This window comes from Acomys russatus, chromosome 19 (genome assembly GCF_903995435.1).
Source record: "Acomys russatus chromosome 19, mAcoRus1.1, whole genome shotgun sequence".
In the NCBI taxonomy this organism is placed as follows: domain Eukaryota; kingdom Metazoa; phylum Chordata; class Mammalia; order Rodentia; family Muridae; genus Acomys; species Acomys russatus.
This window is the reverse complement of record NC_067155.1, coordinates 10,638,765-10,708,939: the sequence shown is the minus strand read 5'-3', so window position 1 is coordinate 10,708,939 and position 70,175 is coordinate 10,638,765. Positions and strand designations below refer to the sequence as shown.

Below are 70,175 nucleotides of genomic sequence, written 5' to 3'. Positions count from 1 at the left end.
AAAAAAAATTTCAAAACTCTGAAGAAAGAGATTGAAGATGACCTGAGAAGATGGCATGATCTTCCTTGCTCATGGATTGGGAGAATTAACATAGTAAAAATGGCCATCCTACCAAAAGCAATCTACAGATTCAATGCAATCCCTATCAAAATACCTACACAATTTTTTAAAGACATTGAAAGTTCAATTCTGAACTTCATATGGAAAAACAAAAAACCCAGAATAGCTAAAACAATCTTGTACAATAAAAGGTGCTCCGGAGGAATCTCCATACCTGATCTCAAACTATACTATAAAGCAATAGTAATTAAAACAGCATGGTACTGGCACAGCAACAGGCGGGTTGATCAGTGGAATCGAATCGAAGACCCAGATATGAATCCACACACATATGGTCACTTGGTTTTTGACAAAGAAGCCAAATCCATTCAATGGAAATAGGATAGCATTTTCAAAAAATGGTGCTGGTCTAACTGGACGTCTATGTGTAAAAAAATGAAACTCGACCCATATTTGTCACCTTGCACAAAACTCAAATCCAAGTGGATTAAAGACCTCAACATAAAACCAGAGACACTAAGCCACATAGAGGAAAAAGTGGGAAAGAGCCTGGAACATATTGGCACAGGAGACACCTTCCTGAACAGAACACCAACAGCCCAGGCCTTAATGTCAACCATAAATAAATGGGACCTCATGAGGCTGAGAAGCTTCTGTAAGGCAGGAGACACTGTCAAGAGAACAAAGCGACAGCCTACAGACTGGGAAAAAATCTTCACCAACCCCACATCTGACAAAAGTCTAATATCCAAAATATATAAAGAACTCAAGAAATTAAGCACCACCAAACCAAATAACCCAATTGAGAAGTGGGGCTTGGAACTAAACAGAGAATTCTCAACAGAGGAGTATCAAATGGCTGAGAAACACTTAAAGAAATGCTCAACCTCCTTAGTCATCAGGGAAATGCAAATCAAAACAACTCTGAGATTCCATCTTACACCCATCAGAATGGCTAAGATCAAAAATTCAAGCGACACCACATGCTGGCGAGGATGTGGGGAGAGAGGAACACTCCTTCATTGCTGGTGGGAATGCAAACTAGTACAGCCACTTTGGAAATCTATCTGGTGCTATCTCAGAAAAATGGGAATAGGGCTTCCTCAAGACCCAGCTATTCCACTCCTTGGAATATACCCAGAAGATGCTCCAGCACACAACAAGAAAATTTGCTCAACCATGTTCATAGCAGCCTTATTCATAATAGCCAGAACATGGAAACAGCCTAAGTGTCCCTCAGTAGAAGAGTGGATAAAGAAACTGTGGTACATATACACTATGGAATACTACTCAGCTATTAAAAACAAGGAATTCCCGAAATTTGTGGATAAATGGATTGAGCTAGAAATGATCATAATGAGTGAGTTAACCCAGAAGCAGAAAGAATCAAATGGTATATACTCACTTATATCTGCATACTAGCCCAAGGGGCATGTCCCACGAAAGCTTTCACTTACCAGGAAACTGGGACAGAGGGGAGGGCATCCTATTGGGACTCTAAATGAGAGACGCATGGGAGAATACCAAAATAAAAGGATACAGAGGGTCCTAGAAATCTACAAGTAGAACAATATGATAGGCAGATTTGGGCCCAGGGGTCCCACTCAAACTAAGGCACCAGCCAGGGACAATACAGGAGGTAAACTTTAAACCCCTTCCCAGATCTAGCCAATGGTCAGAACATTCTCCACACTTGAGTGGAGAGTGTGATATGACTTTCTCACGTACTCTGGTGCCTCACATTTGACCATGTCCCCTGGAGGGGGAGAACTGGTAGCCCTCAGAGGAAGGACAGCAGGTAGCCAAGAAGAGACTTGATACCCTATGAGAATATACAGGGGGAGGTAATCCCCCTCAGGAACAGTCATAGGGGAGGGGAATAAAGAAAAATGGGGGGGAGGAGGAATGGGAGGATACAAGGAATGGGATAAACATTGAGATGTAACAAGAATAAATTAATAAAATTTTTTTTAAAAAAAGAAGGGCTAATACCAATACTCTTCAAACTACTCCACAAAATAGAAATGTATGGAATTTTACCCAAATTCATTCTTTGAGGCCACAGTTACCTTGATACCTAAACCTCACAAAGACCCAAAAAGAAAGAGAACTTCAGACCAATTTTTCGTATGAACATTGATGCAAAAATACTCAATAAAATACTCTCAAACAGAATCCAAGAACACATCAAAGATATCATTCACCATGATCAAGTAGGCTTCATCCTAGGCATACAGGGATGGTTCAATATATGGAAATCCATCAATCTAATCCACCATATAAACAAACTGAAAGAAAAAAAAACACATGATCATTGCCTTAGATGCCCCCTCAAAAAAAAGCATCTGAAAAAATCCAACACCCATTCATGTGTAAAGTCTTGGAGGATCAGGGATGCAAGGCATATACTTAAACATAATAAAGGCTATATACAGCAAGCCAATATCAAACATCAAATTAAATGGAAAGAAATTTCACTAAAATCAGGGACTAGACAAGGCTGCCCACTCTCTCCTTATCTCTTCAATATAGTACTTCAAGTTCTAGCTAGAGCAATAAGACAACAAAAGGAGATCAAGGGGATCCACATAGGAAAGGAAGAAGACAGATGATCCCTATCTGCAGATGATACATCAGTGTATATAAGTGACCCCAAAATTCAATCAGAGAACACTTACAGCTGATAAACACCTTCAGCAAAGTGGTTGCATACAAAATCAACTCAAACAAGGCAGTAGCCCTCCTATATACAAATGACAAAAGGGCTCAGAAAGAAATTAGGGAAAATACACCCTTCACAGTAGCCACAAGTAATATAAATACCTCAGTGTAACTCTAACCAAGCAAGTGAAAGACTTGTATGAAAAAAACTTCAAGTCTTTGAAAAGAGAAACTGAGGAAGATATCAGAAGATGGAAAGATCACCATGTTCATGAATAGGGAGAATCAACATAGTAAAAATGGGCATCTTACCAAAAGCAATCTGCAGAGTCAATGCAATCCCTATCAAAATACCTACACAATTTTTAAAGACCTTGAACGATCAATTCTCAACTTCAGGTGGAAAAAAAAACAAAAAATAAAATAGCAAAACAATCCTGTACAATAAAAGATCCTCCAGAGGAATCGCCATCCCTGATCTCAGGCTGTATTATAGACCAACAATAATTAAAATAGCATGGTACTGGCATAGAAATTGGCTGGTTGATCAATGAAATTGAATCAAAGACCCATAAATAAATCCTTACACCTATTGACACTTGATTTTTGACAAAGAAGCCAAAACCATACAATGGAAAAACGATAGCATCTTCAACATATGGTGCTGGTCTAACTGGATGTCTACATGCAGGAAAATGCAAATAGACCAATATTTATCACCCTGCACAAAACTAAAGTCCAAGTGGATTAAAGATCTCAACATAAAACCAAACACACTAAATCTGTTAGAAGAAAAGGTGGGAAGATCTTTGAGCTCATTGGCACAGGAGACAACTTCCTGAACAGAACACCAACAGCTCAGGCTCTACGATCAACCGTTAATAAATGGGATCTCATGAAACTAAAAACCTTTTGTTAGGCAAAGGACACTGTCAACAAAAGAAAACCACAGCCTACAGACTAGGAAGAGGCCTTCACCAACCCTATATCTGATAGAGGGCTAATATCGAAAATATATAAAGAACTCAAGAAATTAAATATCACCCAATGAAATGATCCAATTAAAAAGAAGGTACAGAAATAAACAGAGAATTTTCTCTTTTTTCTTAATTTTATTTATTTATGTGAGTGTTCTATTTGCATATATAACAGAAGAAGGCATCAAATCCCACTACAGATGATCACGAGCCACCATGTGGTTGCTAGAAACTGAACTCAGGACCTCTGGAAGAAGAGAAAATGCTCTTAACCGCTGAGCCATCTCTCCAGCCCAAACAGAGAATTTTCAATGAAGGCATATCAAATGGCCTAAAAACACTTAACGAAATGCTCAATATCCCTAGTCATCAGAGAAAAGCAAATCAAAATGACTCTGAGATTTCACCTTCTACCCACCGGATGGGTAAGATTAAAAACTCAAGTAACAGCACATGCTGGCAAGGATGGAGGGAAAGGGGAACACTCCTCCATTGTTGGTGGGAGTGCAAACCTGTACAACCACTTTGGAAATCAATCTGATGCTTTCTCAGAAAATTGGGAATAGGGCTACTGCAGGACCCAGCTATTCCACTCCTTGGCATATACCTGAAAGATGCTCCACCACACAACAGGGCAATTTGCTCAACTATGTTCATAGCAGCTTTATTCATAGTACACAGAAACTGGAAACAAATTAGATGTCCCTCAACTGAAGAATGGATAAAGGAACTGTGGTACAGTTACACAATTGAATACTACTCAGATTTTTTTGAAGGAAATATTGAAATTTGCAGGCAAATGGATCAAACTAGAAATGATAATCCTGAGTGAGGTAGCCCAGACCTAGAAAGACATGAATGGTATGTACTCATTTATAAAGTGGATATTAGCCCAGCATGGATAACCTCTGAGAATCTCCAGAGCGGGGGATTGTGTCAGATGCTGGGATTGGCTTCTGGACTCCAGGTGAGAGTAGAAAGGAGGAATGGGGAGATAGAAAGACCCAGAATGTCCAGGATCTCCACAAGAAAACCATCAAGGATGGTGGATCTGGACCCAGGTGTCCTATACAAACTGCTGTATGAGCCAAGATAAATGCATGCAGTAAATCTAGACTCCCTGTTCAGATCTAGCCAACAGAGAACTCATTCTCCACGGTTGTGAGGAGAGAGGTGACTGCCACATGGGGGCCCATGGAGAGCCCTTGGACCCGATCTCCTTAGAACTTTTTGAAGACAAAGTTCCAAAGACAGAAGAAAGCTTTCATGCTGTGAGCACCCAGGGAAAGGATTTGCACATAAGGGTTCCTCCTTTCACAGAATTACTCCAGGATTCATGTGCCAGGGTGGTGACTTCACACACCATAATGGCACTGGCAGCAGGTCCATCTATGGGAAAGAAGTTCGAGGATGAGAGCTTCATCCTGAAGCATGCAGGGCCTGGCATCTCACCCATGGCAAATGCTGGACCAAACGCAAATGGTTCCCAGGTGTTTTTTATCTGCGTTGCCAAGCCTGAGTGGCTGGCAGGCAAGCATGTAAGCTTTGGGAAGGTAAAAGAAGACATGAGTATCGTGTAAGCCATGGAGCGCTTGAGGAATGGCATGACCGGCAAGAAGATCACCATTTCCGACCTTGAATTCTTTTGACTTGCGGGCATCTTATCCATCAGACCATTCCTTCTGTAGTTCAGGAGAGCGGCCCACACCCCATCTGCTCCCAGAAAGTACCCTGTAATCTCTGCTCTCACTGAAGCTCTTTGGCTTTCCATATTTTCCTCATCCTCTCCCAGTCTAATTGGACTGCAGAGTTAAGTTTATGATTATGAATAAAAGGTAAATAAGAAAAAAAGTGTAAGTGGTGAGGAGGAAGTCAGCACATCAGCTAGAGCGTCACTGGGCGTTAAGGGACCTTCTGGATAAAAATGACCATGAAGATGAGCTATGGAAGAATGTTGAGCCCGTTATCATTTAGGCATCAGAAAGGAGAGAAATGATTATGAAACGGCACTAGTGTAAGTCTTGCAGTCTCTAAGACAAAAGTAATTTGAGCATAATATGCAGAGTTAGTTAAAATATCCAATGGCTGAGAAATATCGAATAAAAGCTGATTGATTAGCTGCACAGTGGTGGCACACACTTTTAATCCCAGCACTTGGGAGGCAGAGGCAAGTGGATCTCTGAGTTCAATGCCAGCCTGGTCTATAGAATGAGACCCATGACAGCCAGGGCTATACAAAGAAACCTGTCTCAAAAAGAGGGGGGGAGGCTGACTGACTACAGTGAGTTCAGACTGTTGGGCTGTACAACCAGAAATGAGTACAATGTTTTTTGTGGAGGACATGAAATTTGTATACAAAACATAAATTCCTTGTCCTTTTAGGTTTTGTTTTGTTTTGCTTGCTTGTTGTTTTTCTTGTTGTTGTTTTGTTTTTTGAGACAGGGTCTCTCTGTGTAGCCTTGGCTGTCTTGGACTTGCTTTGTACACCACGCTGGCCTCAAACTCACAGTAATCCACCTGCCTCTACCTCCCAAGTGCTGGGATTAAAGGCTTGAGCCACCACCGCCCGGCTTCCTTTTGAAGAGTCATCTGTAAAGGTGTAGAAAGCAGTCTCTGTGGGATTTTTAGACACAACTTTAAGCAATACCTATGGGGTATCTCCAAAAGGAGATCTTTAGGATAATGGTTATCTATAGAACCTGAGTAACACGCCAATGCTACCTGCCAATTATTATCGTCATGGGACAAATAGCCATCCTGCATTGTATTTACTGTCACAACCGTTTCTGTAGGCTCTTTACCAGCAAGTTGCTTTAAGACGTGCCTGTCCCATCGTTACCAAATCTATAAGTTCTTGTAAATAAGATGCTCTGGATCACGCAGGGAATTGTGGCACGTGTAGCCTTGATGATATATAATCCCTGTGGGTGATGAGGAGAGAGGAAGGATAGACAGTCAATGAAGAAGAAAGGGACTAATTCTATGAGCTGCCACTTTAGCAGGAGCATTATACACTCATGACTGTATCCACTTCAAGTGCTATGGTTTTTACAGAGTTTAGCCGAGAGTCTCTGAAAAGTAAGTTAGAGAGGAGACTCGAATCCTTGGGCAAATAAGAGCATACCCAGCTTAGGGCACGCAGACTATCTGGATGAGATCCGAAAGGCTGGGGTCATGTGATGGGGGAGGAGGTCCCCTTCTGTCGGAGGTCTAGAGGAGGGGAATAGTGAAAAAGAGAGAGGGAGGGGGAACAGGAAGACATAAGTGAAAGGATAACCATCAGGATGTAATCTGAATAAATTATTTTAAAAAGAAAAAAGGAACACAGTAAAAAAAAAAATCAAAGACAAAACCAAAAAACGAATATACCCAATTTAACATGGCCCAAAGGTTTGTTGGTTTTTTTTTCCTAAGTAACTGGGGTACATTGTTTGGGAAGGTTTAAGCTGAGAGGATGACGGCAAATGTGCTGTTGAATTGTTTGAATGTATGTCTCTCATCTACATATATCGTCACCGTGTTTATACACTTTCTGTCCTTAGTTGCTATGTAGATCAGGCTGGCTTTGAACTCAGAGACCTGCCCGTCTCTACCTCTCAAGGGCTGGCAATACAGGGACCCACGACACCCAGCCACTTCTACTCTCTTTTTCTCTTTTTCGTCCGCAGGTGTTGAGCAAGTGAGCAGCACCCTCAAGTGTTTATGATTGTCATGGCCAAGCCAAAACCAGGAGAAGGCATTTCATGACACTGTCCTCTAGATCCTACAGTCACTGCCCGTCTCCTCCTAGAGTTCCCCATGCCTTGAAGAAGATGTAATAGACATCATGATTGGGTATCCGGACTTCATAGCCAGTTATTTTCAGCACTTTGAATACTTATGAATTGCCAAATTCAACACTGACCTCTGATAAGAAGTTTCTCTGATACGTGCTGAACCGGGACTGAAGGTATAATCAGAGGTGTTTAAAAGGCAGATTGGCAAGTGTTTGTTTAGCAAAACTGAGCGTTCTTAAAATAAAAGTCTGCTCTTGAGCAGAAGAAGGAATGCAAACATGACTAAGGCATGTACTAGGTGCTCAAAATAAAACTCCAAGTGTGGTGTCATGGTTCCTACGGAACCTTGAAATACATGGTAAGAGCAGAAGGCGCAACGGTCTGCAGTGGACCTGCACAAATGTCCTCTGTGGTTCTGCTCATTGCTCAACATTTGGCTTAACCCCTGTGAGAATTCCCACCACTGTCTTAAAACTTTTAATGACTTCCTCAGTCCTAAAGTTTACTTTCTGGAATAGCTCATCTTGGGAAAAAGCACATCTTCAGATAGAGACTTTACACTCCTCACACGCTACGTTATCTGGGACTCCCGTGGCCTCTGGGAGAGTTATGTTTTCCTCTGGGTGCATCTAAGTGATGCAAAGTGAACAAGGTCATTAATGCCATAGGTGACAAGCTGGTCCATGTCCACTGGGAGGAAGAGACCTGTCATCCTGTCCTTGATTTAGTCATGCCTCCTCCTAGGCAGCCTTTCCAGGAGACTTCAATGTCTGTGGGATTCACACTGCCCTGAGAAAGGGCTCCCAGCACTCAGCACTCAGAGGGAGAGGAAGGTATGAAGACCGTCACCCTGGTCCTCTTCTGCAGCCTATCCTTTCCTAGAATTTTTTTCTTCATATGTCTTTTTCTCTTATTTTTCTTTCAAGCTAAATAAATCGTGTCTTTCCTGTTTTTCTTAACAATCCTTGTCTCTAATTTAAAATATTTTGACAATTTTCTTCCCTTTTATTTATTTTTGCATCTCTTCAAGGCAATGATTCAAATCTGTGGGAAACATAGGCACTTACAACTTTATGTAATTCTAAAATCTTGCAATGGAAGCTATGGCTCAGAGAAATTTGCCCTTTCACTCAAACTTCCAAAAATCATTGCGTAGGTAATCATAATATAATCTCATACAAGTATTTACATTTTTGCAGCTACTGTCCCCAACACTTTCCTCCTGATGCTATCTGTACACAAGACTGACTTTAAATTCTTGTCTCAATCTCAGTTGTTTTCTATTACGCTGCTTTCGTATTTCAATTCAATTCTCTATTTCACAGTCCATTTTAATCTCCCTTTTAATGATACTGCATCTTCAAACCTCTCACCTGTTATCCACAAATGCTCCTGGAACAGACGCGAATCCATTTCTATACTGGGATTTTTCCTTATGTCATTACTAATATGTGATTTTTGTTTTCTTTTCAACATATTGAGAAATGCTTGTGTAATTTATCTAAAATTCCTAGTTACCACTAAAAAATGAAACTTTTCTGCAGAATGAGCTATGACTTTTAGTGTTGTTGTTTTTCACCTGCTTCATGTGTGCCTGGGAGAGAAGGGTGTGTGTTGTGGGGATGGTGGTGTGAGTTTTACTGATGGTCTCACAGCTCGGCGTGGTGGCACATGCCTTTCACCGTGGCAACTGGGATGGAGAAGCAGGCAGATCTCTGTGAGGCTGAGGGCAGCCTGATCTCCATAGAGAGTCTAGACAGCCAGGGCTACATACGGAGGCCATGTCTCAAAAAGCAAAAACAAAATGAAAAAGAAAGAAAGAAAGAAAGAACATAATTTGTCATGCTCAGACCTCTTAAATGCTATTTCTGTTAACTTTGTCAAATACAGTGAGACTTCTCAAAATACCCGATCCATTATATTCTTCTTCTTTGCAATTTCCTGAGTTTGATATTCTACAGAGTGTTCCATGTAATAATATTTCTGTTTCTCACATTTAAATTTTCTGTAATTAAAGACATGGGGATGCATGGAATGCTGAGAGTGGGAAGAGTAATCTTCCCCAGAGAAGAGCACACCAATACCGATGGTCAGCCCTGAAACCACGCATGGGAGTAACATTACACACATGAGCAGGTTGTATTTATGCACCTAGGACCTACATACATACATCACATGACTATATGTAACAACAATTAAAGAAAAGAGGTCATGAATTTGAACGAGAGAAAGAGGGAGTACATCAAAAAATTTAGAAAACAAAGGGGGAAGGAAGAAATGGTGTAATTTTCTTATAATCTCAAAAATAAAAATATATATTTAAGTGAATGTATGTATATATGTATGTATGTATGTATGTATTTCTTGATTTTGGTGACAGTGATTCTCTGTGTAGCCTTGGCTGTCCTGGAACTCATTCTGTCGAACAGGATAGCCTCAAACTCAAAGATCCACCTGCCTCTACCTCCCAAGTGCTGGTATTAAAAGTGTGTGCCACCACTGCCTGCCTATATTTAACTTTAAAAAGATGTGTGATACAATTTGAACTTTTAAAAGGCATGGCACTGCTTATATAAATAATCCCGTTTCCTTAACAGTTTTGTGTTCATATGTGGTATTATTTATTTAAAGTGACCTTTCTATGCTTAGTTGAAAAACATTTTACTACTATTTCTGTTCACTGTTTGAAGTTTTCATACATTTGTACAATATATTTGAATCATGTGTACCCATGACAACCTCCCACCACATGCCCCCTTTTACTCCTGCCTCATCTCCCTCCCAACCTCATTTCTTGTATTTTACTTGGTTGTTTCTTTCAGACAGGATTTCTCTATGTAGCTCTGGATGTCTTAGAAATCACCCTGTAAATCAGGCTGGCCTCAAACTCACAGATCCAATGTCTCTGCCTCCAGAGTGTTGAGATTAAAGACACACACTGCTACCACCTGGCCATTTTCTTTATTTTATATAAAATTTATTTTTATTTTATGAGCCTGGATATTTTGCTTGCATGTGTGTAGTGCCTCAAAGGCCAGATCCCCTTGCACTGGAGTCACATATGGATGGTAGCAGCTACGTGAGTGCTGCAAACAGAATTCATGTCACTGCTCATAGCCACTGAGCCATCTCTCCAGCCCCTTTTTCATTCTGTTTCCACCTAAGCTGGATACACTTTCATTAGACTTAAATCTCTCTCTCTCTCTCTCTCTCACACACACACACACACACACACACACACACACACACACACACACACACATAGTAAAGAATAAATTTCTAATGTTCCTTTGAACACTGGAGCTTCATGCTCATCAGCATTACACATGTAACTTTACCCACCAACTACCTCTGATGTGTTTGCATTTTTGCTAAACTATGAATATTCTAACAGGTAGCTAGAATGTGATGCTCTGGTAATGACATGTGGCATATTTTAAATATGATAGAAAGCATCATACATTTAGTCTGTTTAGTCCAATTTGGGTTTTTATCGTTATTAACTTATTGAAGCCTCATGAGATCTTACTGACAGATACACATCTTATTTGTATATTGTATTATGATATTTGCATACAGCACAAACATGAATTTCATTACATTTGCCCATATTTCCTTCCACATCACTCTCCAATCTCCATTTCTCACACATGGCTATGAGTATCGCCATTGGGTTTGTGAATTTCTCCACCAGATTCCCTATGAGCCGGGCGAGGCAGAGACAGGCGGATCACTGTGAGTTCGAGGCCAGCCTGGTCTACAAAGCGAGTCCAGGACAGCCAAGGCTAACACAGAGAGACCCTGTCTCGGGAAAAAAAAAAAAAGAATATATGTAGTGTTTGTCCTTGTGAAACTACCTTACTTCACATAGCACAATGACCTGCAGGTCCATTCGTTTCCCTGAAAATAGTGGAAATAGTGACAGAAAAATATACTTCTCAGAGAATATGCTCAACACTGGGGCATGAATAGTAACAAGTGTCTCTTCATGTCTGGCAATAACAGAAGCACACACAGGTAGTTGAATTCCCCCTCCCCAAAACGCTTCAAAAATTTGCTGATGACCCAAGGATAGGCTGGACTCAGAAACAAAACCCAAGTGTAAAATCTGCTTTTGTTCAGAATATTTTTTAATTTATCCTTTTCTTTCATGTTTTTGGATGTTTTGCCTGCATGTATGTTTCTGAAGTACATGTATGTCTGGTGCCCATGGAGGCCAAAAGAAGGTATCAGATCCCAGAAGAAGGTATCAGATCCCCTGGACCTGGAGTCACAAACAGTTTTAAGCCTCCGAGTAAGTGCGTGGGATCTACCCTTTGTTCTCTGGAAGAGCAGCTAGTGCTCTTAGCTGCTGAACCATCTCTACAGCCACTTTGTTGAGAATTTAAATATGAACACTTTGGAAGAGTTTTGAGTGCAACTGAAACTCTACAGATGTTCAAATATGTATGTCCCTGACTGTGTTTTACACCGTCTTTTTTGGGAAAGATTAGAACTTTCAAACACTGTGATCTACTGAATTAAAAACTCATTATAACATGCAGGTTTGCCTTTCAGACCACCAACAGATCCGGTCTCAGCACTCAGAATAATTTCTCTTTTGCACTGAGCCCACCAGTTTCAACACCTTCTCTCCCCTGAGGATCTCAAGACTCCCCGGAAGGCACTTCCCAGAGGTGCCACAGCTGGACCCAAAATAACAAGGCGTTTAACATTTCTCCAACCTTCCTTCATCCTGAAGTGTCAATCAGTATACATTTTTCCACAGACATCAGTTTGTAATCAGTTGTATAATTCAGTCTGACGAGTTTTCACTGCAGCCCTGAGAAGTCTAATGATACCTAGGGCATCCCTGAGATGGTGTTTCGAGGCAACACCATCTTGGGGGTTTTCTTCATATCCCAGCTCTGTGTGGGTGTCATTGGGAACCTGTTGCTCCTCATGGTGTATGTGCACAGCTCCTTAGTCAAAGCTCGCATTAGCAGACCTATCGATCCCATTTTCATGCACCTAATGATAGTCAATATATTGACAATCATATTTTCTATGATATTATATATCTTGTCATCCTTTGGAGTACCCAATTTTCTGGATGACGCTGGCTGTAAGGCCACTGTGTATATATACAGAGTCACCCGGGGTCTGTCCATCTGCACCACCTCAATTCTAAGTACATTCCAAGCCATCTCTATCACTCCCAGTAATTCAAACTGGGTATGGCTTAAGCCTAAGCTCTCTAAATGGACTTGTCACTCCTTCCTGTTTTCCTGGTTCATCAACCTGACCCTGTATGTGCGCATCATTGAGACAGTGATAATAAAAATCAATAACACTGATGTTGACTACGGATTTTATCACCCTTACTGTAAAATGAGACCATTTGAGTACCCCAATCCAGAATTATTCCTGAATATTATCATAATAAGAGACCTCTTCTTTGTGGCCATCATGGTGTGGACCAGTCTCTACATGGTGATTCTCCTCCTCAGACACCACAAGAGAGCCCAGCATCTCCACAGCCCAAGCCTCTCCTCCTCTCAGGCATCTCCTGAACACAAAGCCACTCACAGCATCTTGTTGCTGACGAGCTGCTTTGTGTTCTTTTATTTGGTGAATAACTTCATCACCCTCTATGGGTTTTCTACACATGAAAGAAAGCCAAACCTGGGGGCAATTGTTGTAGTCGTGCCATCATTCTACCCCACTCTCTGCCCTTTTTTACTGATGAACATTAATAAAATTATTTCACGCTTTATTTCTTCCCTGCCAGTACTGAGAATTGCCTGTTTTCAGAGAGCTGTTGGTGAGTGATACAAAGCCGGGTGAGAGACTCATTAACAAACAAGTCTCTCTAATGGTTTGTATGATAAGTTGGAAGACGTGTGGTTCTTTTTTTTTTTTAAGATTTATTTATCTATTTCATGTATAGGAGTGTTCTATCTGCACTGTACACCTTCACACCAGAAGAGGGCGTCAGATCACATTACAGATGGTTGTGAGCCTGCATGTGGTTGCTGGGAATTGAACTCAGGACCTCTAGAAGAGCAGACAGTGCTCTTAACCTCTGAGACATCTCTCCAGCCCCGACTTGTGGTTCTTGAGTCCTTGAAGTGGTCTTACTTAGAAATCACACAAGTTGTATGTTTTCTTTTTTGCTTGTTTGTTGTGTTTTGTTTTGTTGGTTTTTCAAGACAAGGTTTCTCTGTGTAGCCTTGGCTGTCCTGGACTTGCTTTGCAGATCAGCCTGGCCTTGAACTCTCTTCTCTCTGCCTGCCTCTGCCTCCCTGACTGCTGGGATTACAGGCATGGTGCACCACTGTGCCTGACTGAAGTTGTACTTTTTTGTTTGGTTGGTTTTTGTTCTTGTTTTTTGAGACAGGATTCCTATGTGTGTAGCCCTGGCTGTCCTAAACTCACTTTGTAGACTTTGTAGACCAGGCTGGCCTCAAACTCACAGTAATCCACCTGCCTCTGCCTCCCAAGTGCTTGGGATTAAAGATGTGCACCACCCCTACCCTACAAATTGTACATTTTCAGTTTTACATTTCTAATATTTTATCTCAATAAGAAGTGACATATATCATTTCATTTTCATATTTATTGTCCATTTGAAGTATAATACTTTGGAACTTGTAAAATAAAAACTGTTCTTGTTGACCTCTACATGAGTGCCATCACAGACACACACACACACACACACACACACACACACACACATTTTGTACACATGATCATATACACACACAAAGATGGATGGATGGATGGATGGATTGTAATAAACTTTTCAAAGATTTGGTTTTTGGTTTGGGGTTTTTGTGGGAGTTTGGGTTGTTTGTTTCTTTGTTTTGGTTTTTAGAGACAGGGTTTCTCTGTGTAGCCCTGGCTGTTCTGGACTCTCTTTGTCGACCAGGCTGGCCTAGAACTCACAGAGATCCGCATGCCTCTGCCTCCCTGAGTGCTGGGATTAAAGGCCTGCGCCACCACACCCAGCCTCAAAGATTTGTTTTATTTTGATACTTTAAAATGTTTATTTTATACATATTTTGTTCTGTTTTGTTTATTTTTTTGAGATAGGTCGGTGGCCCTGGCTTTTCCTTGAACTCACTATGTAGACCAGGCTGGCCTTGAACTGAAGAGATCTGACTACCTCTGCCTCCTGAGTACTGCGAATGAAAGTGTACACCACCACATTGGTCTACTTTATAGTCTATAGACTATTTTTACAAATCTTTTTATTCTGTTTTGTAAATTTCCCCTTATAATTTGTTATTAGAAAACTCAAAATAGTATTTGTATTATACTAATGATTATGCCATGCAACATGTCTGGTCTAAAGGTGTTTATTTGGGGGAGCCCCATGCTATCACCCGCATACAGCTCATAGTCTTCCACGCGCATTTTATATTCTCAGTGGCCGAGGCCCTGGCAGCGTGTCCTTAGCTATGTGTGAGGCTGTCCGTGTGGAAGGTGCCTAGTGGCACCACGCTGTGGGTTGCCCTTTGCAGCCATCGCACTCCCAGGGCTGTAGCCCTTCTAGCCACTATCTTCACCTTTTCTGTAGTTCCCCCTGTACATGTGCCTGAAAAGTTTGTTTGTTTGTTCTATAGCTTCTACAGTGTTACAGCCTCTGCAACATGAGAGAAGCTGCCAATATCTTGAGTGGCTGTTAACCCAATTTGTAAAAAATCACCTGGTGCTACAGCAGCTATACACGTTGGTGGCTCCATCAAGCTCAAGCTGCCTAGATCAGGATTATTACCACAGATTTTTTTTTTTGCCAAATTGTGCTGTGCTAGCCGGGTGGTGGTGGTGGCAGAGGCAGGTGGATCGCTGTGAGTTCGAGGCCAGCCTGGTCTACAAAGCGGGTCCAGGACAGCCAAGGCTACACAGAGAAACCTTGTCTCGAAAAACTAAAAAAAAAAAAAAAAAATTTTTTTTTAAAATTGTGCTGTGCTGAAATATGCCTAAAATAAACTATTTGGGGTCAGACTTCCAATGCTAGCTACTTAGTCCCATGGAACAGAACTACCTTTTTGCCTCCTGCGGATTGTTGCTCTGTTTGCTCCGGTGGTTGCAAAGAACCCCACGGGCCCCCCAGTGTCATACTTCCTGCAGCAAGGCTGCATCCCAAAGAGCATCACCAACTGGAGACCAAGTGTTCGAATGTCTGATGGGGAAATTTCTCATTCAAACCACCACACTGCCTGAGACTGAGGCGGGTCAGCATTTGGTCTGGGGTAATGCACACACACTCCTCGTGTAATGATGCACTTGGCAGCCTAGTTCCTTCAGTTGCACACACTAGCCACACACCCCGCTCTGCACAGCGCACCTAATAACCTCAAAGCCCCTCCCTATCTGCACCCGCCTACCCATACTTCCATCTCTGAACAGTGGTAGAAGCCTCCTTGTCCTTGGTAATGTGGAAATTAGATAGTTCCGGTTATTACAGAATACTCTCAACATGTGTGTGTGCATGAAGAACAGAAGAGTTAATCTGGCCCGGACCAGTTTTGGATGCAAGCACAAGAAGGCAAAACTGTATCTCCTAGTAACCTGTTACAGTATGATCTATCCATTCGGCCAACAAAGCAAATAACTGACACAGGGAGACTGAAACGTACTTTAAAGCTGCCAGCACTTCACCGGGCCAGAGTCTGAACTGATTCTAATCTACTCGTAAACTAAACAAACTACTCTAAACCTTATAACATACATATATTCCAAACACTTGCCACTATGACCCCTGGGCTGGTCCGCGTCTAGTTCCCACCGTCCTCCTCCAACTGTCCAAAAAAAAAATCCTCTTCCCTCTCTAACCATCAAACTTTTCTCCTCTCCTCCAGGAAGTCCCGCCTTCCACTTCCTGTCCTTCTGCCCAGCTGATTGGCTAAACAGCGCTTTATTGATGGGTGATACATTCACTTAGCATTCCTCCACAGTAAACTTTTAGGAAGAACTTCCTATTTACCACCTTATGCCTATGAATAATTGGACATGTGAATGTTTAAAATCAGATGCATTACAGAAGGGGCACGCACAGTAGAGAAAAATGAATACATGGCTTAATCTATCAAAGTGGAGAACCACCCAAACTACGTCTCTAGTACCCTATTCTATTGTGCCACCTAAAAGGAAAACCTGACCAATAATCCAGACATTAAGAATCCTCACTCACATGGCCCACTGTCAGTCTTGAATAGCGTATCTTACACAATCGATGATATCACTTTGCTCCAGATAACATCTTCCTCCTTTTCTTTCTGTGAGCTCTTTTTTGGGGGTGGTGGGTGGAGGACAGGGATCCTCTGTGTATCCACGCCTGTCCTGGAACTCGTTGTATAGACCAGGCTGGCCTCAAACTCATAGAGACAGCGGCCTCTGCCTACTGAGTGCTAGGATTAAAGGCATGTGCCATGACCGCCTGTCCGGAGCTCTTATTTTCAATTCTTTGGAAAAGAGGCTAAGAACCTGGAAATACCCAATCCAGACCTAGAGCACCAGTTATAATACTAATGTCATTGTCAGACCCACTTATGTGGAAACTAGTGGGGAAGGTGCCAGCAAGGAACAAAGGAGCATACTGGACTGAGAAGGAAGAAGAGAAAGAGAGAGGAGGATAAGAAAGAAAGGACCTGTTGCAGAGGCAGGCAGATCTCTGTGAGTTCGAGGCCAGCCTGATCTACAAAGTGAGTCTAGGGCAGCCAAGGCTACACAGAGAAACCCTGCCTTGAAACTCAAAAAAAGAAAAAAGAAAAGAAAGAAAGAAAAAGAAAAGAAAGGACCTGTTGTTCACTGGGACTGTAGTTCTGTTAGCGTACTTGCCTCTCCCACATAAAGAACTAGGTTCAATATCCAATACTAAAGGAGTGGAGGAAGGGCAGAGCCTGCCGTTCCAACCCTGCTGTTCTCTGTCTCTTAGGGTAAAGCTTATTTTCTGTCTTTTCCCACTATATCATCAGCCAGGTGGGAACCCCTTGTCTCTTTCCCGGTGGGTACCCATTTTCTCTTTTCTTTCTTGTCTCCTTTTTTTGTTTGTTTGTTTTGTTGTTGAGGGGTTGTTTTGTTTGTTTTGTTTTTCAAGACAGGGTTTCTCTGTGTATCCCTGGCTGTCCTGGAACTCACTCTGTACACCAGGCTGGCCTCGAACTCAGAGATCCACCTGCCTCTGCCTCCCGAGTGTTGGGATTGAAAGCGAACGCCACCACAGCCCCTTAGTATCCATTTTCTTGTTTTTTCTTTTTCTTTTCTTTTTTCTTTTTTCTTTTTTTTTTTTTTTTTTTTTTTTTTTTTTTTTTTTTTTTTTTTTGAGGAGGGAGGTTCTTTTCTGTTTGCTTTTTGTTTTGGTTGGTTGGTTTTTGTTGTGTTTGTTTGTTTGTTTGAGATAGGGTCTCTATGAAGCTCTAGTTGCCTAGAACTCACTGTATACACCTGGCTCATCTCAAACTCACAACAGACCTACCTGCCTCTTAAAGGCATGTGCCACCACGCCTGGCCCATTTTCTTATGCCTAGTTATTAGTCTGTTAAAAAAAAGGGGGGGGGGTTTGACGTGTGTGTGTGTGTGTGTGTGTGTGTGTGTGTGTGTGTTGTTTTGTGTGTATGGTTAAGATATGTTTTCTTTCCAGGTTTGGAGGTGCATGCCTTTAATCCCAGCACTTGGAAGGCAGAGGCACGCAGGTCTCTTGTGAGTTCAAGGACTGCCAGGGCTCTACAAATGAGTCCAGGACTGCCAGGGCTACACAGAGAAGCCCTGTCTGGGCAGGGCGGGGGGGACGGGTAGGGGGGGAGAAGATATGTTTTCTTTCTTTGGTCCACCATCTCCCAAATGCCCTCTTTCCTCTTCAGAGTGTAGTCTTGAACATGCTGGGTAGTAGAGCATGACCCTGAGTTCCTACTGCCTCCATCTCTTAAATGCTACGTTTATGGATGTACCTTTAAATGGTTGGTGTTCATCTTATCTGAAGAAATGAAATCTAGGAAGCCTCGTTTTCCCTTTTCTGGCCACTAGTCCTTCAAAGTCTATTACATTAAGAAAGCTCTTAATTGTCCACGTAATTTTTTTTGGAGGGGGGAGGGTAAGTTTTAGTGTAACCGGAGTACGCAGATAAAAGGAGGAAAACTCCAGCCCTCTTGTACCTTTAATTCCAGCCGCAGGCCAGACTGACCAACTCGAACACCAAGGCCTTGCTGCCGCGCGCTCCCCTCACTGCACAGACACATATGTACCCTAAATTCAGTGTCAGAGTTAGAGGATAATTTCCCGGGAGCCCAGGGCCCCAGTGATGCTCGCACTCATAGGGAACGGTATGTAAGTGGTACTCTGCTAGTACTGGGACCTGATCCTTAATCAAGAGCCCTGAGGGGCTTCGACTCCCTTTGACCAGAGGCCAGGACTTCTCCATTGGTCAACGTTTGGGCTGGCGGTAGCTCCCATTGGTTCAGTGCTGCGTCTCAGCGCGTGGCCTTCTGGGAGTTGTAGTCTCAGCATTCCAGGCGCTGCCGCCATTGTCCAGCTGGAGGCTGGTCGGGTGATCCCCTACGACGGGGCTGCGCTTTAGATTGGTGGTCGCCTTGGACGTCTGTGGCTGACCTGTTGGCCGGGAATGGACCAACAGGACAAAGCGGCAACAGTGGTGATGGCCTCACGGCCGCAAACACCACAACTTCAGGTAACAATTAACGACAGAGTGGCCTCTGGGCCGCGCTTCCCCAACAGACTGGCCTGTAACCTGCCTCGCTTTTTCCACTGGGGAAGCAAGCTCGGTGGCTCAGCCTCGGAGCCCAGGTCCGAACCCAGGCCCCCCCCCCTCTGTCTCCAGTGCGCATGCCCCGACCTCCTGACTGTCTGCCATGGTGTTGGGGGAGGGAGACGGTTATTTCCTAGAGGACAGGGCAGACTCCCGCGCAGAGGCTCACCCCTGCTCCAGCCAACACCCTCCCACACACCCAGAGAGACGTTTCTCGGTGATGACAGCTGACTGGCTAACGTTACAGAGCCACCCACATGGCGGGTATGGTCCTCAGGACGTGTCCTAAGGTGCAGAAGCAAGAGACTTTTAGGGGTACCACCACACCATGAAGCTCCTATTTTGCAAGTAAGGCAAAAATTTGGTGGGGCGCAGACACCAAGTTAGAAAAAATAGAAATAACTACCGAGGGTCACACCCTTCAGGCCATGGGAAACTGTAGGAGGGAGGGCTGTCAGTGTTTGCCAACCTTCTAGTCAGCAAAGTTCCAGCACTTGTAGACTGTATAATATTTTCCCCACAGTCTGCCTAGCAAAAGCCAAAACCAATTCATACATAAGCTCTGCAACTTTGAAATTAATGTACTTGGGGGTGTGGGGGGACTGGTTTTCTTGGAGGGGATTTGCATTATTTACATGTGGTGTGGGGAAAAAATGAGCTTATTGATAGTCTTAGATTGCAAATTATCAGATTTGCATTATCTGTTTTTAATGATATGTGACCAGAGTGTAGAACCGAGACCTGAGGCCTAGCCACAGCCACGGTGATGGTGGATTCTCCAGCCCCAGTGAAGTCTCAGGTGACGTCCTCAGGCTGGCAGTGTGTCAGGGGATAAGCAATAAGATATTAGGACATGAAGGGGAAAAAAATGTACTTAATCTGTTGCTGTGTGACAAATAGCACACACAAAAGGTAGTGACTAGAAATAAATATTACTTCACAGTTTCTGATGGGTAAGAACCCAAGAGTAACTTAGCTCATGGGTCTGCCCTAGGCTCTTAAAGTGACAGTCAAGATGTCAAGCTAACAGTTATTACTTAAGATTTGACTGAGCCAGGGGCTGGAGAGATGGCTCAGAGGTTAAGAACACTGCCTGTTCTTCCAAAGGTCCTGAGTTCAACTCCCAGCAACCACATGGTGGCTCACAACCATCTATAATGAGATCTGGTGCCCTCTACTGGTATGCAGGTATATGTGTAGGCAAAACACAAATAAATCTTTTAAAAAAAAAAAAAAAAAGATTTGACTGGGCCTATAAGACCCACCTTCAAGATGATTCATGACCCTGGCTGCTGGCAGGAAGACTCAGTGTTTCTCCATGTAGGCCTCACTATGAAAGCACTGTGTAGTGTGTGGTTTCCTATAGAGTGGCAGTCCCGGGGATGACAAGGCTTTATTATGGCCCTGGATCAGACTCTACACTACAGTGTCCTATCAGTTATACAAATCAACGTGGCTGCATGCAGGTCATGGAATCACTGAGGAACCATCTTAAAGACTAGCCTCCAGAGGATCACAGACCAAAAATGGGGGCCTTAGAGGTGTGGTACGCTAGTTTCTTGTGGCCGCTATAAGAAGTCACAGCAAACTTTGTGGTGAAAGACAGTGTACATTCTAAGCCCAGTGTGGTGGTGCATGCTTATAACCCATCACTTTGGAGACTAGGCTGGCCGCGAACTCACAGAGATCTACCTGCCGCTGCCTCCTAAGTGCTGGGGTTAAAGGCAACATCACGCCCAGCATAGAATTATTTCATTGCTACTTCATAACTGTAATTTTGCTACTGTTGTGAATCGTAATGTACATATCTGGATATTCAGAGTATTTTATATGTAACACCCCCCTCATCAGGGGCTGGGGATGTAGTTCAGTGGGAAGAGTGCTTGTCCAGCATGCATGAAGCCCTGGCACCACATTAAAAACAAAACAAAAACCTGGACGTGGTGCTGCACACCCGTAATCTCAGCACTTAGGAGGGAAAAGGAGGAGAATCACAAGTTAAGGGTCATCTTTGGCTGTAGAGTGTGTCTGAGGCAAACCAGAGATACGGAAAATCCTCTCTCGGGAGAAAGAAAGAATGAATGATTTTTAAGTGTTAGGGGGGTCCTGGGGGTCAAAGGGCACAAGTGTGAGGACTACAGTTTAGATCCCCAGAACCCACATAAATGCTGGGTGGGCATGGTGGACCACCTGTAATTCCCTCCTCAGAAGACAGCCAAGGGACCCCCCCCCCCAAAGCAAGCTGGCTAGTGAGACTAACCATATCAGTGAGCTCTGGGTTTGATTGAGCAACCTGCTCAGTGAATACAGTTGTAGAGCAAGTGAAGATGGTTCTCCACACCAACATTGGGCCTCCACACATGCACATATGCAGACACACTCTCCTTCATGTGTGCCCACACACAAGTGTATCGCGCATGCGCACACGCACGCACATGCACGGGAAATGGGGGGAAGGAGTTGAGGAGGACTGGAGTAGGGTTGGAAAACCCCACTTGAACATGCCATAAGATACTGAAGCTGAATATACAGGGGGAGGTAATCCCCCTCAGGAACAGTCATAGGGAGGGGAATAAGGGGAAAATGGGAGGGAGGGAAGAATGGGAGGACACAAGGGATGGGATAACCATTGAGATGTAACAAGAATAAATTAATAATAAAAAATTAAAAAAAAAAAAAAAGATACTGAAGCTGAGCTAAAATAAAATATGGGTTAAAAAGGGGCTGGGGGTGGAGTGGAGCTGGGACCTGGTGATCAGATAACAGATAGTGCTGACATGGCCTGGTCATCGGTGGAAGAATGTGTGAAGGACAAAGATGTGATCACCCAAGGTTGTCCTCTGGCCTTCATACACACATGTGTACACACGTACAATCGTAAACATAATCAAAATAACAAAAACACCTAGTAGCCATCTCTTCAAGTCTGCATATGTAGCCATGTCTGTCTGATCAGTTATAGGTCAGCTGTGGCTGGCTTTGTTGATCGTGCCAAGGGTTCTATCATGTTGTCATGGTAGCCCCTGCCTACCTAAAGCGCCCCAGTTGGCTCCCAGGGATGGCTGAGGCACATCACTCAGAGTGTACATTTTCTCGGGACCCCCTGCTTGCCTGTTTTCTCCCATTCTTCCTCTACCACAGAGGTAGCCGGTCAGACTAACCGAGAATGCCTATGATGTTTCAGGAGCCAGTGACTTTCCGAGACGTGGCTGTGGACTTTACCCAAGAGGAGTGGGGACAGCTGGACCCTACCCAGAGGACTCTGTATCGTGACGTAATGCTGGAGACCTTTGGGCACCTCCTCTCTGTGGGTAAGGTCTGCTTCCCTGGCTGTAGTGATGGAATCTTCCTGAGTGATGGTTGTGGGCCTCTGATACAGAGCTCTAACTTACCCTTGAGTCCTCATTCACTGTAGGGCACTCTTAGACCCCTTCTGTCACAGAGCAAAGCCCTCATGTGACTTTGAGTTGCCCACATGTCTGATGGTCCAGAACCTAAGCTGCAGCCTAAGCTTGTTTTCCCAGAGCAGCTTCCAACTTCCTGTGTCCCATACACCAGCTTCTAGATCAGAGAAGAGAAAGTCTTAGTGTTTCCGAGGTAGGGAGAAGTGAACAGGCAGGGAACGGCTGGCCAGAGACCAACTGTTGGTGAACAGGGAACTAGAGGAACTAATTGTGAGGAGAAACTAAAGAACACAGGACAAAAGTATTGAGTCCGAGGCATAAATTGCAGTGCAAACTGAAAGGTCTTCTATCCCAGGAGAACTTTATTTTTCCTTCTTCTCTCTCTTCTTTGGTCAACCCCAGTACTTTATCTAAAGTGAAATTCAATTTTTTCATTACGGATTACATCATGATTTTCTCATCTTTTACAATCAATAGGGCATTCAAAAATCAACAGAGCAAGAAAACAAGCTAACAAAGAAATACATATGGTTCTATATAACCTACAATAAGGGATATAGCAAAAATTAATCAATATTCAAGCATTGGTCAGCATGACTTGATTTTTTTTTTTTTTTTTTTTTTTTTTTTTTTTTTTTTTGGCTTTTCAAGACAGGGTCTCTCTGTGTAGCTTTGGCTGTCCTGGACTCGCTTTGTAGACCAGACTGGCTTTGAACTCTCGTCGATCCACCTGCCACTGCCACCCAAGTGCTGGGATTAACGGCGTGTGCCACCATGCCCTGCTCTGATTATTATTTCTTAAATAATACTAGGGAAAGTTTAATCATAAATTTCCCGGGGCTAAAGCCATTGTGTTTACATTATTGTCATAGCAACATAGCTTGAAACTAAATGTTCTTAACACAGAAAAAACTTGACTTACTTCCACTCCCAAACCAACAGGTATGCTATTCAAGTGTAAGGTAACTCTCCTTTATTATAAAATATCTGTAAAGTATGACATTCCAAGTCCACCTTCTATTGCTCTCAAAGCAGATTCTAAAGAAACCTTTCTACACCTAACAGCATCTAGCCAGGTTCTGTTATGTCAAGGTCCTAACTTTCTTCCAAGTAGTTTCTACCTGACTACACACAGAGCAGAAAACTCCACTATTGTCTCAAGCCTTTGGCCAGATGCCTTCTTTCAGCATTCTCTGTGGGAAAAATTTTCCAGTGTGAATTTCATTAGGACTCACAGTCAAAAATGAGAAATAAAGAGAAAAACAATTTTAGGAGAAAAGGCAGATTTCAAAGAAGTTTTTAGGCACAATTACACTTGGATCATACATAATATTTAAGGGCAGTGGTAATCAGCCAGAGATCTTTGGAACTTTGTCAAGCAAAGCCTCAACAGCTGTTCTGGATGTCTAGAGACCATGCTGGGCAGTCAGAGGTCTTTGGAACTTTGTCAAGCAAAACCTCTATGACTTGTCCCCATGTCTGTGACACCTGTGTTTTTTCCTATTTCCAGGTCCTGATCTTCCCAAACCTGCAGTTATCTCCCAGCTGGAACAAGGTGCTGAGCTGTGGGTGGCAGACAGAGGAGGCACCCGGGCCTGCCGTCCAGGTAAGAGCCCACCAAGTGGGTGCCCCCAGTGGCAGGTTGCAGGTGGCCGATGGAGTTGTACTTACAGAACAAATGACGTTTCAGAGCCCTCAAAAGCATCCCTCTCTCAGGCGGTTCACAGGACTTGGCATTATCAGTCTCTCAGCTAGGACTGATTATAGCCAAAGACACCGAGAGAAACCTGTGAAGGGAAAAGGATTCAGGAGGCAAAGTCCAGGCCAGCGGTTCTCAACCTCCTAATGCTGTGACCCTTTAATACAGTCCCTCGTGTTTGGTGAACCCTTCCCCCAACCCTAAAATTATTTTCATTGCTACTTCATAACTGTAATTTTGCTACTGTTGTGAATTGTAATGCAAATGTCTGATATGCAGGATGTCTGAAGAGCAACCCCCAAGGGGCTGGTGACAACCCACAGGTTGAGAGCCACTGGTCTAGAAGAACCAGACATGAGTTTCCGGTTCTTCAGTCTGTTGGCATCAGACAGATTGTGCTCAGTGCCCCCAGCAGTGAGCTGTGATAGTATCTGAGGACTGTGGTCTCCAGGGAGGATGAGAGTCTCCTGGGGGCACCCTTTGTCTAGTGTGTACCTTGATTCTAGTGCTTAAAATAGCCATGTGAGTAGAGCGGTGAACTTGTCTTACAATTAGGATGGTGGGAATCCACCCTAAATCCAAATCCAAGTTCCCTAACACGCCCAAGGGCCAGCCTGTGAGCAGACTTCTCTAAGACGGTCATCTTGGCCAGTTGTCATGTATTTCTGGAGGGTGCCCCAGGGCCTCACCCTCCTCTCCTCTCCAGCAGTGAGAGGCCTGCCTCCATTGTGTTTCTGGGTTGTCTTCCTTCTTAGGCCACTCCCTTTCTCAGTAGCCTTCCCAGCATCCTCTTCTTAGGCCACTCCCTTTCTCAGTAGCCTTCCCAGCATCCTCTTCTTGGCTTTCGTCTTGGCCTTCCATTCAGTTCTTGCATGTTGGATTCTGTAAACATATTCCTCATACCCTTCTGCTAGTCAGAAAGGCTTCTATTTAGGTATTAAAAAACTTGGCTTGGAACCATGCGTGGTGGCGCACGCCTTTAGTTCCAGCACTTGGGAGGCAGAGGCAGATAGATCACTGTGAGTTCAAGGCCAGCCTGGTCTACAAAGCAAGTCCAGGACAGCCAAGGCTACACAGAGAAACAGTCTGGGGCGGGGGGCACTTGGCCTGGGGCAGAAAGTTGGCTCAGTGGTTAAGAGCTCTTGTTGTCCTTGCAAAGGACCCAGGTTCAATTTCCAACACCCATATAGAGGCTCACTCAGACACCAGGCATGCATTTGGTGCAGGCAAAGCACTGATAAATCTAAAATCATAAAACAAAAACTGGCCTGATTTGATGATGCATGCCTCTCATTCCAACATTCAGGAGGCAGAGACAGGTGGATCTCATGAGTTCAAGGCCAGCCTGGTCTACATAATGAGACCCAGGCAAGCTAGGGGTATATATTGTAAGATCCTGTCTCAAAACAAAACAAAAGACCTTAAAGCTACGCTAAGAGAAACTCAGAAAAAGAGGGGCATACTAATTTTTAAGAGGCAGAGTCCCTGACGTCGCTAACACTGGTGCGAGCTTAGCATTTTAGAAATGTGCTAGGGACCGTGGTTCTATGTCGCTTAGGGTTCCAGTGTGATGACAGGAGCTCCAGCCATCCCATCCATGCTCCAGGTGAGAAGGAAGCGAAGGGGTGGGCACCGTGCCAGGCGTCTGTCCCCTTATATCAAAACTCTTCCATCAGGACTGGATTACTTGCCTTTATCCTGACCCTGTTTGCTAGGGAAGACAGAAAGGAAAGATCTAGTACATGATTAAATGGGGCTGGTGCGTTGCTACCCTGACAGCTGAAATGAACGTGGCTTTGATGACACAGAACCAGCAGTCTGCAGTCAGCCCACCCAAATACTTGAAGGTGCTACTCAGGGCTACAGAGAGACAAAGTTACCTCTGTGAAGAGGTGTGACCCTCACTCTCAGGTCCGTAAGGCTGCAGCAGACCCAGTCCTTCCTTTTCCATTAGTTGTCTTTGGTGTTGTTGCCAACTTACTTGTCAGGAGCAAATGCACCTCCTCTGGACACACACTCTTCTCTGACCGCAGGTGCCGTCACGAAAGCTAGGTTCTAAAATAACTGAGCCTTGACTGTTCCGGCTCACACAGCTTGTGTGGCATCAGAATTGTTCCAGAGAGTTTTAAAAACTTTCTAGCCGGGCCATAAATGTTCTAGAAGCAAAAGGCCTCCTACTTTGCGTTAATATTTTGCATAGGTGCTCTACTGCAGAGGAGCAGAGTGCTTTGGCAAAGTGGCTGGGGGAAAAAAAGCCAGATTTGGCTCCTTACGATGGTGAACTCCTGTAATCCCATGCACTCTGCAGGAGAGCCTCAGCTGCCTTGCAAAACCCTGAAGAAAAACAAACACCCCACAGGTTTTTGGTTTTGGTTTTAATTTACTTCTTTATTAAGTATACAGTGCCTGCGTGTACACCTGCAGGCCAGAAGAGGGCACCAGATCTCATTATAGATGGCTGTGAGCCACCATGTGGTTGCTGGGAATTGGATTCAGGACCTTTGGAAGAGCAGCCAGTTCTCTCAACCTCTGAGCCGTCTCTCCAGCTCTTTATTTACTTATTTATTTACTTAGGTTTTTTGAGACAGGGTTTCTCTGTGTATCCTTGACTGTCCTGGACTCCCTTTGTAGACCAGGCTGGCCTCGAACTCACAGCGATCTGCCTGCCTCTGCCTCCAGAGTGCTGGGATTAAAGGCGTGTGCCACCATGCCCGGCCCTAACACCCTATAGGTTTAGTTAAATATTTTCTCACATTTGTGGAAGTTAGTTGGAGTCCAAAGTGGTCCTTCTCACAGTTGCAGGAGACGTTCGATTTCCTTGTCTCGTGTCACTCAGCTCTGTTTCCACTGTCACATGCTCATCTCCGACTCTGGCTCACCTGCCTTTCCTACGTGGAGCCTCTTGGTTCTATTGAGAATCCCAAGATAATCACACACTTTTAAGGTTCTTAATTTGGGCCTGGAGAAATGTCTCACCAGTTAAGAGCACTTTCTTTTGTGTTTTTTGTTTTGTTTTGTTTTGTTTTTCGAGACAGGGTCTCTCTATGTAGCCTTGACTGTCCTGGACTCACTTTGTAGCTTTGTAGACCAGGCTGGCCTCGAGCTCACAGCGATCCGTCTGCCTCTGCCTCCCAAATTCTGGGATTAAAGGTGTGTGCCACCACCACCCGGCTGCACTTTCTTTTCTTGAAAACAAAAACCAAAAAGCCGGAAACAAAAAAAAACCTGAATTTGGTTCCCAGCTACTTGTCAGGTGGCTCACAGCTACCTGTAACTCTAGCTCCAAGGGATCTGATGCCTTCTTCTGACCTCAGGCCCCTGCACACATGTGCTGTATATTTGCATGCATAACACATGAATAAAAATAAAAGTAAATCTTAATTTTAAAAAAAGCTTAACTGGGTTTTTTTAAACTGAGACATGGCACAGAGGTTAAGAGCACTGGCTGTTCTTCCAAAGTTCCTGAGTTCAAATCCCAAGAACCACATGGTGGCTCATAACTGTCTATTATGTAATCTGTTGCCCTCTTCTGGCTTGTAAGCACATACACAGGCAGAATACTATATATATATATATGTTTTTTTTTTTTTTTTTTCCTTTTCTTTTGGTTTTTCAAGACAGTGTCTCTCTGTGTAGCCTTGACTGTCCTGGACTCACTTTGTAGACCAAGCTGGCCTCAATTTTTTTTTTTTTTTTTGTATTTACAATATCTTCTTTGCCCTGTAATATCACACGTTCACAGGGTCCCAGGACTGGGATGTGGTTATCCTGGAGGAGCCATCTTTCAGCTTGTCACACACTTGATTCAACAAGAGAGTTAATTTTTCTTTTGTTGTAAAGGAAATGAATGCTTGTCCAGGCAGACCCCTCCCAGTGCAGCCGTTTGGTGGGCTAGGTACCCAGTGGAGGTGAGCCCCTGTCCTGGTGCGTCTTGCTTCATTTCTGTTCCCCTCCTGGAGTTACTTGACCTCACCTAGTACCCTGTAGTCTCAAACCTTCTCTCACTTCCTCTCACCACTTTCTCTCTGGAGACACTATGGCTCAGTAGTTTTCCGGGAGTTGGGTGACTGGAGCTGTGAGAACTCCAGGTGAGCTCAGCACTGATGCCTTCAGCTGTTGCTGGCCTGACCTGGTTACACACCTCAGCTCTCAGTAGTGGCCTGAAGTCTCTGTCTTCTTTAGCTCCTTCCCATTGGCAACATTGGTCTGGATCAGGCTTTGCCCTGAGGCTGCATTTAATAGTATCTGCTCAGAAACCCGTTCAGCAAACATGAATGTAGCACAAAATAAGACGTCCGAACAGAGATGAGCCCTCACTCAGCTAAGGGTCTGAGAAACCAATAACAGTAGCAGGAGGGCGATGGTTGTGACAAACGAAACTATGCCTGACTCTGCCTTCATGAGCTAATACTTCCCAGAGCCCCAATTCTAAATATCAACAAAAGAGGCATTAGGAGTTAAACATGCAAATTTTAGAAGAACACAAACATTCAGGCCTTACCCTTTACCGGAAAAGTTGCCTATTAGCAGTCACCACTCATCTTTCCTCCGTCTTGACAATAATTCACTTGGATTGCCCATGGATTTGCCTGTTTGGGACCTTTCTTAATCAGTGGACTCTTAGTCTGTGACATTTGTGTCAGGCTTCTTTTACTCAAAGTTCCTCCATGGTGTGTGTATTCACACTTCATTCTTTTTTATGACTGACTAGTCCACTGAATGGATAGATCCTTGTTGGTTGCAATTCTGGGAGTAGGACCTAGGGCCTCATACCTGCTAGGCAAGAACTCTGCCGCTGAGCTATATTCCCTACACTCTTGTCTCTTTTTTACATTCACCCGTTGATGGGCATTTGAGTTGCTTACACTTTGGGGCTGTTAAGAATAGTGCTAATCTAAGAAGAGACTTGATACCCTATGAGCATATACAGGGGGAGGTAATCCCCCTCAGGAACAGTCATAGGGGAGGGGAATAAGGGGAAAATGGGGGGAGGGAAGAATGGGAGGATACAAGGGATAGGATAACCATTGAGGTGTAACAAGAATAAATTAATAAAAAAAATTTAAAATATAATCTGAGATAAATAAACAATTTACATGATATGTAAATATTATATATAAATATATAAATATTATATATATAAAAAAAGAATAGTGCTATTGCTGAGTGTGGTGGCACACGCCCATACCCTGGTCTACAAAGTAAGTCCAGCACAACCAAGGCTACACAGAGAAACCCTGTCTAGCAAAAGCAAAAAAAAAAAGAAGAAGAAGAAGACTATGCACGTAATATATATATATATTGTTATTTTTCTGGTTCCTTTTTTTTTTTTTAGGATTTATTTATTTACTATTTGTACAGTATTCTGCCCACATGTGTGCCTGCACACCAGAAGAGGGCACCAGATCTCATTATAGATGGTTGTGAGCCACCACATGGTTGCCAGGAATTGAACTCAGGACCTTTGGGAAAACAGACAGTGCTCTTAAACTCTGAGCTATCTCTCCAGCCCTTTCCTACCCCATCCCCTTTTTTTTCTTTGTATATCTAGTATACATGGTACTGTTTGGTTTTCTTTTTCTTTTTTTCTTTTTCTTTTTTCCCCCCTTTTTGATTTTTCAAGACAGGGTTTCTCTGTGTAGCCTTGGCTGTCCTGGACTCACTTTGTAGACCAGGCTAGCCTCGAACTCACAGAGATCCACCTGCCTCTGCCTCCCCCAGTGCTGGGGAAACATGCACCACCATGCCTGGCTACATGGCCCTATTTTATATTAAGAACATTTTTACAAAATATATAGCCTATTATCTTCAGATATAAGCTATTGATGGAAGCCGGGTATGGTGGTACAGTCCCAGCACTCGGGAGGCAGAGGCCGACAGATCTCTGTGAGTTCAAGGCCAGGCTGGTCTGTAAAGCAAGTCCAGGACAGCAATGGCTATTACAGAGAAACCCTGTCCTGAAAAAAATAAAAAAGAAACCTATTGATGGAATGTCTCGCATTTGATTAAGCCCGAGGCAGCAAAAGACAGTGCCCAGCCAGCCTCAGCTCCTTCAGCTCCTCTCCTGTGGCCAGGCTCTTGGTTGTCCCTCCAACATTCACTGAGACAGATGCTTTTGAATATTTAGCCCATGTCAGTTCCAGGCACTGACTGGACACTAGTGTGGGGAGATGGATCCTGAATGAATGAACACATTCATGTGTGTCACGGGCAAGTCTTAAGCAGGTGAGAGGCCCCAAGAATGCTAAAGGTGGAGCTGGACAGATGGGTCAGCAGTTGAGAGCACATACTGCTCTCGCAGAGGACCTGGGTTCTGTTCCCAGCACCCACAAGTTGCCTCACAACCACCTACATATAACTCTGGTTCCAAGGATACAGTGCTCTCTCTGATCTCAGTGGGCTTCTGCATGCATGTTGAGAGTGGGCAGTGAGGCAGAGCATGGCCCTCGATGAAGTCCACTTCCTAACCCCTAAAACTAGCTGTCCATCAGGTGGACCCAGTGTAATCATAGGAGTAATCATTCGAAGCAAGAAGGTCCCAGCAAGAAAAGGATGTGTGACCACAGAAGTAGAGGTACTAAGAGAGAGCTTTGAAGATGCTCCACTACTGGCTCCCATGCGTTCTTCTGTGAAGCTTTTAAAAAAAACAAAAAAAAAAACCCTGCTAACATCTGGACATTAGGAACTCATATTGTAAAATGCAAAGCATTGTTACTTTTGGGCACTAGGTTTGTGGTAGGTTATAACAGCAATCCTGAAAAAAATAGTAAAGGTTTACTTCATTTCCAATGCCTGGCCCAGGAGCAAGGGCAGGTTGAGGGCAGGAGTAGTAGTTAGTGTCAGGGGGAGAATCAAGACTTATCAAGGCCGGTTGTTAAGAGCCTGGGTTAGTGGCAAAGGTCCAGGGTATTGGAACCTGCCTCTCCCTTAACTGCTACAAGCTCTTTGTTTTCCTTTCAGGCTGGATTCTTGAACCAGAAGACCACACATCGCTCAAGGAGCAGGGCCTCCCTAAAAAGGAACCATCCCCCATTACAGCAAGGGATTCCATGACAGGGATAGATCGGGAAAGTGATGGCCAGAAGCAGGCACTGAAGAGGGACCAGAGTAGCTTAGGGTACTTGAAAGGCCTCAAAGAGATACCAGTCCATAGTCAAAGCTCTGGAAAGGCTGGACTCGGGGAAACCTGTGTTCTTAGGTTAAACATGGATTCATTCCCAGACACTTCTAGAAGACAATATGGCTCTACTAATGACTCACAAGTTCAAAATTCAGAACATAAACCAAGCTTAGTCAGTCAGCAGACAGACTCCCCAGCAACACAGTCCTTTGAAGACAATGGCTGCCAAAAGGCCTTTGATCGGATTATGACCGTTAAAGAACTCACAAAAGGTCAGCTGCAAGATAAACCCTATAAGTGTACCGATTGTGGGAAGTCATTTAACCATAATGCACATCTCACAGTGCACAAGAGAATCCATACAGGAGAGAGACCTTACATGTGCAAAGAGTGTGGGAAAGCCTTCAGCCAGAACTCCTCCCTTGTTCAACATCAGCGAATCCACACCGGAGACAAGCCCTACAAGTGTGAGGAATGTGGAAAATCTTTTTGCCACAGTACACACCTCACGGTCCACAGGAGAATTCACACTGGAGAGAAACCCTACGAGTGTCAGGACTGTGGGAGGGCCTTCAATCAGAATTCATCCCTGGGGCGGCACAAGAGGACACACACTGGGGAGAAGCCGTACACCTGCAGTGTTTGTGGGAAATCCTTCTCCAGGACCACGTGCCTGTTCCTGCACCTGCGGACTCACACTGAGGAGAGGCCGTACGAGTGTAATCACTGTGGAAAGGGCTTCAGGCACAGCTCCTCCCTGGCCCAGCATCAGCGGAAGCACGCTGGGGAGAAGCCCTATGAGTGTCAACAGAGGCTGATCTTTGCGCAGACAGCAGCTTTCATGAAGCACGGGTGGACAGAGCCCGTCAGCTGCGACCCGCCATTGAATCAGGATGAACGGACTCAGCGGAGCGACAGGCCCTTTAAATGTAATCAGTGTGGAAAATGTTTCATTCAGAGCTCTCACCTCATCCGACATCAGATAACCCACAACAGAGAGGAAGGAACACGTGGACGGAGCCGAAGACGGGGCCAGCCTTGTGGGCGGGGCTCAAAACTCCTTCGGAATGCACGCTCAACTTCCAGAGAGCTTCCTGTGGCCCAGGCCAAGGTAGGACAAGCAAGCAGAGCCCTGGCCTTGTTCGACCTCCGTGAAATTATGCAGGAGAAAAGCCCTGTGCATGTAATTGGGGTAGAAGAACCTTCAGTGGGCAGTTCCATGCTATTTGACATCAAAGACTCTACCTAGGAAGGTAACTCTTCAGATACCTTTTGAGTTACCGAGCACAAACGTAAGTCCACACAGTGTATTGGTGGCGTGAGAAGATGGCATAATGTCAGTGGTGACCTCCGACTTCAAAAGGAAGTTGAGGTTGGTAGTTCTCAAATGTATCAGACTCAGTTCCCATTTAACAACAGACTTTTTCTTTGTTTTGCTGACAGTAGGTCTCATGTGACCCAGGCTGGCCTTGAACTTACATGTATCCAAGGATGATCTTGAATTTTCTGATCCTTCTGCCTTCACCTCCCTTATTCTGCGACCATGGCCATGTACCACTATACTCAGCAACCGCAGACATCTTAAGATTACCCCAAAATGAGTTTACCAGTAATAAAGCCTCTGCACAGGCATAGTGTATAAACAACTTATGACTCCCTTTTGTAAAGGATGGTTAAAGTAATTTATAAAAGAATGATGTGTATTGAGCCAGTTTGCCAGTTTGCTGTGTCCTTATGTGGGCCCATCTTCACCAGGAGCTCAGGGTCAATAGCCGGTAACTTTCACACTGGTGCAAGGTGCACTGCTGTCTACAAAAATACCAGAAGGTACATTATTATGCCAAAGTGATCGTGCAGAATTATGATGAATTCTTAAGAAAGTTTTGAACCAACCAAAATGCCATTGCGTTAATAGAAAACTCTGCCTAAATTCCAAATATACACAGAGTAATGTGTGTTCCTATGTGACTTCAAGTCAGAATCCCAGTCCACGTATAAAACCAGTTAAGTCACATGTGGCTCAGTTCTGCGCTTCACAGACACTGCAGCATGCTTGGCTCCTGTCCTCTTCTCAGTGAGCCATCTGACAGAGAAGCGGCCAGTTTTGCAGCTTCTCTAAAGGAGTCACAGCTCTAACGGAAACCACTATCTTGAACTGTCTCGGGGTGCTGTTTGTTGGAGGTACCCATCTCTTGTAATTTTTCCTCAGAGGACATTGGCTAATGTCTGGAGTCATCTTTGTCACTGCCACTTGGATGATGCTACTGGTACCCAGGTGGAGGTCAAGGATCCTGCTCAACATACTTAGGTGCCCAGGGAAGGTTTTCAAAGAATTTTCTAGCCCCAAATATCAATAGTATCAATGTGGAGCCGCTCTGATATAAACTCACCCCAAGGGGTTGACATGTAGCTCAGTAGTAGAACACTTTCCAAGCATGTGGACAGCCCTAGTTCAGTCCCACTACCAGAAACACAAATAACGGCCTGCCTTTTCTACACTATAAATTCATTGAAAAAAGCTGAATTAACAGCTTTGTGAGTTGGTTCTTCACAAATAATCATCAATTTAAATTTGTGTATATATTCATATAAACATGTATGCATATATGTGGGTATTTAGTAAATCTCTCATCATTTTGCAATATTTAGATTTGGGGCAAAGAATATCTTTATCTTTCTGTATAACCTTTTAGCACTTACAATGACTGTTCTACAAAATGAATGATGTGTTTTCATTGGGCCTCCCACCCACCTCTGCTCCTGTCCCTCCCTGTCTTTTTTCACATACACCCCAGAAAACCTTTTTGTTCATCTCCCTGAATATATTTCTAAAAGGCTAAGACTTAGAGTACATATAAAACCATAACCCAGGGACAAATCCGTTTGCGTAACCACACCACTGAGCCATCCTTTTGGGATTTTGCCTTGTTGATGTTTCGATAGTGTCTGGCCAGAATTTGAAAGCAGTGTCCTGGGGGCTCTTGGTAGTACTTTTCTCAACTGGAGCAACAAATATTTAGGAAAAGTTATCCTTTTACACCTCGAGGGAAAAACCTTCTATCTAGCAGATAGCATCAATATCTAGCACCAGATGTTCAGATTGCTTTAGACACTTTGTATTTGTTTCGTCCTAACCATAATCTACACAAAAGCTACAAAGCATGCTCAGTTTCTTTCTTAAATCATAAAGTCATGCTGGTTTTTTTTTTTTTCCTTTTCTTTTCTATTTTCTATTTTTTATTTCTTTTTGGCTTTTCAAGAAGGGGCTTCTCTGTGTAGCCTTGGCTGTCCGGGGCTCACTTTGTAGACCAAGCTGGCCTCTGCCTCACAGAGACCCGCCTGCCTCTGCCTCCCAGAGTGCTGGGATTACAGGCACGCACCACAGCCCCCAGCTTAGTTATGCTATTTCTTAGTCTTTTGTTTGTTTCTTAAATAACTTAAATTTTGTTCTTATCCAATCTGCCCTCCTTACTTTAATATGGTGAACTGATTTCCAGTTTGGTATCAAGCCACTGAGCTCTGCTAAAGGGGCACCCCAAAAGGTCATGGTTCTCAGAGCTTCTCTCCCTCCCACATTTTGCATGAGGTCACTACAAGAGGACTATTGAAAAGCCTTCCTCTCGGCTTTCTTTTTTCTTTTTTTTCTTTTTTTTTTTCTTTTTTTTCTTTTTTTTTTTTTTTTTTTTTTTGAGACAGGGTTTCTCTGTGTAGCCCTGGCTGTCCCGGAACTCTCTTTGTAGACCAGGCTGGCCTCGAACTCACAGAGATCTACCTGCCTCTGCCTCCCAAGTGCTGGGATTAAAGGCGTGCACCATCACACCCGGCTCCTCTCAGCTATTAATGCCAGGAAAAGCTAAACCTGTTTTGTTTTGTTTTAGAAAGCAAGACACATTTTTAAAGACTTCTTTATTTTACGTGTGTATGAGCACTCTCTCTGTGTATGGACCTTGCAGGCCAGAGAGGGCATCAGATCCTATTCTAGATGGCTGTGAGCCACCATGTGGTTGCTGAGAGTTGAACTCAGGACCTCCGGAGGAGCAGTCAGTGCTTTTAACCACTGAGCCATCTCTCCAGCCCCTGAAAGCAAGATATTCTAGTGACCCTTTTAATACTCATAGAAAACTCTACCCTTATCTAATTGCTTCCCTCCACGTGTTTTCTTAAGGGTCAAAAGAGGAGAGGGGAGCCCTCAGCCTGTGTCCATGCAGTTCCTGACAAAAAGAACATCTGTGATCTCTGGTTTCTCAGAGGATGAGGGAACCTGTTTACCCTAAAAGGCAACAGACTATGGAGTGTGCACAGCTCCCCTATAGTCCAATGCCTGTGCCCAGGGGCACGGAGATGTTCTAGTTGTACAGAACAGTTGCCTGTCAGACCCTGCTTTGAACAGTCATCCTGGTAACGCTTTGCAGCCGTACTTGCCACTGTCTGGGAACCGTCCAGCATCAGAACCCATGGCCATCCTAGCTTCTCACACCCATGTTTCTCCTTATCTGCAAACCCCCAAACAGAAGGGGTCTCCTTTGGGGTACACCTGGCTTCCAGAACACTTGGGATCGGCCTTTTGTGGATGCTTCTCTGTACTCTCACTTCCCTCTAGATGTGGCCTCCCGTGTCCCTTGCCAAGTCTGACCTCACAGCAACTCAGCTGGTCTACCTTGGCTCATGCATCTTGGCTGGTAGCTTTTCACCCACATGGCTACAAAAAGGAACATCAGCTGCCTGGCTTTGTGATAGCTCTGTGAAATAGTAGCATGTTCTGAATGAGCCTGGTGATGGTAGGTAGCACACACCTTTAACCCCAGCACTCGGGAGGCAGAGGCAGGCAAAAATCGCTGAATTTTAGGCCAGTCTGATCCAAGAGGGCCAGAGCTACACAGAAAAACCCTGTCTCGAAAATGTAAAATATAAATAAAAGGTACAGGGAGAGTTAGGCACAGGACAAGTATTAGTAATTACCACAACAAAGGTTCCGTTTAGGAAGTAATGAAGTTACACTTGGATATGAGCTTTATGGTAGTTGAGATTTCAGTGACTCATGTTGGAGGTAGTGCTGTGGCTCTTTCTGCCTTTCTCTCATGGTTCTGAGCAGACTGCTAAAGCTCCAGCCATTGCATCTGTAATGCACACTGGAGAAGTAAGGAAGTATGACAGGTCAACTACTCACCTCGTGATATTTGAAAGGCAGGCATTCCCAGAAGCCTTTGCCACATACCCACTTAGGATGTGTTGGCCCAGAATGAGTCACAGAGCCATCCATCGTAGTGAGGCGGTTTGGGAAGGTGCTGTTTGGCATTCCTAAACTCTGATGGATACCGGTAAGAGGACAGCTGGGACGCAGGTGATGAACTGGCAGGCAGCCAGCTCCGTCCCCATCTAGTCCAGTCCCTCAAGTCACCTGTGTTCCCCATTTCCTCAGTGCCAACCTTCACCTCAGGCCTCTCTCCTGCTGCTTCACAGGACCTGTTGTGCCCACAGCTGGGTCCTGCTATCCCTCAGCAGGACCCCTCTGAGGGCAGAGGCTGCTGGCATCCTTGTGGCATGCTGTCCCAGTGGTTAGGGCACGCATAACCGTATTCAGAAGGTTCTCATCTTCTCTTTTCCTCTCCAAGTGTTGGGGCCCCTGGTTGCCGAGGGGGCCACGTTGCACCCTCACCTTCCCCAAGTGGCATCACCCTATTTCGGAGTGTCTGCTTCTGACTTCTGAGCTTCGGACCTAGACATGGCTGTGGGCTCCTCCAGGGGTACCATTAAGTTCACAGATCCAGCCTACCCTGAAGGAAACTGCCCTTCTCTATCCAGGCCGCTCTGCTCCCCTGTCCCTTTCATAGATGTCACTATCTACCATCCCATCACCAAAGCCAGGAAATATGCCTTTGCCCCTCTCCCCTTCATCAGTCCTCATGCTTTTACCATGCACACATCCCAGGTCTGTTCACCTCGTCCCAGCTGTCTCTGACAGTGCAGGGTGACAGGCATGACATTGCTCCAAATGGCCTGTCGAGGAAATGAGCTAGACTCAGAGAACCAGACACCTGCCTTTGCCTACAATTCCTTTCTGTTCCATCAAAGTGTAGGGTTCAGTCTCGGTAAGGCAGATGAAATGGGGTGGGGGCAGCGGTGCACACCTTTAATCCCAGCACTTTAGAGGCAGAGGCAGGTGGATCCCCAAGTTCAAGGCCAGCCTGGTCCACAGAGTGAGTTCCAGAACAGCCGGGGCTACACAGAGAAACCCTGTCTCGAAAAATGGGGTAGGACACACCTGACAGTGATGCCACGTTTTGAAGCAACTCTGGAAGCCAGGTGTTGTATCCACCACCTTGGCCCTAAAAAAAAACAGTCCTGTTTTAACACTTCTCACAGTGGATGCTGAGGTTGTAACAGCCCCGCTCAGTGAAATGAGAACAACCAATGCGTCTGCAGTTTGACTTTCCAGGTCACATCTAGAAATGAGAGCCCCACTGATATCTTTGTAAATATTTTGAAAGAGATTCCTTGGTGAATTTACTGTAAAACTGGAACATTGTGTCCTCCGTCCAGTTACTTGACCAATCTTTTGTCAAAGGGCCCTGAGTATTTCCTGTTTACTTCTTGTGGGAGTGTGAACGGGTACACCGTTGTTGGAGAAGGGTTCATCGGTGGCTGAATCACTTGAATGTTTTCTTAGCGAACCTGCTGGGAAATGAACCCTACAGCATTTATTTGTACACACAGATCATCTGTACAGGGTTTCTTAAAAGTGAGCATTTCAAAAAACAAGTCCACCAGGGTTTGCAACAGACTAGAGATCACAGCCTTAATGGAGAGTGTCCTTATTTATTAATGTGGGAGAAATCTGCCAGACACCATAAGGGAAAGCATTTGCTTATTCATGTTCATGCACAGAATCTCTGAAGGGATAAGAAGGAAGTAGATGCACCAGCTGCCCTTGGGGAGGAGAGGGGAGAAGCTAGGCTGAGAAATAATGTTTACTCTGTCTTTTTTGGAATTTTGAAATATGTAAAAGTATTACCAACTTTAAAAAAATAACTTTAACAGAAACCTCGATTCTTTTTATTAAAGTAAGTTTTAAAATTTGTTTCATTGTTTGTCTACCTCATTCTGCCAGAATCTCCATGTGAGTAGGGGACCCCAGTGTGTCTTTGTCACAGTTGTTCTGTGTATATCTGAATGTGTGTTCATTTCACAGAATGAACATGCATGTAAAACAGCTTTAACTCCTTAATACTAAAAATGAACAGACTAGAACACATGCATAAACTTCCTGGTTCTTTGTTCTTTCCCTATATCAGTCTACCCTGTAGGCTCAATTTTTTTAACCAATATATTTTATTACAAACTTATTAACCAAGCATACGTCACTTATAACCTGACTAACCTAAACAATAGGAAAAGAGGATTAAAAAATAAAATAACCAAACAGTAAGGATATCAGTTCCAAGGAATGATTTTCCTGATGTAATCATCAGGATTTCTTCTGCTGGAACCTAGAGTTACCAGAACTCAGAACCTCAGTAGGAGCCGGAGCCCCGAAGCCTTCCCTGGAGTGATTCTCTCTAGGAGCGTCTAGAAGTGGAGCGATGAACAGCCAAAACTATCCCAAGTCTCCAAAGGCCACACCTTTAGTTCTGGGCTCATTTATATATCTCCTCCCAGAGTCTGTTGACGGATTTTCAGCTGGCAACAATCAAGCTCCCGAACGAGGTGGTTTATGTTCTAGTGGATTAACATCACCTGTTCTCTCACAAGACCGTTCCCCATCCCACACTTGAGATCGTAACAAGAGCAGGTGTATCTCTCCTTCACACCCCAATACGTGTTTATGAGAACCCCAACAACTATATGGCCAACAGTCAAGTACTCCAGATAGGTCTTGAGCTGATAGTGATGCTTCCGCCTCTACCTCCAAAGTTCAAACATTACAGGTGTGCATCATCACTCACGCAACTTATGGGCAGCCTCTTTACAGGTGCATATCCACTTTGGTGTGGTGGCACATACCTTTAATCCCAGCACTCCAGAGGCAGAGGTAGGTGGGTCTCTGTGAGTTCAAGGCCAGCTTGGTCTACATATCAAGTTCCAGGCTAGCCAGGGTTACATAGACTTTTTCTTAAAAAACAAAAAGTAATATTTAAAAAGTAATACTGGGCATACTAGGCTAGAATTCCTAGAACCCCCTGATTTGGAACAAATCAATATTCCTTCCCATACATTCTAGGCTTATCCACTTACCAGGATTACTAACCTCTGCTGGGCGTTTTTTTGAGCTATAAATTCATTCATCAACCTCAAAGTTCTTCCCTCCCCTATCCAAAAATACACTCACATATTATACACATTATTAGAAAATACTTGTTATGAGCTGGGTAAGGTGGTGTACACCTGTAATCCCAGCAGTTGGGAGGCAAAGGCGCCAGGATCTCTGTAAGTTTGAGGCCATCCTGGTCTACAAAGCGAGTCCAGGACAGCCAAGGCTACACAGAGAAACCCTGTCTCAAAAAAAAAAAAAAAATCAAAAAAAGAAAATATTTGTTCTCATTCTTCTTAGACTGAGTTTCATGGTGTGGTGGTGCCTAGCCCACAGTATGTATTAAATACCCGATCAGCCAGTCCGTTTCTACACAGGAAACAGATCCTAAGGTGAGTAGTGAGGATCTCAGCAGAGGTCAAAGTTGGTTTGATCCTGTATCTGAGAGACTCCACATTCCATCCACTTTTGCCGTCCCCAGCTCGCAAGCAAGAAAGGGAAGGACGAGCAGGCACAGGGCAAATCCGTGCCTTAGGACTCTGCTCGGTGCTCTTGCCCCTGTCAGAACGGAGCAAAGCATCTTTCCCTCCTGAGAATCTCTGTGAGGAAATGGGTTTGGTTGAGATTGCTGTACTACCAATTTTTGTCCTCAAAGCACTCTCTGCCTTGTATCTTGCTGTTCCCTGCACAGTCCGCATACAGACACCCCGTGGCTGCTATCTATGAAGTTTGATAGCATGAAGCTGAGGCCGTTACACCGAATATTACCCAGCGCCATGATAGCAAAGTCCCAGCAGTAATCCCTTCTGAGCCAGGAACCTTGCCGAGAGCTGGGAGCTGTCCGTGGTGCTTAAAAGTGTCCTAACCCTGAGCTGTCTCACGTGGTTAGTATTAGTTAGCTAAGGGTTAAAATCAAATAAAATGACAAAGGTTGAGGAAGGACTATAGCTTAGAATTTGAGGCTGTGCTTAAGGTGAGTAAAGTTCTGGGTTCCCAGGCACAAAATAATAATAGTAATTATCATCATCATCATCATCAAAAATATGGCTGGCAAGGTGGCTAAGTGGGTAAAAATACTTGCTGCCAAGACTGAATTTGATCGGTAGAACCCACATGGTAAAAGGAAAGAACTGACTTCTACAAGCTGTCTCCTAACCTCTTCACGTCCATCATGGTAGATACCCCACAACACACACACACACACACACACACACACACACACACACACACACACCAAATAAATGTGAGGTGGGTGTGGGTGTGAATGTGGGTGTCTTGCCTACTGGTATATCTGGGCAACACGTGTGTGCCTGGTGCCTGCGAATGCCGAAAAGGGGGTACCAGAACTCCTGGAACTAGAGTTAGATGGTTGTGAGCCATCTAAGGATGGCCCTCACTCACTTGCTCCGTGCATGCTCCAACTTCCCACGCATCCCAAAACCTCAACTCAACAGCCATCTCTGTCCCAACAAACAACAGCCTGGAGTACTGTCCACTCCCGTCGTCGCCCCGCCCTTGCCACCACCCCAAACCGAGCTGACATTAAGGACTACATCTCCCAGCGGGCCCAACAAATTAGCGCTGTGCTTTCTGGGACTTGTAGTCCAAATGACGTGCTCTTTGGCCGTGCGCATGCGCTAGGCGTGTCGGGAGTTGTGGTCCCTGGGCACGAAGGCGCGTGTGCGTTGGTCACCAGGACGCCTCCGGAAGAGTCAGCTGGGAGTGCTGGAGACCTGGTGAGAACGGGAACCCTGGCACGGAGGGATGAGAGCTGCGAACGCCCACGGAGAACCTGATGGTTTGTGAGTACAGGGCAAACAAAATGTGGGACGGACTGACTACTGTGTGGAACGGCTGACAGAGTGTAAGACTGACAAACCGAAAGTGGGAGGCTGACCAACTGGCTGTGTGTCCGACAGATTGTGTCTGATGCATCTTGGCCTTGTGTATCATGTCGAGTGACTGATGAAGCGACTGGCAGAAATAGCGGTTTGATGGACTTTGTAGGTGGGTTTGTGACTGAGTTCAAGCGTGAGTGAAATCCTGTGTCTGGTGGAGATGATGAATAAAAAGGTCCTCTTGCCTCTGCCTCCCAAACACCGGGATTACTGGTGTACACCACCATGCCACGCATTGGAGCTGTTTTTATCCCACCATAAAATATGTATTAATGGCTCAGAGGTTAAGAGCACTGGCTGTTCTTCTAAAGGTCCTGAGTTCAATTCCCAGCAAGACCACGTGGTGGCTCACAATCATCTATAATGAGATCTGGTGCCTTCTTCTGGCATGCAGGCAGAATACTGCAAAAATAATAAATCTCATATATATTGAGCGAGGCTTGGTAGCACACGTTCTTTTCCAAGCTAGCCTGGCCTACATACCGAGTTATCTGCGAAGAGGAACCTCAATTGAGAGACCGCTCCCAAGAGATGGCTTGTAGACAAGTCTCTAAGGGCATTTTCCTGACTAATGATTGATGTGGGAGGGCCCAGCACAGGTACCACCCCTAAGTACGTGGTCCTGCGTTATAGTTTAAGAACTGAAGCCAGGTGTGGTGGCGCAGGCCTGTAATCCCACCACTCGGGAGGCAGAGGCAGGTGGATCTCTGTGAGTTCGAGGCCAGCCTGGTCTACAAAACAAGTCCAGGACGGCTAAGATAACATAGTGAAACCCTGTCTCAAAAAACCGAAAAAAGCCGGGCGTGGTGGCGCACACCTTTAATCCCAGCACTCGGGAGGCAGAGGCGGGCGGATCGCTGTGAGTTCGAGGCCAGCCTGGTCTACAAAGTGAGTCCAGGACAGCCAAGGCTAACACAGAGAGACCCTGTCTCGAAAAACCAAAAAAAAAAAAAAAAAAAAAAAAAAAAAAAAAAAACCGAAAAAAAAGAAAAAGAAAAAGAAAACAGACTGAGCAAGCCATGGGAAGCAAGCATTCTATCTCCTCTGCTTGAGTTTTTGCAACCAAGGCCTGCCTTGAGTTAATACCTTGATTTCCCTTAATGATGGACTGTAATTTGTGAGGTAAAATAAACCCTTTCTCCTGAAGTTGCATTTGGCCAATGTTTTATCACAGAAATAGAAGGTGCAAACTAAGAGCCTGTCTTCAATATATAAAAATAAAAATAAAAAAATAAAAAAAAATTTTTTTTTTATCTTGGACTAATTTTTAAAAAGTATTTCTCCTGGACTATTAGTTTGGACTTAGGAGTAGTTTACTGCTCTCTCAGAAACAATATGGAAATGTCTGGGGTAAACTTGAGTACTCTGGTGACAAAGAGAGGGCTTATTGCTCTGCTTGACTAGGAGCAGAGTAATAAAGTCTGCACTGTGAGGACCAAGCCTCTGCCTCTGAAGGACAACGCCCTTTCCACATGTTAGTTGCTTCCCTGTCTAGAAGTGGGGATTGATTCTGAGTCGAACTAATACTGAGTCAGAAGGCAGGAGGATCGTTGAGTTCTGTTTTGTAAAGAAAGCTGGACTTAAAATGAAGTGTAATATTGAGCCAAAAGGCATAACCATTTTCAAAGCTCTTAATATATGTATATGGTGTGTGTGTGTGTGTGTGTGTGTGTGTGTGTGTGTGTGTGTGTGTAGTCCGCCTGCCTCTGCCTCCCAAGTGCTGGGATTAAGGGCGTGCGCCACCACGGCCCGGCACCCTGGTGTCTTACTTTTGTATTGCTGTAACAAACACCATGACCAAGGCAATTTATAAAAGAAAGCATTTCATCCAGGCCTTACAGTTCCAGAGGGTTAGGGTCTGTGATTATCATAGTGGGGAGCATAGCAGCAGGCATGTGTGATGCTGGAACAGTGGGAGCTTAGCACTGGAACAGTGGATAAGACCTTACATGTGATCCACAGTCAAGAGGGACTGACCTCTAACTGGGAATTGCTCAGGGTTTTAAAACCTCAGAGCCCTCCCTCAGGAACACACCTCCCCAAACAAGGCCTCACCTCCTAATCTTTCCTAAACAGTTCCACCAACAGTAGACCAAGCATTCAAATATTTGAGCCTACGGGGCCATTCTCATTCAAACCAACTCATTTGATAGTTGTTTTTCTGTTTGGTTGGTTGGTTGGTTTGAGGCAGGGCCTCACTACAAACCTGCCTGGCCTCATGCTCATTCTATAGACCAGGCTGGCCTCAAATTCAGAGATCTGTCTGCCTCTCCTGAATGCTGGGATCAAAGACTGTGCCACTATGTGTGCCTTATTTGTTTTTGTTGTTGTTGTTTGTTTTGTTTTGTGTTGTGTTTTTTTTTGTTGTTGTTTTGGGGTGTGTGTGTGTGTGTGTGTGTGTGTGTGTGTGTGTGTGTGTATTCAAGCATGTGCATGCTACGAGATGTGCCGGAAGACGGAGGACAACTTTTGAAAGTTGCCTGCCTTTCTCTGTCTCTGTTTCTGTTGCACAGCACACGTGAGACTAGCTGACCCCAGGCTGCCTGGTGATTCTCTGACCTCTGACTCCCATCTCTCCATAGAAGTGCTGGGATTACAGATGTCTTCCACTGCGTTTTTTTTGTTTGTTCGGGTTGGGTGTTTTTTTGTTGTTGTTGTTTTGTTTCGTTTTTGGTGGGTTCTGAGGATTGAACTCAGGACAGCAGGCTTGCATAGCAGGTACCTTTACCTGCCCCGTCTCCTTTCTGTGGGACAAGCAATGGCTTGCTAGGTAGCTCTGACAGTCTTCAACGTTGTAATCCCCACTGCTTCATCCTCCCACGTGCTGGCATTACAGGCATGTGCCTGGCTGAAAAGCTCCCCTGACTTTAAGGTGCTGACATTGCAGTGAAGGCAGGAGGATAATAAACAAGCAGCCATACAGTGCTGCCATACGCCAAGTGGTGACACACGATAAGCGAGACAGAGTCGTCTTTTGTGTAGAGGCCTGACTTAAGGGAAAGAAAAACAAAAACAAAAAACAAAAAAAGGGGGGGGGAGGCTGGAGAGATGGCTCAGAGATTAAGGGCACTGACGGCTCTTCCAGAGGTCCTGAGTTCAATTCCCAGCAACCACATGGTGGCTCACAACCATCTGTAGTGTGATCGATGTGCACGGTACACATAATAAATAAATAAATCTTTTAAAAAAAAAAAAAAAAACAGGAAGGAAAAGAATGCCTAACAAGGACAGAGTGCTCAGCATTGCGGGGGTCGGAGCACTATTGAGATTTGATTTGCATGATCATAAAACCCATCATTTGTTTGTTTATTTATTTATTTATTTATTTACTGTTGAAAAATCATCTTGCTCTGTAGCCCTGGATGGCCTTGAAGTCTGTGTCTTCCCGCCTCAGCCTACTGAGCAGTGAGATTATAGGAATGTGTCCCGATGCCTGTCTAAAATGTTTTCTTTTTTTTTTTTTTCTATTTACTTGTTGATGAATTTATGAGACAAGATTTCACTATGTAGTACAGGCTGAGCTGGAACCCAGAGATCTGCCTGCCTTTGCCTCCAGAGTCCGGAGATGGAAGGTGTGCGCCGCCACATCCAGCCAAAACTTCACCATCTCAAAGTATATGAGGCACATCCCTAGTCATAAGGAGGAGAGTTCCAAATAAGTTAGAAAGAACCACAACAGAAATTGGAAAGTGTTTTAAACTAAATGATAATAGAGATGAGTGTGGAGTAGATCCTTATAGTCCCAGCACTCGAGAGGCAGAGGCAGGCGGATCGCTGTGAGTTCAAGGCCAGCCTGGTCTTCAAAGTGAGTCCAGGACAGCCAGGGCTACACAGAGAAACTCTGTCTCGAAAAACCAAAAAAAAAAAATTTTTTTTAATTAAATAAATAAAATAAGCCGGGCATGGTGGTACACTTTAGTCCCAGCACTCAAGAGGCAGAGGCAGGCAGATCGCTGTGAGTTCGAGGCCAGCCTGGTCTACAAAGTGATTCTAGAACAGCCAGGGCTGCACAGAGAAACCCTGTCTTGAAAAACCAAAATAAAATAAAATAAGAACGTAGATAGAACTTATCAAAATGGTGATACACAACTAGAACTGTTTAGGGGGGAGTACCTAGCTTTACAAACACATGCACTTGATTTTAGACTTTTATATTTATTAACTTATATGCGCACGCACACCACAGCACACCACTTCAAGAGTCAGGTTTCTCCTTCCACTGTGTAGGTCCTAGGAATCAAACGTTTGTCACCAGACACGTTGGCAAGCGCGTCGTGTGGTAAGCCATCTCACTGACGTGAATACATGCATTTAAAACAAGCAAGATAGTCAGACAGGGGAGGACAGGCACTGGGGAGGAGGCCATCCTGGGTGGACACATAGCAAAAAAACAAATCAAAACAAAAAACCCAGCTGGGCACTGGTGGTGCACGCCTCTAATCCCGGCACTCGGGAGGCAGAGGCAGGTAGATCACTGTGAGTTCAAGGCCAGCTTGGTCTACAAAGCAAAACCAGGGCAGCCAAGGCTACACAGAAAGACCCTGTCTCAAAAAAAAAAAAAAAAAAAACCCTAACAGATAAAGTGAATAAGTCACCATGGGATGGGATTAACAGGTCGAAACATAGGAAATGTACGAGCGACGGGAGGCATGGGTCTGTGGCTGGCCATGGTCTGCTTGCGTTTGCAGCTCACTCCTGTTAACCCTTCCCTAGCGGGGAGACTAGGAGCAGAGCCTTTCCTTCTGTCTGTCTCCACCTGAGATAAGAGTACAACTTGTCCCTTGGTTTTTTTATTTTCTGAGACAGGGTTTTTCGTTGTAGCCCTGGCTGCCCTGGAACTCACTCTGTAGACCAGGCTGGCCTCGAACTCAGAGAGATCCACCTGCCTCTGCCTCCCAGAGTGCTGGGATTAAAGGTGGGGGCCACCACTGCCCGCTGTCCCTTGAGTTTGTTGTACATGGTGTGTGTGTACAGGTGCACTCAGGTGTGCCAGCCCACATGAGGTTATGCTTCCTCAGCAAGCATTTCACCAGCATGAGCCATCTCCTTAGCCCCGTTGACGTTACTTTATTCTCTCTGTTTTAAATTCTACATCGGTGTTATGGAGACCGCTGCAAGGTGAATTTTAGGCTTCTCAGCAGCAGGGGGATAGGCCTCTCAAGGACTGAAGCTGACAGAAGGCTTCCTAGAAACTCTTTTTATTTTATTTTTATTTATTTATTTGGTTTTTTGTTTTGTTTTGTCTTTTATTTTTGTTGTTGTTGTTGAGTTGTTTTTTTGTTTTTGAGACAGGGTTTCTCTGTGTAGCCCTGGCTGTCCTGAACTCACTTTGTAGACCAGGCTGGCCTTGAACTCACAGCAATCCGCCTGCCTCTGCCTCCGGAGTGCTGGGATTAAAGGCTTGCTCCACCACGCCCGGCCAGAAGCTTTTTATTGTTATACAAAAAACACTTTTTTTGTTACTGTTAAAGATTTATTTATTTACTATGTATACAGTGCTCTGCCTGCATGTACACCTGCAGGACAGAAGAGGGCATCAGATCACATTATAGATGGTCGTGAGCCACCATGTGGTTGCTGGAAATTGAACTCAGGACCTCTGGAAGAGCAGCCAGTGCTCTTAACCTCTGAGCCATCTCTCCAACCCACAAAAAGCACTTTTAGCAAGTCAATTTCTGCATACCAAAACTTCATATCTGATCTAGGGGTTGTCTTGAAAGAACCAGCACCTTAAGTAATCCTCAGCCATAGGAGACTTCCTGGTGGGCCAGGCCTGTCTCAGGACTAAGCTATGCAGAGGCTCTGAGAAGCCATCAAAGGAAGAGGCCCATAAAGTCTCAGAGAACACTCACTGACAAAAGGGTACTTCAAAGCTTAGGTGCCATCACTCCAGCTTCATGCCAGATACACCGGTTCTACTACAACTCTTGTTTTTATATTTATGAGTGTTTTGCTTACATGTCCATCTGTGTACCAGATGCGTGCGTGCCTGGTGCCTGTGGAAATCATTAAAAGGCATCACATGACCTGACACTGGAATTACAGACCATGTGAGCCACGGGTGCTGGGAGTGGAACCCAAGTCTGGAAGAGAATCCAATGTCCTTTTTAAAAAATTATTATTTCTGCCTGCGTGTATGATTGTAGGCCAGAAGAGGGCACCAGATCTCATTACAGATGGTTGTGAGCCACCATGTGGTTGCTGGGAATTGAACTCAGGACCTCTGGAAGAGCAGCCAGTGCTCTTAACCTCTGAGCCAACTCTCCAGCCCCTAAGTAGACTAACATTTTTAATTTTTTACTTTTTTTGGTTTTTCAAGACAGGGTTTCTCTTTATAGCCCTGGCTGTCCTGTACTTGCTTTTGTAGCCCAGGCTGGCCTCAAACTCACAGAGATCCACCTGCCTCTGCCTCCCTGAGTGCTGGGATTACAGATGTGCACCACCAGGCCTGGCTTCCTAAAAAAAAATTTTTTTAATCTTTCCATGTGGTGCTCAAGCAGGAGTCAGTTTTCTCCTCCTACCAGTGTGGTTCCTGCACTTTTACCTGTGGAGCTATCTCATTGGCCCTTTGGAAGAAGAAAAAGAAAGAACAACTTTATTGGATTTGTTCTTTAATAATTTCAGGCATGCATTCTGATTACTGTAAACCATTACCTGAGTCTTCACCCTACCTGTTATCCCCTTCCTCCTTACAAATTGTCCTGTATTCATGACTGTCTTTTTTTTTTTTTAGACCCATTGAATTTAACCAGGATCATCCTGACCATGGGTTTGAAGCTCTCCGGGAGCCTAGTGGGTTCCTCCCTGTTGTCTATTTCCAATACATGGAGCCACTAGCATGATCCTTAGCTCTGAGCGGGCGCTAGCACGGTGGTGACACTCGCCTCCTTCTATGCGAGCGCTGGGTGGCTTGGTGGCAAACACCTTTACCAGATAATCCATCTCCCTGGCACAAGTGCAAGCTACCAGGCATGGTAAGACCTGCACGGAGGAGGACGAAGCAGGAAGCTGGTGAACCGGAAGCCAGTCTGGCTACTACAAGCCCAACCCTCCCTCCCTTTTTTCAGGTGGTGATGAAGCTCTTGACATTTCTGCAGACGCATTTCTGAGGCTCCAGCCATCCGGCGGCGCCTCCCTGAGTCCTTCTGTCCAATGGCCGTCCCCAAGTACCCTCTGAGCCCAGTACTCTGGGAACAGCAGGACAGCTTCCTTGAGGTAAAGGTGAAAGAGGAGGAAGAAGCCGGCACCTCCCAGAGCCACGACTCCAGCCCCAGCCCTACTGCCCACCCTGAGGCTGCGCGCCTACGCTTCCGGCACTTCCGCTATGAGGAGGCATCCAGCCCCCATCAGGCTCTGGCACAACTGCGAGAGCTATGTTGCCAGTGGCTGAGGCCAGAGTCATCCTCCAAAGAACAGATGCTGGAATTGCTGGTGCTCGAGCAGTTCCTGGGTGCTCTGCCCCCTGAGATCCAGGCCTGGGTGGGGGCTCAGTGCCCAAAGAATGGAAAGGAGGCAGCCGTTCTGGTGGAAGATCTGACTCAACTGCTGGACAGGAGAGGTAAGAAGGAGCAGTAGAAGCCGGGCTGTGGTGGTGCATCCCATTATCCCGGCACTTGGGAGGCAGAGGCAGGTGGATCGTTGTGAGTTCGAGGCCAGCCTGGTCTACAAGTGAGTCCAGGATAGCCAAGGCTAAGACAGAGAGACCCTGTCTTGGGAAGAAAAAAAAAAAAAAAGCAGCAGGCAGGCGGTAACAGCTCTGGCACAGCCTGGCTGCAACGTCAAGCTCTAGATAGGGATTGCTCGAGTACTCATTCCCAAATTTGTACCTTAGCTGTGACCAAATTGCAAGCCACTAAGGGCCGGGGTCCTAGATACACGAATATCCACACACTTGGCACAGGGAGCACTTGACACTGAGCCAGCTTGCCCTCACACATCCTGTAACTCTGTTAGGTCTGGATTTTTCTACATTAGATTTATTTTATTTATCTATTTTTCAAAGACAAGGTCTCTTGTACCCAGGCTGACCTCAGATGTGCCACATAGCTGAGAATAACCTTGAACTCCTGATCCTCCAACCTCCACCTCCCAAATACTGGGGTTACAAGCATGTACTACCACGCCCAGCTTTAGGTGGTACCGGGGCTTTCGTGCATGTAGGTAAGCACTCTGCCAGCTGAGCTACATCCCTAGCTTCTTAGCATCTCCCCAAGGAGAACAAGGATAGCCCGTCAGCCCCTGACTTGTTTCCTGTCCAAGTGGAAAGGGGAAAAACAGCAGATCTTGTCAGATCTTGTGTTGGCCTTTGGCCAGTCAAATTCCAGGAAGGAACAGTGAGCCTGAGGCACTGAGCACTGTCCAAGTGTGAGCCACTGGCCCAGAAGAAATGGCTGGATGCCTTGAGTGAGAGGGAGGGGCAAAGAAGCAAGTAAGTAACCCTGTGTTCTCACCTGTGGCCTTCCCTATGCTAGCCTATAGGATCTGGGGCACGCCAGACTCAGGGCAGAGGTGTCAGATGGCCCTGAACTAGAATGGGTACCCGTCGTTCAAGGAGACCCACACATAAAGCCCAGCCCAGAGAAGTCTGGTAGGATGCAAGTTTTCCCGACCCGCGGGTCCAGTTATTCGGAGGGCGAGCGAGGAGGGTCACTTCCTGTGGATAAAGAATGAGCGAGAGAGACGACAGGGCTCAAGAAAACATTGCTTGTCAAGAGCCGTTTATTGTAAGGGGGTATTCAAATTTAAAGTAAGCTTGGGGGGGGGGGGGAGGAAGGAATGCAGTGGAAAGTTACAAAATCTTCTGGGCCAGGCCCCAAGGGCAGCACATGAGGAGGGGGCGATTACTCAGAAGTCGCGATACACCGAATGTTCTCTTTCTCAAGGCCAGGCTGGATCTTTTATGGTTGCCAGGCATAATGTTTATCTCAGGCATGCAGACAGCTGTGGCTTTCAGCCAGCAGGGCCTTTCAGCCAGCTGGGGCAGGTCAGGCAAGGTCCTATGGCTCCTAACATTGCAAGGACCCAAGTACTGTACAGTCTAGTCCGGAAGCCTCCAGAGCAAGTCCCAATCTGGCTGCAAGATAACTGATCAAGTCCAAAGCCCTCAGCATCTCTACTAATCCTGTGAGTGAGTGAGTGAGTGAAGTTATTGCAACTTACTTTGTAGCTCTTGGCTCAGAACTAACTATGTAGTACTGTGGCTTGGAACAAGCTATGTCGACCAGGCTGGTCTTGGATGCAGAGATCCTCTTGGCTGTCTCCCAAGTGCTGGGACTAAAGGCATGCTTGACTATGCCTGGCTATCCCTATGATTTTGTACCTGGGAGTGAGCACCTCCTCAGCTGAGCCTCCATCTCCTCATCTGCAATGGAAATGAGACACTGGAAGCTATACACTGCACTTGGAGTCTAGCACACAGCAAAACCCTGATAGGAGCCAGCAGCTCTGCTTGCCCGTATCACACACTGAGCTCCAGGTGACGGCAGTGTTGCTTAAGGAGTGACCAACTGGCAGCTCAATGTCTGGGGTTAGGGGCCTGTCTCTGAGCCCACTCAGCCCAAGTTAGACGAGAAAAACAGCCATTGTACCCTTATTTGACATACATCTGGGATAAAGGGTGCCCCCAGATACCCCGTGCACCTCTGATGGATAGGTCAGTGCAGGGGCGCCTCCCCCCCACCTCCTATTTACACAGATCTGGGAGCCTCTTCAGAGGCAGAGCAGCCCCTCACCGCAGCAGCAGGTGTCCACCCAGAGCTCTGCTGTGAGAAGTGACAGTCCCCAGCACCTGGATCGAGTCTCATTTAGCCATCTTGCCAGACACAGCTGCTGGGTTTAAGGGACAAGGCCTGAACTTACAGAGCTTGGCCCCTGCCCAAGATGGCCAGGAGGAGGTACACAGGTACCTGACTAGGCTAGCTCCCTCCACTCCTGTTTCTTCCCGATGTTGTCCGCATGAAAGTCCTCCCTTTTGCATTTTAGCCAGATCAGAAGCCTTGGCAGCATAGATGGTTTGGTTGGGAGGGGAAAAATCAGAACCGTGATGTAGTTTAGGGTAGGCTAAGAGGACAAGCCTGAATCCTTTTTCTTATCCAAGACCCTGAAGGGGAAACTTCCTTTTGGAAGCGGCGCCACATGACAGGAGCGATCCACATGTCCTCTTTCAGAGTGGGGTGCGCAGGGCCTCAAGTAGATGGAGGGGCTTGTGCGGTGATCTGTGGGGAAGTAACAGTGTGATTCGAACGGTTCCAGGGTGGGAGCCAGGAGTGCGACCCGACGAGGCAAGTTGCAAACAGAGCAGTCCAGATGAGTCCCGGCCACCAGACATGGACACTGAAACCCTCATGGAACATGTTTCCCCCAAATCTACCCTTGCCCGCACTTGTAAACCCGAGAGCAGCTCAGAGAGCCAGCCAGAGCTCCTAGGAGCACTGTGGATGACGTGTGCTGCCCAAGAGATGGATTTCAGGAAAGCTCTGGGGCCTCACACGGATGCCCCCCAAAATCAGCCTGACCGTGAGTCTGATGCCTCAGGAGACAGTTCCAACATGTGGCCCAACTTCCCTTCCGAAGACAAGGTTTCTTCAGAGGAGAAATTTGGCCCGTTGTTTGATAATGGGACAGTGCCTCCAGATACATACCCAGAGAGGAAGCCCTCTAAGGACGGTGAATGTATGAGAACATTCCAGAACACTTCCGCCCTTGAGGCCCACCCAAAGAGCCACTCTCAGAAGATGCCCTATGCCTGTATTGAGTGTGGGAAGGCGTTTAGCCGGAGCACCCACCTTGCCCAACACCAGGTTGTCCACACAGGAGCAAAGCCCCATGCATGTAGAGAGTGTGGCAAAGCCTTCAGACGAGTCACCCACCTGACGCAGCACCAGAGGATTCACACCGGGGAGAAGCCCTATAAGTGTGAGGAATGTGGCAAAACCTTCAGCCGCAGCACCCACCTCACCCAACACCAGCGGGTACACACAGGAGAACGGCCCTATGAGTGTGATACGTGCGGCAAAGCCTTCAGCCAGAGCACACACCTGACGCAGCACCAGCGCATCCACACGGGGGAGAAGCCCTACAGGTGTGATGTGTGCGGAAGAGCCTTCAGCGACTGCTCAGCTCTGGTCCGGCACCTGAGGATCCACTCTGGAGAGAAGCCCTATCGATGTAAGGACTGCCCAAAGGCCTTTGCACAGAGCTCCTCCCTCATTGAACACCAGCGTACACACACCGGAGAGAAGCCTTACAAGTGCACTGACTGTGGCAAAGCTTTTAGCCGCAGCTCGGCTCTCATGGTGCACCTGAAGATCCATGTCACTATGCTTCGGTGACTCGAAGAAACCCTGAGTTCGCCAGGAGCCAGGAACACCATGGGTTGGTAACCGTGTTAGCCGGTGTCTAAGGACCGACTGGGGCCATCTGGGAACACCTGTCCATTTGCGGTCCCAGTGAAGTCCCTCTAATGGACACGGAGATTTAGACCAATTGAGGCGCTCCTAAACACTTCCTAGTGCCCTTCATATCCTGCTCAGGCTGGTCCCAGAGAGAAGATACTAGCGGACTAAGGATCTGCATTGGTTCTTGGAACCAGAGCAAGTAAAGCTGGGTGTCTATCCAGGCTCAGGTGACCCAAGATCCTCCAGGCAGGAAGCCCCAAACTTCATGTGCTCACATGACTACTGCTCTTGCCTGTTCCTTTGCTGCTGTTCAAGCGAAGGGACACCTGCCAGGTCCTCTCTGTGCCTTCACCCCTGCTTCCCCACAATCCTCCAACACAGACTTGAGAGGCTGCCTCTCCTGTGAAACCCTCGCCATGACGCCCCTCTCGCGTCTACCCTGCTTTAATCCACAGTGGTGCTTGACACTTGCCCAATACTGCCTTCCGCATCTCACAGGCTCCAGCCATATAGCTTCACCGAAGGCTCGTCTCTAATCCAGCCCCTCCTCCATCTGTGAACTCAGAATTGCCTCCCACTGGAGTTTATCAGGCCTCTCTTTTCTCACCCTTTCCTGCCTTCATGCTGTCCCTACCCACTTTCTTCCTGCAGCTGCGGTTTGTGTTATCCAGATCATATGGTGTCATTTCTTTTCCTTTTTTTTTTTTTTTAAGATTTATTTATTTATTATACAGTGTTCTGCCTGCATCTGTGCCTGTCGACTAGAAGAGGGCACCAGATTTCGTTACAGATGGTTGTGAGCCACCATGTGGTTGCTGGGACTTGAACTCAGGACCTCTGGAAGAGCAGACAGTGCTCTTAACCTCTGAGCCATCTCTCCAGACCTCATGTGGTGTTGCTTCATGGCAGGAAGTTGTCCAGTGAGTCACCTTTTGAGCAAACTTTCTTGAGTAAGGTACAAGTATGCCAGGATACATGTCACTTTGGCCCGAGCAACTGCTCTAGTTATCCTCAAATGTGAATATGAGTGTTGTCATTTGTCCTAGAGCACAGTGATGGGACAGTGGTTGCAGAGTACAGGTCTGGCTGTTGGGCAAACTGCGCTCCGTGTCTGTTGTCTGTGCTTGCTTCTGACCTGGCCTCCTCTTGCCTCTTCCCCCACCAGCCACATGACAGCCATACTTTCTCCTCTCTGTGTGCCTTTCAACCTGTCCCTGGAACCCTGATGTCCTCGTCCCTCTATGATGTCTCAGATGTCCTTGAGAAGCTTCCCCAAACATTTTTGACCTGGTGTCATTTTGCCTGACGCACTCTTGCTGCTGGGATGCCTCATTCTTCACGGCCAGTGAACTTGTCATTCGGACAGAATGCACAGGCCAGAGCTCCCAAGGACACAGAAATAGTCTATTCTATGGGCACAGTCACGACGAGATATAGCACACCCTTTCCAGTGTCTCCAGGATAGGATGCGTCTGACCAGTGCCTCCCTTGGGTAGTCACTGTCCTCCACTCCATGTTTTCTTCATAAAGACATTTATGGAAGAGCCCCTGTGCCCAGAAGAGCCCAGCTGCAGTAGTCAGAACAAAGCATGGTTAAACTGAGTCTTCCTTGCCTTGGGTCCTCAAGCCCTGGGTGCCAATAGGCTTCGAGGATACCAACACTCTGCCAATCCTAAAATGATAACCTGTTTACTCTGCCTGCCTTCCTTTCCCTCAGAAAGATGGTCCCCCTGGTCCTTGTGCCTCCTGACCAACGTGGGTGACTTCACAAGGTCCTCAGTCGCAGATCTAGGTGAGCTAGTGTATTGACATTCATTAGCATAATACATTTTGTTTTCCTGAGCCTCGAGTGCCTCCTCTTGCAGCCTCGGCTGATTGACGATCGGGTACTAGAACGCAGACCATCAGGAAAGCTCATACTGGAGAAGTTCAATCCTACCACACACAGGCTGGGCTCCTGCAACATCTGCATTTGCTTCCATGTTGCCAGTGGAGGAAGTCCTCCAAGCAAAGGTTAACACGACCCGGCCAGACACAGGCCTGTTCCACTTCAGTGTCAAATGCAGGGTGTTTAGGTAGGACTGAGAACCCAGTCCAGTTTACAGGGCTGCAGGTCCCTGTGTCTGTGGTGCCGCTGTGCCGTGAGGCAGTTTGGAAACAATGTGTGGACACCAAATTCACACACACACACACACACACACACACACATACACACATACACATACACACACACACACACACACACACTGTCCTTCTCTTCACAAGGTCTGTGATACAGAAACAAACAGTTCAGGCCCGACACTCTGACCCCCACTGGGCTCTGATCTCTAGAACACAGAGGGTGTCAGGTATTTAGACCTAAGGCTCTCAGACTGAGGGCCAAGAGCTGTAACAACCTTCGTCGAAGGGTTGAGAAATCTCAGTACCTAAGATTGGCTGTTACCTACAATGCCAGCTGCCACTGAGGGAGGGCTCAGGAGTCTTGACGTCTAAGCCTATGTGTTAAGAGTAAGGCTGGGGATTCCCAAGAGCGTCACAAAGGATTGTTAACACTAGGGGGCGCAGTTCTGCTGCTGTTCTCACACAGGGCTTTAAACTGGCTGCAGGAAAGCACCCGAGGCAAACAAATGCTAACAAGACCTGCCCGCGACTCTTACCTGGCTAGAGCAGAAACTCGGCAGTTGGCTGGTGGTTAACACAAAAGTGCTTAATCCGAGGCTACCTCACCACTCTGGCTCACCTTCACCCCACTTGACAGTGCCTAGGCTGTCTGTCCTACAGTACGCACACAGGGCATGACTGCCCTTTTTGTGCAGACGTGAGTCCCTTCTGCATCTGTGTGTGTGTGTCATGGTCCCCGCGTGGACGCTTGGAACTATAATGCCCTTATGTTTAAGAGCAAGCAAGAAACAACATTTAGGAGCCACTCCAGAGGCAGATAGATCTTTAAGCTTTATTTATTAAGTATACAATGTTCTGCCTGCACACCAGAAGAGGGCGCCAGATCTCGTTAGCGATGGTTCTGAGCCACCAGGCCATCTACCTGAGAGCAGCATTAAAACTGGAGATAGGTTCCTCCAGCCTCTTTGAAGTGGACGTAGGAGACAGAAAATGCCTTAAAGAGACCGGGAGGGTAGCAAGCACAAAGGCCAGGGGACGAGATGCGGGGAGGGGTGGTCCGGCATAAGCCACCAGGAAGTGTGCTCGGCGCTAAGAGCCTTAGGCTGCCATGGCCAGTAATAGGCCCGGCGCCTCCCTGCATGAGTCTGGATCTCTCAAGCATTTTAGGGCTCAAGAAACTGGCGGGTCGGTACGGAAGTGGATATCGAGAGAGCAAACGTGGGCTCCAGACCGGAAGTATGCTGTTTCGCGCTCCCATCCTAATCTTACACTCGGGAAGGGACCGATGACGGCTCCGTTTTTGAAGACCGGAACCGCACAGGCAGCGAACACCTCCTTTTCTGGCGTGGCGGGGCGCAAGGCCTGGTGGGAAATGCAGTCCAGTGGAATTCCCTCCTATAAGCTGATTGGGTAGGAGAGGAACTGTATATGTGGCCCCAGACTCAGGAGCTCTCACTCCCCGACCTCCAAGTTACCAAGGAGAAGGTAACCGCAGAAACGGCCTACCAGTCCTCCGCCAGGCTCGGACAAATGTTGGAAGACTTGGAAAGCACTAAATGTCCAAGTTAGTGGGCTGCCTCCAAGTTAGTGAATTCCAGTTTTCTTTGGAGCAGGAAAGGCCATGCATGAGCCCAGCTGTCCCTGGTATTTGTGCCTTCAGCATTTGATGCTGGTCCTTTTTTGTTTTCGTTTTGTTGGCTTTGGTTTTTGGTGTTTTTGTTTGTGTGTTTGTTTTTGTTGTTTTGGTTTTTTGAGACAAGGTTTCTCTGTGTAGCCCTTGGCTGTCCTAGACTCAATTTGTAGACCAGGCTGGCCTCGAACTCACAGCGATCCACCTGCCTCTGCCTCCTAGAAGGTTGGGATTACAGGCGTGCACCACTGTGCCCAGCTGATGCTGGTCTTACACTTTTAGTATTGCCACTTCCTGTTTTCCTAAGTAATAACAAATTAACGTATGTAAATCTATAGTTCTCAACCTAGGAACAGTTCTTTCTTCTAGGGAGCAGTTAGCCATGTCTGGAAATAGATGAGGCTGTGGTGAGGCAGAGACCACTACTTGTTTTTTTTCTGGATGGGGAGGCCAGAGACGCTACTAAGCATCCTGAAATGCACAGGATAGGCCTAGCCATAAATCCAGTGTCCTGAGTTAGAGAAAGCCAGTGAGGAAGCAGGTTCATGGTTACTTGGTATAAGGCTTGCCTAGCATGCACAAAACCCTAGATCCCAGACTTAAGAGGGGGAGGCAGGATAATCAGAAATTCAAGGTCAGCCACAGCTTCATAGTGAGTTTGAGACCAGACTGGGCTTCATAAGTCTGTCTCAATAAAACCAAAATATAGCCGAGCATGGTAGCGCACGCCTTTAATCCCAGCACTCTGGAGGCAGAGGCAGGCGGGTCACTGTGAGTTCGAGGCCAGCCTGGTCTACAAAGTGAGTCCAGGATGGCCAAGGCTACACAGAGAAACCCTGTCTTGGAAAAATAAATAAATAAAACCAAAATATAAATATAAATAAATATGGGGCTGGGGACATAGTTTAATTGGTAGACTGCTTGCCTAGCATGCACAAGGCCCTGCGTTCAGTCCCAGTGTGGGACAAAGTTGGCCATGGTAGCGTGTGCCTCTAATCCCAGCACTCAGGAGGTAAAGGGAGGAAGATCAGGCTTATTGTTCTGTTGGGTCGGTGGAATTATAGCCATGCCTTTGATTTTGAATGAGTAAGTTTATTAACTACATAGCAAGGAAAAGTAAAAGAATAGCAGTGAGCGTTAGGTCTCAAACTCAGGACAAATGGCCAACAGAGGTGCCTATTTAATGTATCAAACCGGATGTTGGCCACCAAATTCTCCCAGTGTCTCTCATTACCTGTTACAGTTATCCTGGCTAGCAGACCCCACCTCTACCCTAAACCCTTCAGCCATGGACTGCGCCGGGCTTCCCTTCCCCTAGTTTCTCTGATTTCTATATAATCTCAGGCATTTGGGTCCTGCAGCCCTTTTATCTCTTGTGTCCTTGGTCCCTGGAGTCCCAGGTACTCTCTTTGGTTCCTCTGTTATCTTCCTCTGGTTCCTCTCCCCCCCCCCCACCCCACCTTTCCTCCAATGGTCAGTTCAGTCTGGACCCTTCTAGATACCACTGGCTGAATTCTATCTCATATCTCAATAAATCTTCTCCTCCACCATACCTGGGAACAGTTAGGTCCTCGTGTTTTCAATCAATGAAGAGCAGAGAGAAGCATCCGATACATAACAACATCATTCAGAACATCCTGGAGAGACAACTGAAGTAGCCTCATTAAAAGAGCAAATGAGCCAGGCGGCGGTGGCGCACGCCTTTGATCCCAGCACTCAAGAGGCAGAGGCAGGCGGATCGCTGTGAGTTCGAGGCCAGCCTGGTCTACAAAGCGAGTCCAGGACAGCCAGGGCTACACAGAGAAACCCTGTCTCAAAAACAAAACAAAACAAACAAGGGCTGGAGAGATGGCTCAGAGGTTAAGAACATTGGCTGCTCTTCCAAAGATCCCTAGTTCAATTCCCAGCAACCACATGGTGGCTCACAACCATCTATAATGAGATCTGGTGCCCTCTTCTGGTGTGCAGGTGTACATGAAAACAGAGTACTGTATACATAATAATAAATAAATAAACCTTAAAAAAAACAAAAACAAAACAACAACAACAAAAACACCTACTCACTTCAGATGGGGCACCACCAACAAAAAGGATTCCACGAAAGTGTTGATAAAGCCACGTGTTTAACTGGAGCATAGGCAAATTATAGGTGGCTACCTTGCTGAAGGAAAGCTCTTACCCAAGCAACCTATTAACTGTCTATAAATCCTCAGGGAAGACAGTGGCCTCACGAAGCCCCTCCCCCTTCCTTTGCAGAAGGGTCTCCTCCTGTTAATCATAGCTGCTGACAGTCTGAGGGGAATGGCCATGTCCTGCCCGGAGGACAGAATTCCACAATACTCTGCTTTGAAGTCCTTTTCCTCTAACGAGTATGCCTCCCACACAGGGAGGCCAGCCTCAGTTGGGCATGCTGTTTGCTTGCAGCAGCAATAAAAAGCCCAAAGCAGTAGGGACTGGTCAGCTTGTCTGCCATGGAGTCTACAGAGGGAGTGACAAAACTGGCCTGCAGGAGCTGAGGTAACAACAGAGCTGCCTGTCATTGGTTCATTCTGTTTTTAATCTTTTTTTTTTTTTTATTACATTTGCTAATCCCTTGTGTGGGTGTGGATGTGTCCTGAGCCATCTCACCAACCCCATTTTGCTTGTTTGCCTTTAAGGTATATTTATTGTAGGGGCGAGGGATGCATGTTCGACAGCGTACATGTGGAGAGCAGAGGACAACTTTGGGGGAGGTGTCTCCTTCCACCTTCTTTTGAGGTAGGGTCTCTCGTGTCTGCTGCCATTATGGCAACGCCCGTTTCTTCATCCTGTCTCATTACAACAAATAACGTGACTGTGCCGTGCACCGAATCCCTTGGAAGAGGTTGAAGACCAGAGTGAGTTTTTCCCTAGGTCCTACCAGGTCTGTAGAAAGGGACCAAGTACTGCAGAGCTGTGGGGGGAGACAGTGGTGGGGGAAGGGCAGGTCAAGTGGGACAGGAGAGTTCATACTCTAGAGCCAGCCACCTTCACTCTCAGTCCGTACCCTCTTTTGCTGTGTGACCCTGTTACTTCCTCTCTCTGGTCTGTCATGGCTATGTAAAATGGGACGTCTTTGTCATAAGGTTGCCTTGAAGCGTGAAGGACCTGATTCCTGGACTCCTAATGTCTATATAGAGTCTGCAAGGGGTTTACAACAGGATGAGTCCAATTAAGAAAGGGACTATGAGAGCCGGGTGTGGTGGTGCACGCCTTTAATCCCAGCACTCGGGAGGCAGAGGCAGGCGGATCGCTGTGAGTTCGAGGCCAACCTGGTCTACAAAGTGAGTCCAGGATGGCCAAGGCTACACAGAGAAACCCTGTCTCAGAACAAAAAAGAAAAAGAAAAGAAAGGGACAATGAGGGCATGGCAACCCAGATTGGCACCACAGGGCTGTCATACGTCTCCTCAGGGTGAGATGAACACAAAGGCCAGTGAGGGCAGAGGTGGGTCTGGTTTTGTTTGTTTGTTTGTTTGTTTGTTGTTGTTTTGAGACAGGTTTCTCTGTGTAGCCTTGACTGTCCTGGACTTGCTTTGTAGACCAGGCTGGCCTCAAACTCACAGAGATCCTCCTGCCTCTGCCTCTGGAGTGCTGGGATTAAAGGCGAGGACCACCACGCCTGGCTCAAAGGTGGGTTTCTAAAGTATCTTACCTTCCTGTAGCTGATGGCTTAAACAACAATTTACTTTTTTCAGAGTTCTGAAAGTCCAAAGTTCAAAACTCAGGTACTGTAGAGTCCCGCAGCCTGTGGAGTCTGTAGGAAGAGATGTTTTCATTCCAATTCCAACTTCTGGTGATGTTATATATGGTGGCACACCCTTTTCATTCTAGTTCAGAGGCAGGAGGATCTCTGATAAGGAGCGAGCTTCAGTACAGCCAAGGCTGTGAGAGACCCTGTTTTAAAAATAAACAAAAACAAAAAACTAACTTAACCAACTACTGGTGGCTCCAGGTATTTCTTCGATTGTGGCTGCATAATTCCAGTCTCCTATGGCCACATGGCCTTTCGTCCACCCACTCTTTCCCCTTCTCCTCCTCCTTCCTCCATCTACTCTTTCCCCCTCCCCTCCTCTTTCCTCCACCCACTCTTCCGCCCCCCCCCCAATCCCTCCTTCTTATTACTAAAACTTGTTTCCAGGTGGAAGATGTGAGCACTGTCTACCCATTCTCCTAAGGTCCCAGTGGCAAATCAAGGCGCATTCCACCAAAGTTCACTCTGGGGAACCAGTACTGATGAGTATATACATGTGTGGGGTTACTTACAGGGCTGTTGGGAGCTCCTCCCACAACAGGCCCCACCTGAAAAGCCTTTATCCAGTAGAAAGGATTGTTTCCTCATAGCCATAGCTGCATACATGGAACCTTCCTCTCCTAGTCTTCCTGGCCCCTCCGAGACCACATGCAATTAAGGCAGAACTGCACACAACTGTATGTTTAGGCGGGAGTTCTATGACCCTTCCCACCTTTCTGTGATGGAGTGTAAATATGCATGTCTGGATTGTATATAATCCTCCTGCAAGGGGGCTAAGCTGAACTCCTCAAAAAGTGTGGTTTCTTGGCTCTGAGGATAACCAAACACAATACCTCCTTCTCCCCACCCCCTTTTTGGGGGGATGGTGATGCTGGGGATTTAACTGTTTCTTGCACGGTAGGCAAAAGTTCTTTTACAAAGGCTGTCATTGAATTTAAGGCCCATCTCAGTAATCCAGGACGATTTCATCATGAGAGACTTATATATATCTGTATACATCCTAGTCCAAAAAAACCCAAACAAACAAACAAACAAACAAACAAAAACATCACATCCAGTCTGAATATTAGAACAAGAACAGACCTTTCTGGGGAGAGGAGAGGGGAGCACCGTTGCACCCACCTAAACAGCAAATGCTAGCCAGGCCTGAGTGACGATGATGGGTCTGACATGGATGTGAGAGGCCAGGTTTGGGACTCAGCAGGCCTGGACTGATCTCTACCAAGTACCTGGACTTATCCAATACCCACACATTCCAAACCAGGTGACAACCAGGTCAGTGATTTAAATAAACACCCAAGGTATCATCAGCAAGGGCCCATAAGCTATAGAGGAATTTTAATTCAGAACAGGGCTGCTCTGGCAAGAGATCACACCCAAAGACTTTCTAGGTCTCTGATCCAGCTGGAATACACACACACACACACACACACACACACACACACACACACACACACACTCTTTAATCCAGGAGAGAGAGGCAAGCAGATCTGAGTTCAAGGCCAGCCTGGTATAGAGCAAGTATCAGGTAAAGGAAAGCTTAGGTCCAGGCCTGGTGGTACACATCTTTATCCCAAACAATGAAGGTAAAGATAGTTTGTAGAAGGAAGCACCTGAGAGGAAAGGGAGAACCCAAGCGGTTTTCCTAGGACAGGTTGCAGAGAAAGAGAACACAGGTGAAAGCTGAATGAGCCAGAACACTTCTGGCTGGGTTTTTGTTTTTGTTTTTGTTTTTGTTTTTCTGGCTAACTGTTCCTGTTAACTGAAGCATATCAACCCAGGATATGGCTTTCATGCTTAAAAGATCACTCTGACAGGGCTGGAGAGATGGCTCAGCGGTTAAGAGCACTGACTGTTCTTCCAGAGGTCCTGAGTTCAATTCCCCACAACCACATGGTGGCTCACAACCATCTATAATGTGATCTGATACCCTCCTCTGGCCTGCAGATGTACATGCAGGCAGAGCTCTGTACACATAATAATAAAATAATAAATCTTAAAAAAAAAAAATGATCACCCTGACAAAGGCTTGGAACTACAATAGGTCCACACAGTGTAACCACCCGTCATCTAATAAAGACTTTCTATTGCCTTAAGTCCGTGTCCAAGTATTCTTCTCTGGTGGACACCCCACAACAGTGGGGGGGCAGGGCCCAGGCAGGAGCTAGACGCGATGCAGGGCCTCCAGGGTCATTTGGCCTGAAGAAAGTAATGTCAGCCCAGTGTTCTCTGCAAGAATTCTAAAGGTGGGCACAGGAGAAACAGTTCAGTGGTCATTCCTGAAAGGTTCAGCTCCCAGCACCCACCTCAAGAGGCTCACAACCACCTGTAACTCCAGCTGCAGAGGAGCTATCAGCCTTTTCTGGCCTCCTTGGACCCTATGCATGCATGCTTGACTTACACACACACACACACACACACACACACAAAGAATTTTTAGAAGTGTTGGATGTAATGATGCATCCTTTTATTCCCAACTCTAGAGAGGCAGAAACAGGCAGGTTGATGGGTTCAAGGCCAGCCAGGTCTACACAGCATTTGACTTAGCCATGTCTACATAATGGGACTTTTGTCTAAAAATATTAATGACAATTCTAGTGGGTTTTGGCAGGTTTTGTTTTTTGAGCTGGAATCCCATATAGCATAAACGGGCCTGAAAGTCCCCGTGTAGTGGAGGATGGCCCTGAATTCCAGGTCCTCCTGGCTTCTCCTTCCCAAATGCTGGGGTGACAGGTGTGCACCACCAAACGCGGCTTGGGCAAACTGAATTTTATCTGTGGGAATCAACTTCTGCACAGGAGCCCCCACCTGCCCTCCATCACCTAGTAGGTAATTCTCATGAGGTCTATAAAACATCCATTATCAACAATTGTGGTGCAGTGACAGCTTTCAAAGAGAAGTAGGGTGACACCCCTTTGCTCCCCAACATCAACCACAGGCTGGGCACAGCCTTAAACTTTGCAGCCCAGAGACTGGCTAATTGGGTAGGATTCCTGACGTACCCCTTTTCCCACTCTCCACATATACAAGGTATGAACAGAGATGGAGAAGGAAACTATCCCACCAGACTCCCCGAGACGGTTCAGGAAACAACCCCTTCCCAGACTTGACCTGTTCACACAGCCCCTTTTAGAAGTAGCTGGGGAAGAGGACAGAGGCCTGTGTGGGGTGGGAAACTTATTTCTGTAAGGTGTCTATTGCCCATACCGTCTCACACTGGTCAGCCCTTTAATCCCAGCACTTGGGAGACAGAGCTCTGTGAGTTCAAGGCCAGCCTGGTGTACAGAGCTCCAGGGCAGCCGGGCCTACACGGATAAACCCTATCTCCAAACCAAAACAACAGAAACCAGCAAACAAAACAGTCCTGGTAGTAAGTCTGCAGGCAAAGAGTCCCCTTATTGATACCCAATCATCATTGAGATCCCAGATAAAGGCGTCACCCCAGAGATTCCCCCCACTCCCACCCCCACCCCAAGCTCTCATCCCGCCCACCCTCCAGAACTCCGCTCGAAGTATCCCGCCTTTGGAGAGTCACGCTGTTGCTGGCTAGAGATCGGAATCTAGAATGGACCTAGGGGGTAAGGGGGGAGGTGGGGGGAGCCAGACAAGAGTAGCCAAAGAGGTTAAGAGGAAGTGATCCCACACCGGAAACCTGAGATCAGCAGAGAAAGGCTGGCCCGGAGGGTTAAGGGTGGGGCTGGTACTGGATCAGTGGTGACCACCGGACCTGACTGCTATTTTGGCGAGAAACAGTGAGCCGAGCTGGCTGCTTTAGCTAGGAACCCACAGCCTGTAGCACCTCGGTGTCGCAGCCTAACTGCTGTGAGCGTGGGCTGAACGCCTGTTCTACTCAGATATGGCGGCGTTCGCTTTGCGGCCGTTTGTGTGCACACGCAGCGACTCGCAAGCCTGGCAAAGTACTTCAGACATCCGCCCGAAGACGGCTGTGGCGCTGTTTCTGAAAGTGCGCATGCTCTGCAAGGCTCAAAGGGCGCCGGTCATCCTAGCTCTGGATTGGTCCACGGGCATGCCTGTTCCTCTGCGCGTGCGTCCCGGCCTCTGACCCGGAAGTTCTCGCTTCGCTTAAAAGCGCTGGCCTGCTGCGCGCGGCCTCTTCCTGTCTGTCCCCGGACGGCGCGTGGTCCACGCCGAGCGACCGAGAGAAGCCCGGTCTGCGCCCTCAGGTGAGGCTGCGGAGTGGCGCGGCGTTCAGAAGGGTGACCTTTACTGTTCTAAGGGACATCTGGGGGTGCTGGGGGCGGGACGCGAGGCCTGGGCCCCCCATCAGCTCTTCTCTCCGGAAAGAGGAGTCTAGGAAACTCGGCACGGGCCGAGTTACTCTTTCCGCCTCCTGTTTGCACAGTGTTGACTTCATACTTTGACACTCAAGGAATCTGGGGAGTCGCTTGAATTCTTGGGTTACAGACCGCGATCGGAAATCTAGGTTCACGTAGTTTTGTGAGGACCCTTTTGTCCTGTACACGACTCCATCCGGATAACAACCCCTAGTTTCTCCACTGAGCCAGGCGAGGATGGAAACATTGGCATTGATTGTTTTTCCCGATCTATTCTCTGGTCCTTACCGTATTTTTCTTGCTGGGACGTTAAAAGCAGCCAGTTGGTTTCCCCAGGATGGACGCGTTATAAATGTACCGTGGGAGTTAGATGAGGGACAGGTGCCGATGGGTATTTGCATGGCTTCATGTGTTCCGTGGACCAGCTGTTTAGCTTGGTGGACGGCTGGGTCTTAGACTTTGGAGTCCCAAGGAAAGTGCAGGTGATGGCTGGACACTTTCCTATAGGCTTAGGGGGGTGCTCAAAGCTTTCCAGCCCCACCCCGCCCGCCCTTAATGTCTTCAGTTTGCCACAAAGTGACAGTAACGCATAGAGACTTTGGGGTGAGTATGACTGCTCCCCAGAATGGCAATAACTGCATTCTTGGCCCGTTATCCTGTCCCTAGAATGACTGAGTGGGAGACAGCCACACCAGCGGTGGCAGAGACCCCGGACATCAAACTCTTCGGCAAATGGAGCACTGACGATGTGCAGATCAACGACATTTCTCTACAGGTAAAAGGAGCTTGGTGGTTGGTCTGTCTGGCTATTGATTGTATTGATTGGGGGAGCAAGTGTGAATTCTTCCAATTCAGAAAAGGACACTTAACACCTAGGTTTAAACCATTTGGTGATTAAGACAGGTAAAAGAGCAATGACTAGACAGCCACACCCATGCCTTATTACAACCTGCACTGAAAGTTGTTACAGTGTCTTGCTTCCCCCCCCCCCCCCTTCTGAATACAGAGTTTCAATATGGAACCCTTGCTGGCTCAGAAACCCTACTGCCTCTGTCTCCCAAGTGCAGGGATTAAAAGCATGTACCTCTGCAACTGGTTTGGTATCGTTTTTTCACTTGTAGATTCAGTTAGCAGATACCTGTTAAGAAGACTGCTTTCACCAACTGCATGGCGTTGGCGCCCTTTTCAAAGTTGGTGGGCTGCTGCTATGGCTGCAGCCAGAGGATTTTGAGTATGAGGCCAGTTGGACCTACATAGTGAGATGTTTCTACTGTGTCGCGCTCCCTGCCCCAAAGTGTCAGTGGGCCGTGGGTGAGTGAGTGCTGTTTTATGGCTGTATAGGTAGAGGTACAAAAGTGGTTGAACTGTGTTTGCTTTCGTCCTCACATCCCCTTTTGAGGCAGTTTTATATCTGAGGCTGGCCTGAAACCCTGTGGGAAAGCTGATCCTCTGTGTTCTGCCTCCTGAGTGCTGAGATTGAAAATGTATATCACCGCTGGGCGTGGTGGCGCACGCCTTTAATCCCAGCACTCGGGAGGCAGAGGCAGGCGGATCACTGTGAGTTCGAGGCCAGCCTGGTCTACAATGTAAGTCCAGGATGGCCAAGGCTACACAGAAAAACCCTGTCTCAAAAAAAAAAAAAACACAAACAAACAAACAAAAGAAAATGTATATCACCGCACCTGGTTTTACTCACTGCTGGAAATTGAACCCAAGGCTTTGTACACAGCAAGCACCCCATCAATTCAGCTTTATCTTTAGGGCTAGTTGTCACTTGTTCAGGGGATTTAAAGTATGTCTGTTACTTCTAAAGATAACACAGAATGGGCCTGTGGGGTTGTCCTGCTTGTAAAGGCAGTTGCCACCAGGCCTGACAACATAAATTTAACCCTTGGAATCCACAGGTAGGTGAGAATTGACATTTGCAGGTTGTGCCCTGACTTGCATGTGTGCATGAAATGAAGAAAAGGATACAATAGGACCTAGGCATTGTATTTAAAGGATATTCAGTCCTGTCTGATGGGTCTTTGCTTTGGGAGTTTGTTTGGGGAGCTTTGCGATCTTTACCATGTTAGAGATTGAACCCAGAGCTTTTCATCTAGTAGGCCAACACAGTGCCACTAAACTTTGATGTTGTACATATCTGGGTGAGATGGTAAATGTGGTTTGTCACATAGGTCACAGTGAATCAATCTTGATTCACCCTGTAGTCCAGAATCTACCAAGTGTCCTACAGTACACAGGACAGCCCTCCCCTCACTGAGGATTGTCTGGTCCAGTGTCCATAGTATTTGAATCCGTGGCTCATGCCTTTAAGCCCAACATAGTGACACTCTGTCTCAATTTCTGTTTTATTTAAATAAACTGTCCGTAGTAAGATTTCTGAATGCCTTTCATATACATTGATGTTTTGTCTGTGAGGTTGTCAAGTCTGCATAAGTTACAGACAGTTGTGAGTTGCTATGTGGTTGCTGGGAATTGAACCTGGCTCTTTAAGAATACTTGTGAAAGTAAAATCTGGAACCAAACCCCTTGCTTCCATGTTAAGGAAAGCTAGCTCTCTGCTCCCCTCTTTCTCTTGGCAAGGTCTCACTGTGTACCCCTGGCTGTCCAGAAACTCAATATCTAGACCAGCCTGGTCTTGAACTGCTAGAGACCCTCTTGTCTGGTCCCAAGTGTTGGGATACAGAAGTGTGTGTCTGTCTGTACCGGTCGCTGATTCGGTTTTATTTTCTCAAGTCTCGTGTACCTTCACAGCAGAGTCTCCTGATCCTGTCTGAGGCTGGTCTGACTCCTAACTGCTCCTTCATGTTCCTCTCCTTAACACCCCAGGATTACATTGCTGTGAAGGAGAAGTATGCCAAGTACCTGCCCCACAGTGCAGGGCGCTATGCCGCCAAGCGTTTCCGCAAAGCGCAGTGCCCCATCGTGGAGCGCCTCACTAACTCCATGATGATGCACGGTCGGAACAACGGCAAGAAGCTCATGACTGTGCGGATTGTCAAGCATGCCTTTGAGATCATCCACCTGCTCACTGGTGAGGTAAGGTGTTGCCATCACCTGTGACACTGCCACCTTGTTTAGGGTTGAGGCAGTTTGGATTGGAGGGGAGGCTCATGGTCCCCTTTTCTCTGCTAGAACCCTCTGCAGGTCCTGGTGAATGCCATCATCAACAGTGGCCCCCGGGAAGACTCAACACGCATTGGGCGAGCCGGGACGGTGAGACGGCAGGCTGTGGATGTGTCCCCACTGCGCCGAGTGAATCAGGTGGGCCAGAGGCTTGTGAAGGGGCGAGGCAGGAACCACCTACAGGAGTGGGCGGAGTTCTGTCTTTCCTGTTTTACTGGGAGCCTCACTTCCTCCAGGAAACCTTCCTGGATTTCCACCCTGTGAGGCAGATGGGGCTACAGCCAACTTCCCTGGTCTGGTTCATCTCATCCCTAGTATATACTTTTACAAAAAGATTTTCCCCCATTTATGGGTCTGCTGAGTAGTGGCACATACTTGTAGTTTTAGCTACTTGAGAGGCACATAATAACTGAGCACCACACTGAGGGCAGTTCTTAAGTCTCCTGTTAGTGGGGGCCCGTGTATCTTCGGGTGGGCAGCATGTCGTGAGTGGCTGATACCTACTGAGGTGGTTCCAGATCACTGGGAAGGCTGGGACCCTCTGGAGGCCTGAGCCTTGCCTTTCTTTTCTAGGCCATCTGGCTGCTGTGCACAGGTGCTCGTGAGGCTGCTTTCCGGAACATCAAGACCATTGCTGAGTGCCTTGCAGATGAGCTCATCAATGCTGCCAAGGTGGGTCTGGGCACACACACACATGGTCGGGTTTGGCGTCTGGGGGTGTCCAGCATTCTGATCTAACCATAACCACATGTCCTTGCAGGGCTCCTCTAACTCCTACGCCATCAAGAAGAAAGATGAATTGGAGCGTGTGGCCAAGTCGAACCGCTGATTTCCCAGCTGCTGCCTAATAAATAAACTGTGCCCTTTTGGACAGTTCCACCACCCTTGTGATTGTCATTGTGGGGCGAGGGTGCTGGCCATACGGGGTGCTTACCTTCCTGACAGTATTGGCTCTTGAGACTTGTATTTTCCTGGCAAACATCATGCTGGTGTGTGGCACCTCAGAACTAGTGCTGTCATGGGGTGTTAGCCCAATGCCCAGGAGTGACCCAGCAAGTATTGGGGATGAGGAGTGTGGACTGCTCCTAACCTACTGCTTGTTGGTCTAGCCAGGGCCAGGGCTGAGATGCTGAAGCCGGGAGTGCTTACAACTGCCTAGAGCTTGTGTCAAATAGCCCTGGCGTTGGAAGGTATGATGGATCCAGTTTGCTCACTCTCATAGTGTGGCTTTGTACAGGCTTCACGTGCCACAGGGAGCACAATAGTGGAGGTTTGGAAGAGTGATCCATAGCTCTTGGCATTAACTTCAGCCATCATCTGGTATATATCAAACTGTGTTCATCCTGGTAGGAGGGCTTGGGGGCGGAGCAGGTAGCAAGGCAGGTTTGACGGGTATGTGGGAACCAGGAAAGGGTTGGCCCAAGGTCAGGTGCACTCCTTCAGGGAGGAGCACTTGCCTGCCTGGTAGCAGCCTAGCTAGAAATTGGGGTCAGAACGGGAGAGACTACGCTCCTGCAGTGACAGGTAGGTTCTCTGCACACTGGTTAGAATGGGTCATCTCTATCTGGGGAGTTTGGTCGCACAGCCTAGTTTCCTACTTTGCTTCTCAGCTATTCTGTGCCTTTTTTAGGGGGAGGGAGGGAGTTAGGTCTAGGTGAATGCTCCCTAGGAATCTCCCCAGAGATACCTTTGAAGCTGCTTCAGTCTTTTTTTTTTTTTTTTTTTTTTTTTCCTCTCTCTTCCTTCGAGACGGGGTCTCTGTGTAGCTTTGGCTGTCCTGGAGTCACTTTGTAGACCAGGCTGCCTCTGCCTCTGCCTCTCGAGCGCTGGGATTAAAGGCGTGCGCCACCACCGCCCAACTAGCTGCTTCAGTCTTAATGCTCATTTTGTCTCTAGATCTTTGGGGACAGTGGGTCCACCACAGTCTCCATGCCTTCCCTTTGCCTCCTTGGACCTACTCCCCACAGCTTCATTCCCGCTCCTCTGAAATCTTGTCAATCTGCCACAACCTTTAGGTCCCTACCTGAGGTCTTCATCCCTTAGGTCCAATCTGGATGCCGTGTCCTCGGTTGCCCTGGCTTCGTCGCCACCGAGCCTCTCAGAGCTCCAGCCCCGGCTCCCCAGGTGCCCTCTCCGCACCTAGCTCCCCTAGCAGAGGCGAAGAGGACGCAGAAGAGGACGAGGGTGATGGCACCCCTGTCTCAGGCCCCATCCTGCCTCCGGCATCCCCCATGGAATGTC

At 46.5% G+C, this 70,175-nt stretch overlaps 5 protein-coding genes across 6 annotated transcripts in view; all 5 read left to right on the top strand.

The window, feature by feature from the left end:
* Window positions 1–12,331: 12,331 nt before the first annotated feature.
* On the top strand, window positions 12,332–13,285 carry LOC127203559 (vomeronasal type-1 receptor 90-like). The gene has a single exon (XM_051162386.1). The coding sequence runs from the start codon at window positions 12,332–12,334 to the stop codon at window positions 13,283–13,285; it is 954 nt and encodes a 317-aa protein (XP_051018343.1).
* A 5,717-nt stretch (window positions 13,286–19,002) lies between these two features.
* Znf8 (zinc finger protein 8) lies at window positions 19,003–32,836 on the top strand. Its single transcript, XM_051162437.1, has 4 exons — window positions 19,003–19,145; window positions 22,408–22,534; window positions 24,138–24,233; window positions 31,287–32,836. The coding sequence occupies exons 1-4, from the start codon at window positions 19,080–19,082 to the stop codon at window positions 32,693–32,695; spliced, it is 1,698 nt and encodes a 565-aa protein (XP_051018394.1). The 5' UTR covers window positions 19,003–19,079; the 3' UTR covers window positions 32,696–32,836.
* Window positions 32,837–48,740: 15,904 nt separating this feature from the next.
* On the top strand, window positions 48,741–53,019 carry Zscan22 (zinc finger and SCAN domain containing 22). Its single transcript, XM_051162381.1, has 2 exons — window positions 48,741–49,150; window positions 51,844–53,019. The coding sequence occupies exons 1-2, from the start codon at window positions 48,745–48,747 to the stop codon at window positions 52,920–52,922; spliced, it is 1,485 nt and encodes a 494-aa protein (XP_051018338.1). The 5' UTR covers window positions 48,741–48,744; the 3' UTR covers window positions 52,923–53,019.
* Window positions 53,020–64,536: 11,517 nt separating this feature from the next.
* Rps5 (ribosomal protein S5) lies at window positions 64,537–68,816 on the top strand. Of its 2 annotated transcripts, none has more exons than XM_051162404.1 (6): window positions 64,537–64,694; window positions 65,472–65,580; window positions 67,638–67,847; window positions 67,944–68,072; window positions 68,508–68,606; window positions 68,695–68,816. In XM_051162404.1, exons 2-6 carry the CDS (start codon window positions 65,473–65,475, stop codon window positions 68,761–68,763), a joined length of 615 nt encoding a protein of 204 aa, XP_051018361.1. In that variant the 5' UTR covers window positions 64,537–64,694; window position 65,472; the 3' UTR covers window positions 68,764–68,816. The 2 variants fall into 2 exon arrangements, with proteins under 2 accessions (XP_051018361.1, XP_051018360.1); XM_051162403.1 differs by having other exon boundaries at window positions 67,563–67,847.
* Window positions 68,817–69,893: 1,077 nt separating this feature from the next.
* Rnf225 (ring finger protein 225) overlaps window positions 69,894–70,175 on the top strand; it is a 1,076-nt gene continuing 794 nt past the window's right edge. The window contains exon 1 of the mRNA XM_051161975.1: window positions 69,894–70,175. This exon is cut by the window's right edge and continues 794 nt beyond it. Within this exon, the coding sequence (XP_051017932.1) occupies window positions 69,989–70,175 (187 nt within the window). The 5' untranslated portion in view covers window positions 69,894–69,988.

Bases quoted from the DNA above. Each gene is read 5' to 3' on its own strand.
- LOC127203559 (XM_051162386.1), top strand. From the start codon at position 12,332: ATGGTGTTTCGAGGCAACACCATCTTGGGGGTTTTCTTCATATCCCAG.
- Znf8 (XM_051162437.1), top strand. From the start codon at position 19,080: ATGGACCAACAGGACAAAGCGGCAACAGTGGTGATGGCCTCACGGCCG. The intron at 19,146-22,407 runs GTAACAATTAAC...ATGATGTTTCAG, and splicing joins CGCAAACACCACAACTTCAG to GAGCCAGTGACTTTCCGAGA. The intron at 22,535-24,137 runs GTAAGGTCTGCT...TCCTATTTCCAG, and splicing joins TGGGCACCTCCTCTCTGTGG to GTCCTGATCTTCCCAAACCT.
- Zscan22 (XM_051162381.1), top strand. From the start codon at position 48,745: ATGGCCGTCCCCAAGTACCCTCTGAGCCCAGTACTCTGGGAACAGCAG. The intron at 49,151-51,843 runs GTAAGAAGGAGC...GAACGGTTCCAG, and splicing joins TCAACTGCTGGACAGGAGAG to GGTGGGAGCCAGGAGTGCGA.
- Rps5 (XM_051162403.1), top strand. From the start codon at position 65,473: ATGACTGAGTGGGAGACAGCCACACCAGCGGTGGCAGAGACCCCGGAC. The intron at 65,581-67,562 runs GTAAAAGGAGCT...GTACCTTCACAG, and splicing joins TCAACGACATTTCTCTACAG to CAGAGTCTCCTGATCCTGTC. The intron at 67,848-67,943 runs GTAAGGTGTTGC...TTTCTCTGCTAG, and splicing joins TCCACCTGCTCACTGGTGAG to AACCCTCTGCAGGTCCTGGT.